A 72,089-nucleotide genomic window follows, 5' to 3' on the forward strand; every position below is an offset into this window, starting at 1 on the left:
ATGCATTTAGGTCTTCTTGAACTACTGTTTCGTGAGCAAATTAGAGCAGATGGCGTTAAACTACACTGCTCAAAAAAATAAAGGGAACACTTAAACAACAATGTAACTCCAAGTCAATCACACTTCTGTGAAATCAAACTGTCCACTTAGGAAGCAACACTGATTGACAATAAATTTCACATGCTGTTGTGCAAATGGAATAGAAAAAAGGTGGAAATTATAGGCAATTAGCAAGACACCCCCAATAAAGGAGTGATTCTGCAGGTGGTGACCACAGACCACTTCTCAGTTCCTATGCTTCCTGGCTGATGTTTTGGTCACTTTTGAATGCTGGCGGTGCTCTCACTCTAGTGGTAGCATGAGACGGAGTCTACAACCCACACAAGTGGCTCAGGTAGTGCAGCTCATCCAGGATGGCACATCAATGCGAGCTGTGGCAAAAAGGTTTGCTGTGTCTGTCAGCGTAGTGTCCAGAGCATGGAGGCGCTACCAGGAGACAGGCCAGTACATCAGGAGACGTGGAGGAGGCCGTAGGAGGGCAACAACCCAGCAGCAGGACCGCTACCTCCGCCTTTGTGCAAAGAGGTGCACTGCCAGAGCCCTCCAAAATGACCTCGAGCAGGCCACAAATGTGCATGTGTCAGCATATGGTCTCACAAGGGGTCTGAGGATCTCATCTCGGTACCTAATGGCAGTCAGGCTACCTCTGGTGAGCACATGGAGGGCTGTGCGGCCCCACAAAGAAATGCCACCCCACACCATGACTGACCCACTGCCAAACCGGTCATGCTGGAGGATGTTGCAGGCAGCAGAACGTTCTCCACGGCGTCTCCAGACTCTGTCACGTCTGTCACATGTGCTCATGTGCTCAGTGTGAACCTGCTTTCATCTGTGAAGAGCACAGGGCGCCAGTGGCGAATTTGCCAATCTTGGTGTTCTCTGGCAAATGCCAAATGTCCCCACCTGTGGACGTCGGGCCCTCATACCACACCTTTTCAAGTATCTTTACTTTTACTCAAGAATGAATTGGTTACTTTTTCCACCAATGGTCTCAGGGAATGTAAAACAGTTAGGATGGGATACTTTTGAAACGGATTGAGTGAAGTAGCAGCACCTTTTTTTGAATGAGCAACTAATGACCATGGAGATCCTCACAAGTTTGACAAAATGACCTTATATTATGGATATTTCTAGCTCTTCATTAGAAGCATGTTTCTGTAAGTAGTTAGGAGGCCTATGTCACGATCGTCAATGGGAGAGAGTGAGGACCAACATGCAGCGCGTGGAAAGCACATCTTCTTTATTTAAGGAAGAAGATGAAAACAACACTATACAAAACAACAAAACAGACGACCGTGAAGCTATACAAACATAAGTGCTGACACTAAACACTTAGACATAGACAATTTCCCACAAATGCATGATGCCCATGGCTGCCTTAAATATGGCTCCCAATCAGAGACAAATGAAAGACATCTGTTCTGATTGAGAACCACTCAGGCAACCATAGACATACCTAGACACATACACTCAACCATAGACATACCTAGAAACATTCACTCAACACAAACACTACACCCAACACCCCCTTTACCATATAACCACCCAAAACGACAAAACACATACCTTCCCCATGTCACACCCTGACCTAACTAAAATAATAAAGAAAACAAAGAATACTAAGGCCAGGGCGTGACAGCCTAGCTGTCCAAGTTTAGCTGGAATTTAGCCTGAAAGGATTTGAGAAATATTGGTTGATGATAGGCCTATAGACAGCAACCTATGTACATAAGTGGACATTAAATGACATATTGTTTCTAATAAATCCATGGCCAGTTTGGGCCACAGTTGTATTCAAGTTTGCTTTGTAAAAATAAACAAAATAGGCTAATGTCTGGGCCGCAAATGATTTGTGTTTCTTCAGTATGGCCCTGTTTGAGTTTGACACCCCTGGCGTACAATATGGACACAGATGTGAAAAATGATCACTATATATTTAAGTATAAATTACTAAAAATGACTTGTTTATTACCAACATTACTGAAGATTCAGGTATGTTTGGTAATTGATCGGTTGCTTTGCACCGCTAGTCAGGAGAAAATAAAATAAAGATACTCAGGGTGGTGTTTACAGTATAGCACCAATCATGCGTGTGTTAGTGGGCTTAATCTAAACTCAACCTTCAGATTTGTCAAGGAAAGCAGAGACATCACAAGTACATCTCAGACTTTCTCTTTTTAGACTGAATATTAAAATACTGACCTTATGTCTAAAGTTATTGTGTTGACACTTTCTAGAAAATTGTGACTAGAATTTATGCATATGTCTACTACCAATGCCACACAGGCCGTATTCAATCTTCTTATTTTTGTTGTTGTGACAGCTCATTTTTAATATACCTGCAGAGAAGGGTATGAATGCATCCCCCTAAACAAAATCGTCCCTGCTCATCCAGAAAGTGGGCAGAGTTAAAGGTGTGGGGGCTCTCCCATTCGCTCTCGTAGTGCAGGACCGACATCAATAGAGGAATCACAGATGTCCCCTGCAGTTAGAGACAAACAGAGAGCATTGATGGCCTCTACAGGATCGGTGTGTCCCCCCGCGGGACGGTTGAGCTAACGTAGGCTAATGTGATTTCCATGAGGTTGTAAATAACAAAAACATTTCCCAGGACATTGACATATCTGATATGGGCCGAAAGCTTAAATTCTTGTTAACCTAACTCCACTGTCCAATTTACAGTAGCTATTAGTGAAAGAATACCATGCTATTGTTTGAGGAGAGTGCACAATTTTGAACATGAAAAGTTATTAATAAACAAATTAGGCACATTTGGCCAGTCTTGATACAAAATTTGAACAGAAACGCAATGGCTCAGTCTAAAACATTGCGCATACACTACTGTCATCTAGTGGCCAAAATTAAAATTGCGTCTGGGCTGGAATAATACTTTTGGCCTTTCGCTTGCATTTCAAATGTGGTACAAAAAAGTAGTTTTTTTCTTTTAATTATCTGTTACCAGATGTAATGTGTTATATTCTCCTACATTAATTTCACATTTCCACAAACTTTAAAGTGTTTCCTTTCAAATGGTACCAAGAATATGCATATCCTTGCTACAGGCAGTTATAAATAGTATGTCATTTTAGGCGAAAATAGAAAAAAGGGTCCGATCCTTAAGACATTTTTTAAAGCAAAAGTGATTATTGACAGCTTGTGCCATTATGTCTGCACAACTCTAAGAACCGGTCAGGATATTTGATAGCACCTCTACCAACGGCTGACGACTTCCTATGACCCTGCTGTTCTCCTATTGGACCTGGTCTGAGACATAGGAGGATGAGAGGTAGTGTAACAAATCCAAAGTTAAACTTTATTTTCCCAGCCATGCTTACTAGATTCATAACATGCGCCCTTTGACATATTACGACCAGTAACTCCTGAGGGGTTTACCCACTATCGGGCGGACCCAATCTGTTATGTCACTTTTTTAAGCCACAAAATGGGGGAAATACTCCTGAGAATGACTTGTGGCTCCATTTTACACGTGCAGCGCAGCCCGGGCATTTATCTTAACCCCTGTAACATACGTTCGGGTGGGTGACAATTTGATGCAAGACTCAGATTGTGCATAAACTTAAAATCCTACAGTACCTCCAGGCTCTGCCTCTGTATTAGGAATGAGTCCACAAAGCCTCTACACATCTGAGGATTCAGGGTCCCCTTCAAGCCTCTCGCTAGCTCTAACATCCACTTTAATATCGGCATAATTCTTCTTCAGACGTGTCCGGTCCTTAATCCATGGACCCAGCCAGGGGAACATGTTGTACATCTATCAGGATATACACATAACACTTTATTCAAACATCTGCTTGTATACATTTCTTATACAGTGCCCTCTGTAATTATTGGGACAATGAAGCATTTTTTGTTCTTATGGCTCTATACTCCAGGACTATCCGTTATCATGGTAGCATCCACAATTAATGAGGAAGTGTTGAGAAACATATTCTATTCTTATTTACAATAAAAGTGACATAATACATTATTCACTATTGGGCACACCATAATCTGAAACAACCAAAACAAACAGCAAATGCAGCCAACAAGTATTTAGTCACAAGTTTGATGTAGTCATTGTGTGCTATGAATATGGGACAAAATATTTGACTTTTTAACTACACAAGTGAATTTCTCGCAATACTTTTGGTCCCCTAAAATGGGTACAAAAAGTGCTGTAATTTCTAAATGGTTCACCTGATATTAATAAAAATACCCTCAAATGAAAGGCTGACAGTCTGCACTTTAACCTCATAGTAATTGATTTAAAATCCAAACTTTTGAGCCAAAAGAATAGAGCCAAAAGAATGAAAACATGCTTCACTGTCCTAATAATTATGGAGGGCACTGTATACTATTATTGCATGTATATAACTATTACTACATGGAAATATAGAATATTATCATGCCTGATAAATCTCTTAACAAGTTTTCCCAAATTGTTGTACATTTATTGAAAGCAGTAACTCCCCTTGATGTACTCTGAACATTTCATGGCTCTAGGACCAAGAAAATGGTACTTGCAAAAGAAACAGGAAGTTGTACTCTGATTCAGTTAGGTCCATAGACTTGATAGACGGCTCACATGCTACAAAACCTGTTTTAGCATGGGCAGTGCCATTGATGATTTACTATTATAAAGTAGTCATTTTAATTAAAACGTTTATTGACAGTCAGTAAGAAACTGTAAGGGGCAACAGGTAGCCTAGTGGTTAGAGCATTGGGCCAGTAAATGAATGGTTGTTGGAACGAATGCCCGAGCTGACCAGCTAAAAATGTCATTCTGCTACTGAACAAGGCAGTTAACCCACTGTTCCCCTATAGGCCGACATTGTAAATAAGAATGTGTTCTTAACTGACTTGCCTAAAAGGTTCACTTTTTTTTTTTTTTTTTTTTTTTAAATACTGCCATCTGGAGTGTGTTGTCTGAACAGGCATAAAGCCAAGGTTGGTGATTTACTGCTACCTGCAGTTATGGAATGTTTGCTCAGTAGTATAATTAGTTGGCTGATCCCTCCTGCTGATCTGGATAGAATTCTGTGGTCCCTCCTAACCCATAGCAAATCCCACCCACATGACTACTTCAAAAGGGTGAATGTCATCAATGTCATTGCCCATGCTAAAACAGGCTTTGTGGCAAGCCATTATGGCAAAGAGCCCTCTATCCAACTCTATGGATGACTCTCATGTATTTTCCAAATGGAGCTTGATGTTTTGGTTAGAAACATCTCAGTCTAACTAGTGTTTTATTTCCTAGTTGTATTGATTGCACCAAGACTGTCATTCTCTACTGAGAAAGTAGAGTAAAAACAGAGTGGACTGAATTGATGCGCAGCCTGTAAGGAGTGAAGTCTCATTGGCCCTAACCGCCATGCCTGTAAATACAGTCAGTGTATTCAAACCTGCTGCCATAGACAATGGCCAAGATTATGTTGGAGATGGCGTAATTCAGAGGCTGAGTGGTGTCAAATGCTGTACCTGTGATAAAAGGAAAAGGAAAATAAGCATGAGGCCTACTGCCTGGATTCCATAAGCCATGTGATTCAAACTAGAAAAGTGGATTCTTGACCAGGCCCGGTTGAAAAATGTGCCATTTTAGCAATTACAGCCCAATGATACCTGGTGATCTCATTGATAATGTTCTTATTCAAGATAGATTGGGTGACAACATACTTACTGTTTGTAGGCCAATGAAATCATAGGTCTATGGCCGAACGGGTTCAGTCATAGGAGCAGCACACCAACCTGGATCCCACTGCTGGCTTGCTTCTGAAGCTAAGCAGGGTTGGACCTGGATGGGAGACCAGATGCTGCTGGAAGTGGTGTTAGAAGGCCAGTAGGAGGCACCCATTCCTCTGGTCTAACAAAATATGTCACAGGCCAGTGATTGGGGACATTGCCCTGTGTAGGGTGCAGTCTTTCGGATGGGACGTTAAAGTGCATCTCAAAAATCATCAATGTAATAAAGACATTTATAGTACAATATTACAGGGAATGAGAGGGCTACTTAGTGTTGGAAAGGGATCGCAGCAGTGATTGAATGAGGGTATGTGGCATGAGTTGAGGTGTTCAGAGGCTTGACCAGTGCAGGACAGGATTTTACTGGGAAGATAAAAAACAATAACACAAGACATTACACAGTTAGACAAGAGCTAAGAATGAGTTAATCCAAGCAAGGAGTAAAATCTTTGATGTGTAATAATGTGATTGTGTATGCGATTGACTTTACATACAGTAATGAGAGAAAATTGATAGGGGTACTCACTGTGCTTGGAAGGGAAACATTCAATCTTCAGTGGATGAGAGGGCACATGAGACGTTGTGGCTTCAGTTCATGTCAGGAGAAAGTTGACAATGTTAGTGGAGTAGTCATCACCTCTTAAATCAGGGAACATGAGGGGACTATAAATACAAATAGCAGATACGTTCCATTACAGCTGCGCCATCGTAGGTTTGGGCGAGTTTCTCTATGAAGTTAAACTCAAACATCTCAACATTCATAAAGTCAAACACAGACTGCGCATCTCGTCCACTTGACACATCAAAGTAGCCCAACAAACGTTCCTGAATAAAGCCCTGATCATCCACATACCTGATGGTGACTGACAACTGCAAGCAGACTGGTGGCGAAGCTTCAGCCGGGGGGCAGTCACACCAGGACCTGCAACATACATGGGCCCGTGATTGGCCCAGATCTGAATAACTCCCCACCACGCCCAAGTATTAATTGTTGACGCGGGTCCATCATGTCTATGGTTTGACAACAAGATCTTTCTTTAATGTAGGCTATGTGATAAATGATCCCACTGATGTTTCACCAACAAAATATTTTTTTGCCACTACATAAGTCAGTATGATATTTTAGTGTATTGATGACAAATCTAATTAATTAGCTAAATAACTCATATTATTCAATAGCTTCAAAACCATGTTAAGATAATGAAATGCATTCTGGGATTCATTGTGCAAATACTCTCCAAAGCGTTGTTTCTGTCATCGTTTTGAGCAACAGTTGAGTTAGCTAACAAGAGACAACAGCCGAAAAACAAAATTTGAGAGTCGAGAATAGAAAATTATGGATTTAAAAATCAGCAATGAATCGAACAAGAAAAAAAGAGTAAGGCCAAAAATGAGAAAGCAAAGGAGGTATCAAAATTAATTCAATTAGATAGATTTTTCAAGTGCAGCCAGTGTTGGCTTTAGGGATGACCAGTGAGCTATACCTGCTGGAGCTCGTGCTACGAGTGGGTGTTGCTATGGTGACCAGTGAGTTGAGATCAGGCAGATCTTTACCTAGCAAAGAGTTGTAGATGACCAGGAGCCAGTGGGTTTGGCTACTAATATGTAGTGAGAACCAGCCAACGAGAGCATACAGGTCGCAGTGGTGGGTAGTATATGGGGCTTTAGGGACAAAACGGATGGCACTGCGATAGCAAACTGGATGTAGACTGAGTAGTGTTGGAGGCTATTTTGTAAATGACATCGCCGAAGTCAAGGATCGGTAGGATAGTCAGTTTTACGAGGGTATGTTTGGCAGCATGAGTGAAGGATGCTTTGTTGCGAAAAAGGAAGCTGATTCCAGATTTAACTTTGGATTGGAAATGCTTAGTATGAGTCTGGAAGGAGAGTCTAGCCAGACACTTAGGTATTTATAGTTGTCCACATATTCTAAGTCAGAACCGTTCAGAGTAGTGATGCTGGACGGGCGGGCAGCGATCGGTTGAAGAATGTGCATACAAATCATTAAAATCCAGACAGAAAATATTTGCACAAGAAGCCACCTAACATGCATTTCGTTTTACTAGCATTTAAGAGCAGTTGGATGCCACGGAAGGAGAGTTGTAATGGCATTGAAGCTCGTCTGGAGGTTTGTTAAGTGTCCAAAAGGGGAAAATGTATACAGAATGGTGTCGTCTGTGTAGAGGTGGATCAAAGAATCACCCGCAGCAAATAAATAGTATAATTGATGTTATAAACTGGGTGGTTCGAGCCCCGAATGCCGATTGGCTGACAACCGTGGTATACCATAGGTATGACAAAACATTTATTTTTACTGCTCTAATTACGTCGGTAACCAGTTTATAATAGCAATAAGGCACCTTGGGGATTTGTGGTATATGACCAATATACCACGGTTAAGGACTGTGTCCATGCACTCCGTGATGCGTCGCGCATAAGAACAGCCCTTAGCCATGGTATACCACTTTTAAAGTATGGTTACATGTAATTTGCTCTGTTAATGCAGTGTCTATTCATTGTGCAAACGCACGGCTGCTTTGTATTGCAATAGAATTTTCACAAATGCCTTACTATACGTCATTCCCAAACATTTCATCAATTTATGATGAAAATGACCATATCTAAGTGCTCACTTGTCAGAAGATATAAATGAAAAGGTGTCATTCTACCTGGGGGTGTATATGAACATATGTTAATACCACTTCATGTTGCTAAAATACTGTCAGTTCCACTTTAAGTCTTTATTAAAAGTTTTGGTGAAATCCACAAGTTGAACGTTTTACATTGCTGCACAGTGATTGGTTCCCACTGAGCACAGACAGTAATTCAACTTCTATTCTATTCCAAACCCCAACTCCAAGTTGACTAAATGGACCAAAATTTGACAAACTGGTGCCGATGTCAAGCACTCATCAACTATATTATTGATTAGCAATACATATGGAGCCGTCTGACACTAATAATCAAATAGTCAAAGGCTGATCAGAAGCCTACATCTTAGCTTGTTTATCTTTGGGGTGTATCCAAGCTTAGCAGTCAATCATCTAGCTGTTATCAATAACATACATTGTTAGTGTTATGTACCTTTGGTTGGCCTGTTTGAATAGGACAAGAAAGCTTAAAGGTGCAATAAAATGGATTTTCGTGCATACATATATAATGTAAATAGTTATTAGTACAGTAGCTAATGTGGCTAGAGCTAACCACTAGCTAACATCAATGGACAAGGAGTAGCTTAAACTAGCCACCAGCTGGCGAACAGGTTAAACAACTTTTAGTGAGACCAAAAAGCTGCATTTACACAGGCAGCCCAATTCTGGTCTTTTGTCCAATTGTAGGCAAAAGTGCTGATCTGGTAAGTCAAAAGACCAAACAGTGGGAAAAGATCCAAAATTGGTTTCCTGTGCAAATGCTGTCTTTTTGTTTCAAGTCTCCTTCCATAACTAGAACCGCTCATGGAGTGAAAGTAGGCAGCTTACCTTCCACTCCTGCTGGAGCTAGCTAGTTAGTGGTAGTTATTTGTTCTAGCTAGCAGATATGGCTAAGTATGCTTGCTAGTCATATAAAAACATTCCCACAAGGGTAGTTATATATCAACTACTGATAACATTAGCTAGAAAACTGATTGACTTTACTTAGCAACAGCTGTCCAGTCCCAGACAAGGCAGGACAGCAAGCAAAAACAACAAGCATTCTGTACATACATAATAGCGGTGCTTTGTATCAATCAATTACATTGTTGGAATGTAGAGCAATCAAATTAAACCAAAACCATTGAGGGACTGGTCTCATCTTAGACCCGGCTCACAGCACACAGCTGGTGAGGTGAAGGATTGAGGGTCAACCCCACGGCCGGTGTGAGGTCCAGATCATCCTCTGTTACTCCAGGAGGAGGAGAGAAACGAAATCGCTGCAGGAGGGAGGTGAAGAAGAGGAAGAGCGCCATCCTGGCCAGACCCTCCCCCAGGCACACCCTACGACCTGGAAGAAGGTCAAATGAGGAAGACAACATATGACAATTAGGTCTACATACATTTCCTATAGTTCACATAAATGTCAAATTGTACACATTTTATATCATAAACTCTCCCTTGGTCAACGCAATTCCCCAAACTCTTAATTTTAGAGTGCCATAGAAGGATTCACTTACCCAGTCAGTATGGATACAGAAACAGTGGAACTCACCTGCAGAGAAGGGCATGAAGGCATCCCTCTTGGCGAATCGACCTTCCTCATCCAGAAAGTGGGCGGGGTTAAAGGTGTGTGGGCTCTCCCACTCGCTTCCATCTTGTAGGACAGACGTCAGTAGAGGAAACACAAGCGTCCCCTTCTTGATGAAATATCCCTGGAAGGTGACATCTCGGCTGGTGGTGTGAGGGATGGCCATGGGTAAAACGTTGGCCAGTCGCTGGGTCTCATGGATCACTGCATCAGTGTAGGGCAGGTTCTTCCTGTCCTCTACCAAGGGCTGACGACTTCCTATAACCCTGCTGATCTCCTCCTGGACCCGGTCTGAGACAGAAAGGAGGGAGGACCAAAGTTACTGACCTCAGAAAATGTCATCTTAATCTTTACCCTGGACATTTTATAATTTTTCCAAGACGGCTTAATAACTGAATTAAGCTGGGAATGATACCTTAACCTACGTCCCAAAATAGTTACCTTTTCTGCACAGATCACACTAAATGCATAACACCTTTCTGTTAAACAGTAGTCCCAATTGTACACAAGACCCTTTTTGCAAAACAGTAGACAACAGCTACACAATAAGTCAATTGTGTAAATCATGTCCAACAAAACTGTTAGTGTCTGAATTGTTTGAACACTTCCCTAAAAACAGGGATAACGCAAACAAAAGTGTTTGCCAAAACACATTTCCCTAGCAAAATGCACTAACCCGATCAAAACCTGTCACTAAATTAAGTAACTATCAAAACAGTATAATTTGTCATAGAACAAGATGGTAATCTCACCATTCATTGCATAATGTCTCAACAAATACTAACTGTAACACCAAGTCAGGTGCAGATGGTGATTTTAATAATAACGAACATAGCGAATACAAAACAAGAGACCCATCAGGACATGAAAACAGAGTCAGTACTGCCTGATGACTGGGGTTGGTGAGGGCTAATAATCAGGCTGGTTATGAAGTCCAGGTGGGCTTAACGATGGGAGCAGCTATGCACAATGTGGGTTGCCAGGACTGGTGGAGAGTAGACCAGGGACGTTGATCGCAGGAGGGAGGGAGCAGGCGTGACACTATCACCAGCAGACTATTTTTCTATTAGTAAATTGTAGGATATGGTTATCAAACATTTACTAGAAATTAGCTGTATTCTTCTCTCAATTAGAGATTAATACTAAAGCAGGAAGAATTTCACTAAACTAAATTTGATACTGTTTAGAATTGCAAAAGTGTTCGGTGGTGTATATTGTAACGCTTTACAATGCAGTAAAGATAAATCAAAGAGAAGAGATGTTGAAAGTGCAATTGTGACTGAAGTACTGTAAAACCAGTCACTGTACAAAGAGTTTACATGTTAATGGTAAAAGATATCATTATGGGAGTACTGATTTAGTTTTGTTTTACATGCTGTACACAACAGATGTTTGGAAGCTGATGTCCCAGTTCTTCCATGGCCTACATACTCAGACATGTCACACATTGAGCATGTTTGGGATGCTCTGGATCGACGTGTACGATAGCGTGTTCTAGTTCCTGCCAATACCTATCAACTTCGCACAGCCATCGAAGAGGGACAACATTCGACAGGCCACAATCAACAGCCTGATCAACTCTATGTGAAGGAGATGTCGCACTGCATGAGGGAAATGGTGGTCACACCAGATACTGCCCCTACCTTTAAGGTCTCTGACCAACAGATGCATATCTGTATTCCCAGTCATGTGAAATCCATAGATGTTTTTCAATTGAATGATTTCCTTATATGAACTGTAACTCAGTAAAATCGTAGAGTTTATTTTATTTTTAAAGGGACAGTGCACATTAATCAACGTTTCAGTAAAAGTGCCGGTTTTAGCCAGCCGGCTAATTTTCAACCTCAGTCCCTGGGAAGGTTATAACAGCCTGTAGAAATTGTTGCGTTCATATTTTTGTTCAGTGTACATTTAGAAAATGCATTTAGTGTTATGAAAAACGGTACTGTGTCTTGTGTACACTGTTTTGAAAATCTAAAACATTGTTCCAAATAAAATGCTTATACACGAATGAGAAAAAAACTGCACACAAAAAATATACACCTGTCCAAGCTGGAAGGTTGGAGCAAAATGGACGGTGGGGAAAGTGTATCTGATCAACATGGAAGGATGTTGTTTTTGCAAGAGGATTTTTTTGAGAATATTTATAAATACTTTGTAGAGTAGTTTAAATTTATTATTAGAACAAAGATTATAATTGTGTATTCTACACTGATCACTGCTTCCTTCTGGGTTTTCGCTCCACTGCTCTCCCTCTCAAGTTAAGAACCTGTTGTCCTCTATGGCTATCCTTTATTACCACACCATAGTACAACTCCATTTTATATATACACTGCTCAAAAAAATAAAGGGAACACTTAAACAACACATTGTAACTCCAAGTCAATCACACTTCTATGAAATCAAACTGTCCACTTAGGAAGCAACACTGATTGACAATAAATTTCACATGCTGTTGTGCAAATGGAATAGACAAAATGTGGAAATGATAGGCAATTAGCAAGACACCCCCAAAAAAGGAGTGATTCTGCAGGTGGTGACCACAGACCACTTCTCAGTTCCTATGCTTCCTGGCTGATGTTTTGGTCACTTTTGAATGCTGGCGGTGCTCTCACTCTAGTGGTAGCATGAGACGGAGTCTACAACCCACACAAGTGGCTCAGGTAGTGCAGTTCATCCAGGATGGCACATCAATGCGAGCTGTGGCAAAAAGGTTTGCTGTGTCTGTCAGCGTAGTGTCCAGAGCATGGAGGCGCTACCAGGAGACAGGCCAGTACATCAGGAGACGTGGAGGAGGCCGTAGGTGGGCAACAACCCAGCAGCAGGACCGCTACCTCTGCCTTTGTGCAAGGAGGTGCACTGCCAGAGCCCTGCAAAATGACCTCCAGCAGGCCACAAATGTGCATGTGTCAGCATATGGTCTCACAAGGGGTCTGAGGATCACATCTCGGTACCTAATGGCAGTCAGGCTACCTCTGGCGAGCACATGGAGGGCTGTGCGGCCCCACAAAGAAATGCCACCCCACGACTGACCCACCGCCAAACCGGTCATGCTGGAGGATGTTGCAGGCAGCAGAACGTTCTCCACGGCGTCTCCAGACTCTGTCACGTCTGTCAAATGTGCTCAGTGTGAACCTGCTTTCATCTGTGAAGAGCACAGGGCGCCAGTGGCGAATTTGCCAATCTTGGTGTTCTCTGGCAAATGCCAAACATCCTGCATGGTGCTGGGCTGTAAGCACAACCCCCACCTGTGGACGTCGGTCCCTCATACCACCCTCATGGAGTCTGTTTCTGACCGTTTGAGCAGACACATGCACATTTGTGGCCTGCTGGAGGTCATTTTGCAGGGCTCTGGCAGTGCACCTCCTTGCACAAAGGCGGAGGTAGCGGTCCTGCTGCTGGGTTGTTGCCCTCCTACGGCCTCCTCCACGTCTCCTGATGTACTGGCCTGTCTCCTGGTAGCGCCTCCATGCTCTGGACACTACGCTGACAGACACAGCAAACCTTTTTGCCACAGCTCGCATTGATGTGCCATCCTGGATGAACTGCACTACCTGAGCCACTTGTGTGGGTTGTAGACTCCGTCTCATGCTACCACTAGAGTGAGAGCACCGCCAGCATTCAAAAGTGACCAAAACATCAGCCAGGAAGCATAGGAACTGAGAAGTTGTCTGTGGTCACCACCTGCAGAATCACTCCTTTTTTGGGGGTGTCTTGCTAATTGCCTATAATTTCCACCTTTTGTCTATTCCATTTGCCCAACAGCATTTGAAATTTATTGTCAATCAGTGTTGATTCCTAAGTGGACAGTTTGATTTCACAGAAGTGTGATTGACTTGGAGTTACATTGTGTTGTTTTAGTGTTCCCTTTACTTTGAGCAGTGTATATATGTATATGTGTAGACTACAGCTTCATTCAGTGTTCAAGCAATTGAAACAAACTATAAACTGGCCTGTGGTTCAAGTGGGAAATGTTCACAGCAAGTAACACCTTGATTGTCTTGCATTACTACAATCACGTGTAGCAATGTCTGTGCAATGGTGTGTGTCTGTGTGCACATTGATACTTACCCTGTATAAGAGGGTACTTGGCCATTAGCATCAAAGCCCAGCATAGGGTTGTCCCTGTGGTGTTAGTACCATTAGAAAACATGTTTCTCACAGAGGATATCAGGTTGTTGTCATGGTAGTGAGAGTTCTTGTTGCCAGATTCCTTATACAGACAGAAAAACACAGAAAAAGGCATTTTTTTTTAAAAAGGGGAGAAAATATTTGTTTCCATGGCATAGACCAGGGATCATCAACTAGATTCACCCGCAGGCGGATATTTTAATTTTTTTATTCCCCTGAACGGATGGCTGGAATATAATTACATATACATTTGTAGACTGCAAATTGACCACGAGATAATATTTGACTAAAACAATAACTTCTCAAAGTTGTAGATAATCACGTGTCTCTCATGTGTGGGAATACTTGAGCACATTTCCAAAATGAATATCAGTTAGAGCTGATTTCCTGGTATTGTACAGTTTGTGTAAAAAAATAAAAAAAATAAACCGTTTTAAATTCCAGAAAACCTAGGGGACCAAGTAAAACCACCCGTGGGCCAAATTTGGACTGCGGGCTGCCTGTTGGGGGAACCTTACATAAACTGACCAGGTTAATCCAGGTGAAAGCTATGATCCCTTATTGATATAACTTGTTAAATCCACTTCAAATCAGTGTAGATGAAGGGGAGGAGAAAGGTTTAAGAAGGATTTTTAAGCCTTGAGACAATGGAGACATGGATTGTGTGTGAATGGGCAAGACAAAAGATTTAAGTGCCTTTGAATGGGGTATGGTAGTACAGTAGGTGCCAGGCGCACCTGTTTGAGTGTCAAGAACTGCGACGCTGCTGGGTTTTTCACGCTTAAGTTTCGTGTGTATCAAGAATGTTCCACCACCCAAAGGACATCCAGCCAACTTGAAACAACTGTGGGAAGCATTGGAGTCAACATGGGCCAGTATCCCTGTGGAATGCTTTTGACACCTTGTAGATTCCATGCCCCAACAAATTAAGGCTGTTCTGAGGTCAAAAGGGAGAGATGTTCCTAATGTTTTGTACACTCAGTGTACAGTATACCGCTGCAGCATGGGTCCAATGCTATTTCAGCACAATCGCTCCTATATTTTTTTCTTTGTGACATGGGCCATTTACATATTTCTCAATGCACACTAATTCCCTACTTGCAAGTTATTTATAAAAAAAAAAAAATCAGCTTTAATATTTAATACAAAGCAAAAACAGGTTAATACATTTTTACAAACGTATAAAATAAACTTAAATATCATATTTATATAAGTATTCAGACCATTTACTCAGTACTTTCTTGAAGCACCTTTGGCTGCGATAATAGCCTCATTCTTGAGTATGACGCTACAAGCTTGGCACACCTGTGTTTGTGGAGTTTTTCCCCATTCTTCTCTGCAGATCCTCTCAAGCTCTGTCACGTTGGATGGGAGTGCCTCTGCACAGCTATTTTCAGGTCTCGCCAGAGATGTTCAATTGGGTTCAAATCTGGGCTCTGGTTGGGCCACTCAAGGACATTGAGAACTTGTCCCAAAGCCACTCCTGCGTTGTCTTGGCTGTGTGTCCTGGCTGTTGTCCTGTTGGAAAGTAAACCTTTGCCCCACTAAGGTCCTGAGCAGGTTTTCATCAAGGATATCTCTGTACTTTGCTCCGTTTATCTTTGCCTCGATCCTGACTAGTCTCCCTGCCGCTGAAAAACATCCCCACAGCATGATGCTGCCACCACCATTCTTCACTGTAGGGATGGTGCCAGGTTTCTTCCAGACGTGATGCTTGGCATTCAGGCCAAAGAGTTCAATCTTGGTTTCATCAGACCAGAGAATCTTGTTTCTCGTGGTCAGAGTCCTTTAGGTGTCTTTTGGCAAACTCCAAGCGGGCTGTCATGTGCCTTTTACTGAGGAGTGGCTTCCATCTGCCCGCTCTACAATAAAGGCCTGATTGGTGGAGTGCTGCAGAGATGGTTGTCTTCTGGAAAATTCTCCCAACTCCAAAGAGGAACTCTGAAGCTTTGTCAGAATGACCATTGGGTTCTTGGTCACCTTCCTGACCAAGGCCCTTCTTTGATTGCTCAGTTTGTCAGGGCAGCCAGCTCTAGTAAGAGTCTTGGTAGTTCCAAACTTCTTCCATTTAAGAATGATGGAGGCCACTGTCGTCTTTGGGACCTTCAATGCGTCGATAATTTTTTGGTACCCTTCCCCAGATCTGTGCATCGACAATACTCTCAGAGTTATACGGACAATTCCTTTGACCTCATGGCTTGGTTTTTTTTCTCTGACATGCACCGTCAACTGTGGGACATTATAGACATGTGTGTGCCTTTCCAAATCATGTCCAATCATTTGAATTTACCAAAGGTGGACATAGTCTGAATACTTATGTCAAATAGGCATCTTATTTGGTATGAATTTGCAAAAAATTCAAACCTGTTTTCGCTTTGTCATTATGGGTTATTGTGTGTAGATTGATCAAGAAAAATATACATGTAATCCATTTTAGAATAAGGCTGTAACGTAACAAAATGTGGGAAAAAGGAAGGGGTCTGAATACACTGTGTGTTATATATTTGAAGTCAGTTTACATACACTTAGGTTGGAATCATTAACTCGTTTTTCAACCACTCCACGAATTTCTTGTGAACAAACAATAGTTTTGGCAAGTCAGTTAGGACATCTACTTTGTCGATGACAAGTCATTTTTCCAACAATTATTTACAGACAGATTATTTCACTGTATCACAATTCCAGTGGGTCAAACGTTTACATACACTAAGTTGTCCAAGCTGTATAAAGGCAGTCAATTCCAGAAAATGATGTCATGGCTTTAGAAGCTTCTGATAGGCTAAAGGACATCATTTGAGTCAATTAGAGGTGTATCTGTGGATGTATTTCAAGGCCTACCTTTGCTTGACATCATGGGAAAATCAAAAGAAATCAGCCAAGACCTCAGAAACGAAATTGTAGAACTCCACAAGTCTGGTTTATCCTTGGGAGAAATTTCCAAACACCTGAAGGTACCACGTTCATCTGTACAAACAATAGAACGCATGTATAAACACCATGGGACTACGTAACCGCCATACCGCTCAAGAAGACACATTCTGTATCCTAGAGATGAACGTAGTTTGGTGCGAAAAGTGCAAATCAATCCCAGAACAACAGCAAAGGACCTTGTGAATATGCTGGAGGAAAATGGTAGAAAAGTATCAATATCCACAGTAAAACGAGTCCTATATCGATGTAACCTGAAAGGCCGCTCAGCAAGGAAGAAGCCACTAGTCCAAAACCGCCATAAAAAAAGCCAGACTACGGTGTGCAACTGCACATGGGGACAAAGATCATACCTTTTGGAGAAATGTCCACTGGTCTGATGTAACAAAAATAGAACAGTTTGGCCATAATGACCATCGTTATGTTCGGAGGAAAAAGGGGGAGGCTTGCAAGCCGAAGAACACTACCCAAACCGTGAAGCACGGGGGTGGCAGCATCATGTTGTGGGGGTGCATTGCTGCAGGAGGGACTGGTGCACTTCACAAAATAGATGGCTTCATAAGGAAAGGAAATGTGGATATGTTGAAGCAACATCTCAAGACATCAGTCAGGAAGTTCAAGCTTGGTCGCAAATGGGTCTTCCAAATGGACAATGACCCCAAGCATACTTCCAAAGTTGTGGCAAAATGGTTTAGGACAACAAAGTCAAGGTATTGGAGTGGCCATCACAAAGCCCTGACCTCAATCCTATAGAACATTTGTGGGCAGAACTGAAAAAGCATGTCCCAGCAAGGAGGCCTACAAACTGACTCAGTTAACCCAGCTCTGTCAGGAGGAATGGGCCAAAATTCACCCAACTTATTGTGGGAAGCTCGTAGTAGGCTACCCAAAATGTTTGACCCAAGTTAAACAATTTAAAGGCAATGCGACCAAATACTAATTGAGTACGTAAACTTCTGGCCCACTGGGAATGTGATGAAAGAAATTAAAGCTGAAATAAATAATTCTCTACTATTATTCTGACATTTCACATTCTTAAAATAAAGTGGTGATCTAACTAACCTAAGACATGGAATTTTTACAAGTATTAAATGTCAGGAATTGTGAAAATGTATTTGGCTAAAGTGTATGTACATTTCTGACTTCAACTGTATGTATACTGTCGGGTTCACCTAGGGGTCATAAAAAGGGTTGTACCCAAATGTTTGGTGTATTAGAATAATGTATTATGCTTATGTTTTATTAATAGAAGGGGAGGGGTTAAAAGACCCCTCCCTCCTTACAGTTACAGGGTTTTAGACTACTGATTAACAATAGATATATTCATTGTAGAAGTTTAGTATTGTTCTACATTTGTATTTTAGTTCTCTCTCTGCCTCATTATAAAGAGGCCCTTAGACAGAACTCTGCAGGGGAGTGAAGGAGATAAGACTAGGTAAACATTCCACAATGGGTCAACTTTGGGGGAAGGGGACATTTACTGCTAAGTGTTTAGCTAACAATAAAAGGCCCTGTTTATACAGTTTTGTAGGCATGGTTTTGGTCCCAGGAGTAGACGATGATGATATAGGCAGTGATGTCACCAGGGCGCGACTTAGGGTTTAATAAAACCACTGGAGACCTTTTGGTGGGGGCAGAACTTACTCAGAAACATGCGTGCTATGTTCCTGTTTGTCAACTTCAATCTGCAATTGCATTAATAAAGGTTTTTGAATGATTTAATTAAAGATATTGTCATAATGCTAATTTCACCAATGAACCAATGATTTACAAAGGAGGATGTAAGAAACAAACCCTAACAATACACACAAGTTTGGACACTCATTCCATGTTTTTTCTTTATTTGAATTTTTTTCTACATTGTAGACTTATAGTGAAGACATCAAAATTACGAAATAAAACACGTTGGTTAAGTGTGCCTTGAATTCTAAATAAATGACTGACAGTGTCACCAGCAAAGCCCCACACCTCCTCCATGCCTTTCAGTGGGAACCACATATGCAGAGATTATCCTTTCACCTACTCTGCATCTCAATTAGACACATCGGTTGGAACCAAAAATCTCAAATTTGGACTCTGACTAAAGGACAGATTTCCAATGGTCTAATGTCCATTGCTCGTGTTTCTTGGCCCAAGCAAGTCTCTTTTTCTTATTGGTGTCTTTTAGTATTGGTTTCTTTGCAGCAATTCGACCATGAAAGCCTCATTCACGCAGTCTCTTCTAAACAGTTGATGTTGAGATGTGTCTTACATTTAGTCTGAAGCAATTATTTGGGCTGCAATTTCTGAGGCTGGTAACTCTAATGAACTTATCCTCTGCTGCAGAGGTAACTCTGGGTCATCCTTTCCTGTGCAGTCCTCATGAGAGCCAATTACATCATAGCGCTTGATGGTTTTTGTGACTGCACTTGAAGAAACGTTCAAAGTTCTTAATGTTCCGGATTGACTGACCTTCATGTCTAGAAGTAATGGACTGTCGTTTCTCTTTGCTTATTTGAGCTGTTCTTGACATTAGGGACTTGGTCTTTTACCAAATAGGGCTATCTTTTGTATACCATCCCTACCCTGTCACAACACAACGGATTGGCTCAAACGCATTAAGGAAAGAAATTCCACAAATACTTTTAACAAGGCACACATGTCAATTGAAGTACATTCCAGGTGACTACCTCATGAAGCTGGTTGAGAAAATGCCAAGAGTGTGCAAAAGCTGTAAAAGGCAAAGCGTGAATACGTTGAAGAATCTAAAATAAATGTTGATTTGTTTTACACTTTTTTGGTTACTAAATGATTCCATGTGTTATTTCATCGTTTTGATGTCTTCTATTATTCTACAATGTAGAAAGTAGTACAAATAATGGCACACAGACAATCCATGTCTCAAAGCTTAAAAATCCTTCTTTAACATGTCTCCTCCCCTTCATCTACATTGATCGAAGTGGATTTAACAAGTGACATCATCGCTTTCAGCTGGATTTACCTGGTCAGTCTATGTAACGTTTCCCCATCTGGCAGCCCGTGCCCGAATTTGGCCTACGGGTGGTTTTATTTGGCCCCCCAAAATACCACAGTGTGCCATCACAGCAGCAATATTTGTGACCTGTTGCCACAAGAAAAGGGCAACCAGTGAAGAACAAACACCATAGTAAATACAACCCGTGTTCATTTTTATTTATTTTCCCTTTTAACTACTTGCACAGAATGACATTTGAAATGTCTATTCTTTTGGAACTTTTGTGAGTAATGTTTACTGTACATTTTTATTTCACTTTTGTTTTATCTACATCACTTGCTTTGGCAATGTTAACATGTTTCCCATGCCAATAAAGCCCTTGAATTGAAATTGAATTGAGAGTTTAAATAGATTTACCTTTATTATTTCCCCTAACCCTACCATCCCTCCCCTAATTGCAGTAAACTAATGGACAACAACACTTAGGCTTCTACTTCCAGCTAATACATACTATATACATTTTACAAAAGTTATCTTTTGTTTGTATTTAATCCCATCCTTCAGCTAACCTCAACCCCACCGATCTATCTCTGAAGATCATTCAGCTTGATTTCTATTTGCCATATATTTCTAACTGTGCTGTTTTACAAAAGTTCTGAGCCTATATACATTTTACGGACACCGTAATTTTTTACATTTGTCATCTTGTTTTAATTGAGATGATTTTTAACTGTAGTGAGATTTCATACCTCCAGGGTCTGCTTTCGGACGAGGAACGAGTCCACAAAGCCTCTACACATTTGAGGGTTGAGAGTTTCCTTCAGCCCCCGGACCAGCTCCTCCATCTCCTTCTTGTTGTTCTCAATATTCTTCAACAACAGCTTCCTGCTTTTCAGCCAAGGGCCCAGCCAGGGGAACATGTTGTACAACTATCTCCCAATAAAAAAAGTAAAGCATGAATTACCCTCTTTTTCCAGTAGCATAGAACAAATTTGAATAACTATTACATTTTCCTGGTTTAGTCAAGTGTGACAAGTTTGTTTTTCACTCTGAGAATAATGGTAAAGTAAACATCATGAGCACATAGTACAGTACCTGAACTGAAACAGAGCCTGCAATTCGTAGGTTCTCATTGGCTCGATCCACTGTGGCTCGGAACTTGAAGTCAGAGTATTCAAACCTGCTGCCGTACACAATGTTGGAGATTACGTTGGCGATAGCATAACTCAATGGCTGGGTTGTGTCAAATGCTTTACCTATTAAAAAGAACCAGATCAGAAATTCAATTAGAAAGCCTAAGGATTTTTTTTATGTAACCCTTTTTTTGGTTTTCAAAATCAGAACTACGAATTCTTACCCTCATGTTTTTCCAACACTTCGATCAGGTAGTGAATTTCCTCTGAGATTTTCTCCTCACTCCTTTTCTTGCCCATCCCAAAGTCTCTAAGGTTCGCCAGGGCAAAGCGCCTCATCTCTTTCCATGAGTCGCCATTGCCAAACAGAATACCTATTGAAAAGTAATATTGTGCATGTGTCAGGAGAGAATCATTTATTTGTCACATAATTGGGGCTGTTACAGACCCAAATATGCTTGCTTGGCAGAATATTGTCTAGGATGCAACAGTTAATCGGATTACCGTACAAGTTTCACATATCCCACATTACCATGTCCATTGGTGAAGTCATACAACACAGGAAGCATGCCCCTGTCCCCAAACTCCTCTGCATGGTTGACCAGCGCCTGCTTGACCGTCTTGTATCCTGCCAGGATGACCACTTTTGTGGGTCCAAAGTAAACCGTGAAAACAGACCCATATTTCTTGGACAGCTGTAGAACATAAAATAAGACTAAATGCATGGTTTATTAAAGGTCCCGGACAGTGAAAATCATGTTTTTTATCAAATTAGATGATATTTGTATGTAACCAGTTCATAGCAGGTTGACCCAAGTATGAAAAAGTACTGTAGCTGGTAGATTGGCAAAGCTGAAAAAGTTACTGGTCCCCCCCATGTCAAACGCTTGGATTCATGAGGCAGGCATTACATTTCCGGTAAAACCGACTATTTTAAAACACCAATGGTAGCTCTTATAATCTTAACCAGTTAAAATATGTTACACTTTAAAACTGCCATCATACATCTTTGTTTACAAACCGTAAGATAGCTCAAGCAGAACGATACTGGTAACTAACCCCTTTTCATGTGTTGTGGCTTTTAGCTAGCAAGCTACTTACTAGCATGCCGGATGTCAGTGTTAACGTTGTTTATCAAATAATGAAGACAATACGATCGAGTGTGCAGTGCACATTCGAGCGAAGTTGATTTATCAATTTATCAATTGGGGAAAACATTCAATGGGTCTTCAGTATTGAATAGAAATGAAATGAAAATCGTCCCACTCCTAAAAGGTAGGCTATAAAAATAGCTCAAGAGAAAGGGCAAGTTTCTCCAACTCTGCTCTCTTTAAACTACATCTACTAGCATATTGGCTGATATAGCCCAGTAATACAAAGGGCCATGTGAGAATCTCGGCTAATTAACCCATTTCTTAAGTTATTTTTTAGCATTTGATATTGCCTATAGGGCGCAAAATTGCTTGGCTGGCTAGTGAGCTACTTCACATACGCCTAAAATAACATTGCGGGACTTCGGTTAGGTTTGGGACCAGTTCTTGCGGTAGCGGGTGGAGGAGCGGGATGAAGAAATCGGTCCTGCGTAAAGACCTCTACTGTGCACCATGACAGTGGAGCATGTAACGTTAGAGCTATTTATGACTGTCAATGTGAAAAGTAGGGAACCTGACCGATCAACTAAGTTACATTGCCATACTGACTAATACAACTCACATTGATATTCTGACATGTTTTCAGTGCAATCTTCAATTTTATGGCCAAGTGTTTCATTATTTGATTCAGGTCTAGTTTGAGGCCAAAAAAATAATAGCTAATGTAAGCCAACTTTTTGCCAGCTCTCACTTGCCAAGTTAATTTACTTCTGAAACGGGACAACAAAGGCAACAAACATTTCCATACAAACAACTGCGGTTAGATAGTAATAATAGCCACCTCATCTCGCTATCTACTCACTAGCGTAGCTTATTCATTCACCTCAATCGAGAGGGTATGAAACATTAGATAACGTTACATGTCAGTTACAATACTAGCCCTGCACTGCGAATTAACATTAGTTCATTTTTTTCTGTTAAGTTAAACAGCAGTTACCTTGCCAAATATCAGTCAACTAAAGTAGCCATTTGCTGGTCTGCTTCCTTTTACAACTCGATGAAAGAGCAGAACACATACACACTGACTGAATTATGCTCACCTCTCCAGTGTTGGTCCAGCCAGCCTTCCAGAAGTTGTGCCTTCACACAGCCTGTCAACCCACTGTGGTATCCGCACGGTCCTAAATCCCGTCCGATGAACACTCCAAACAGCCTACCCGACAACTATGAGGCGTCCGCATGGCCCTAAAGCACACAGTTGCCACAATTGGATCACATTCCAATGATAAAACTGGGGGGGGGACAAAAATGCAATTCCAGATATGTCCCCCCACATTATGAAATTCCATTTTTGTCCCCCCCAGTTTTTCCATTGAAATGTGAATAAAAAAACGTGACAACAATGTGCTTTAGGACTATGCGGATGCCTCCGAGTTGTCGGGTAGGCTGTTTGGAGTGTATCTCACTGGATTTAGGACTGCACAAACACAACAGAGCTGCTGACAGGCTGTGTGAAGGAAAAGTCCCCCCCCCCCCATCCCCAGTGAACGTTGTGCCTGTGTATATGTAACCGATGTGAAATGGCTAGCTAGGTAGCGGTGGTGCGCGCTAGCAGCCTTTCAGTCGGTGACGTCAATTGCTCTGCAAGGGCCGCAGCTTTTGTGGAGCGATGGGTAACGACGCTTCGTGGGTGTCAGTTGTTGTGTGCAGAGGGTCCCTGGTTCGCGCCCGGGTCGGGGCGAGGGGACGGACCAGGGACCCTCTGCACACATCAACAACTGACACACACGAAGCGTCGTGTCAGACCCAACATACTGTAAGTCATAGCGTTCATGGCGGTCATGAAAGAGCCGGTGATTGTCAAGCAAATAACTGCCGGTCTCACGGTAATTCACCATGGCTCTGTCAGTGATTGGGTCTTTCTCACAGGCTACAAGTGAAGAGGTCCAAATTTGAGGCACATATTGGAAGAACTGTAATTTACTTTGTCAGTCAACAAGATTAGGGGGACTAACAAACAGCAAAAGCACTACCCCATGTCAATCTGCTATCACCATAGTACAAAAATGTACTTATTCTGTACTAGAAATAAATATTCCAAACAGTCTGGGACAGTTTTGGGATCTATCGCATCCCACACGAATACAACCAATAGCATAAAAAAACTGTTTTAAGCAATGAGCTTGACAACAGATCAGAACATTTTGCTTAAATTGTAAACGATTATGCTATTTCTTCACATAAGCGCAGCAATGTGCACATGGCAGTAGGCTACACGCTTGAATGTTCCATTAGCAGGAAAACATTCTCAAGTGACGGCAAATGCGATTCTGCATGCATTTTATTATATAGGTGCATTTATGGTAAAATATGCTTTCTCCCAAAATTGAAACTCCCGCACTTCATATGTATGCCAGTTAGGCTCTACATCCGTTGTAACGCGGATTAATGTGCTTCATTTTAAGAAGTTATTTGACCATGTTAGTTGTTACAAACCTATGGGCTAGGTTACATGAGGTGTGCCATTTATGATTATAAACAGTCACTAAAAACAGGCATGGCTGCTTCTTGCCTTAAGCTGGGCGTCGTTCACAAGTGATATGTCATTCATAAGTAATAGGCTAATAGTCACCAATCAGACTATTCTTAATTTATTCTTGTCTTTACATATAATAAATAATGTGTACAATTTGTTTTGATTTAGAATGGGCCATTATTATGCATTTGTCTCAAACGGGGCAGGGGTAAAACATTTATGTAATCTATGCACTTAAATAGCAAATGGAGGATGCCTTTCCCACGGTTCATTTTCATACAAGCCGGGTAGGCTATACTCCTGTTGTAAAGAGAAGCAATGTGCTTAATATTAGGAAAGCTGAGCAATAAATATAGTAGGCCTAGCCTATAGAAAGCTGATGGGATCCTCCTCTTTTTAATAGAGGCCATCACTCTGTTTTCTCACACAATTGCATAGACTAAGGGGGAAATGGGTCGTAGTTATCTTTATATGCATTCATTTTAGTTTTGTACCTGTAACCCTCTGAATATTTTTTTTTTAACAAGTTGGTCACAAAAAAATAAACATTTCAGGCTACATAGATTGGCTCCTGGATCTCCTCAACGAGGTCACACTTGATCCAGCGCTGTATGTGGGGAAGTTGTGCGAGCTGTCCATCCCAGGACCCCTATCTGCCCAGTATGAGAGGCCTGACAAGTAGGAGGCCAAAGCTGGATTTGTCTCCCGCTTCAATCTTGGGGGTGACTGTGGCCAAGTGGGTGACTGAAGCGGGGTACATGGGTCCCCCTCCTCTCCCGCCTCCCTCACCATCAAGCTCTGTAGTTGGTGGCATTCCCTAAGCCTAAGTAATTCCCTTTTATGTGATATGATATCACATTGTTACTTTGTATAGTTTTATTTTAAGCATTCGGATGGAAGATGAGTGTTACAAATTGTACGAATCAGTGTGGTCCTGCACATTAGTGAGGCCGGATGCCTACAGTATATTAGGATATGGCTCTAAGAATGTATTTATGTCAAATGTCACCATTATTTATCATGATTGTTCATGTTGATCAATATTACAGCTATGCTGGCCTATTGTAAGTTATCAAATGAATGTCTGATCAATTAATACAATTCTGAACATATCATTTATAATGTTAATATAGAGGCACCAATAAATCGTTCAGTACACTTATTGTATGCTGTTTTCATGTACATTCCCTTATGTCTAAGCTTCTAAGGGGACTTGGGCTTTACTAATTCTGCTGAAGAGGTGTATCAGTGAACTGTATTCTGTAATTAGTCACAAAACAATAGAAATGCAAATGCGTAAAGCTGCTGTTTGTCTGATATCCAACAGTCCATGATCAGCTCTATTGACCATGAGTATTTTGAAGAGAAAATGGGTTGAGGCATTCTTCGAGTCGATATTCACGTAATAAGATGGAATTCCCCTCGACCACAAATTGGGGGATATCAAACATTCTTTCCCATTGACCCCCAGTGTAAGAGACAACTTGGTCGTATGATTTTTTTGTTATACAGAAACAACAAACCATGATGAAAAGCTAATGTGTGTTCAATGTACATGTAACAAGGTCAAAAATCACGACCTACGGTTCGCAATGCTCCCACGTAGGGAAATAGAGCCCGGTGGCTTCAGGCTATTCGGTATGGGAGTGTGGGAAATTGTGGGGAGCCGGTGTCCAAGTAGGCTACACATAGCTAGAGCTCTATAAATGTGGAAACAATGTAATCACAGGTAAGACATTTAAATTGTTTAGCAAGTACAGTCCATTTGAAACTCCATTCACTACTTGTAGCTGTATAGTTTGTTTGCGTTGTTGGTCTTGGCTAGCTTAACATTCTGGTCGGTAGCTAGTTAGCACTCACTTACGTGGCTGCTAGCACCATCATGAATAGTGGCATTCAGGACACTACAGTATTACATTTTTCTAAGTAGTGAGAACGCTAGGGAGAGGCAATGTTGAAAAGTAATCTTTAGACATGTTGTACTTTTCTTAAATGTAGTTTTGTAATTGACTAAAACAAGCAGACAATTGTTTGCGGTGAGCCAATGGGGTAACCTATGTAACAGGTTGTGTTCCCACAGGCGGGCGGAGCCTCGACGGTCTATCTAACAGGCTGACCACACCGATCGCGTCGCGTGCCCGAGCATTGCAAAATAAATGTCGAAATCTATGTTATTCAATTATTGCGCCAACGAGTGCCTGCGTTGCCAAGGGCTAAAATAGAAATGAGTTATATTTCTGACGCAGATCGCGCTGCAAGTCCTGCCTCTCCCATCTCCTCATTGGTTTATAGAAGCAGGTACCCACGTGCCATCTCCTCATTGGTTATACCCACGTGGGTGACTGAAAGACGAACGAGGTCAGTGGCGGTAATGCACCTAATTTATGAAAGTTGCCAATCGCAATATAAAGTCAAGAGAAGAAAAAGCCTGGAAGGAAGAGAGATGGCTAGAAATGATTTGGTTGACCGTTTTATGTGTGGATTAATTGTCGGAGTAGAGGACCTTGTGCATTTCAGGTAAAATAACAACTCAATGTTTATATCCCAGGACAAATTAGCTAGCAACAGCAAGCTAGCTAAATAGGACAAATTAGCTAGCAAGTGCAAGCTAACTAGCTAAATTGCCTTAAATGTTTCATGATTTTCGACCTGTCCCCAAATTAATATAATTGGTTCAGAGTTTGTTTTGATATTTTAACCTGCGTGTCGTGATCGCGTTTGTTGTGGGGGGACAAAATAAATGTTTGCACGATGGCCGGTTTGGGTTCCGTGTAGCACACTGGGAGTATACTATTTAGGCTCATAATGACATGTGGCCCATTGTTTACCTTACCAGGCAATGACCACAAGGTTGTTTCAAAGAGCTGTCTGTCAATGTTTTCCTGAGTTTTACACCAATCTTAAAGCTGCAGTCCATAACTAACATCAAAACATCCGTCCCATCACTTATTTTGGTAAACAGCTGAGGAATGGGGCTGGAGAAATGCAACCACTCAAATTCACAGATGGCACTATGGATGCAAGGACTGGCCATCCGTGAAATTATCTTTTTAGGCCAGGATTCAATCCGATTGCTGATTTGGACAATGCAGAATGTAAAGGTATTTTCCAATTGAGCCGACATGCAGCTTTTACCGTGAACGTGATCTCCGAGAATGCGGGAACATTGCCTTTAAAAAAGTGCATAGTGGACAAATGCGATCGGATTCAATCTAGCCCTTAACAATGTTGTGAAGCTATACAGTGTTGTTTTAGAATCACATTTTTTACAAACAAACACTGAGTTCTAAAGAGAACCAGTTTAAAAAGGGTCAATCTGCCATTGGTACATCCATTTTTTTACTTTTAAATTACTAATTATAGCTATTGATTCTTGAAGAATATAACTAGAAATACCTTATGAGCTTACCCCATCAGAACCCAAAGTATGAGATTGTTAAACATAAAAATAAATACATGTAGCCTCTAAACATGATTTAAAACTATATTTGTATTCATATGGATGGTCAGTCATTGCATCCATAGGTTTGTCTAATTTCAGAGGGGTTATATTTCTCCAGACCCATTCCTCAGCTATTAACCTAAAACAGTGGTGGGGTGTAAGCTTTATTGTTTGAACTGCAGATTGTACCTTTAACTTCAAGATGCTTTGAGAGCTTAGCTATTCAAAATAAATTAACCAAACACAGACTGTGGAGATCAGTGTGTGACTTAAAATGCAGGTGTTATGAAAAGTCCTGTGAAGTAAACAATGCATGAAATGTAAATATAAAAACTTGAACTAAAGGTTGTTGGAAGCAGTTCTGTAACAAATAAAGTATAATTCTATGTTGACACATCTTCTGGAGTGATATCATTGCAATATAAGTTGGATTGAAGTATGTGTGAGCTATTTTGGTGAGTTGTTTGGTCTGTGACAAGAAAACTATTAAGATTGTGTTTTTACCCCTCACAAAAACTATCCCTTTAAGCATTTATGACCAATACGATTTTCAAGCCAAATGCCTCTATTATGTGAGTGAATGCACATTGGTCATTTCACCTGTATTATTTAATAACATTCTGCAATTAAAAAAACTGAAATGGAACATTAACGGAGGAACATTCTCTGAAAACATTCATAAAACCAGATCGAGTGTGGTAAGTAGGGCCACATCAAAATAAAAACCTTTTAGAGGGCTCCTGTGTTGACAAACTATTGCTAACTGGTTGAAACACTATGTATTCAACATATGTTAATATGTTTCTTTGACAATACATGCCTATTGAAACTAACTGGAAGTTTTAAACCTGCTAAAATAAACATTTAGAAAATATTTAAGCAGGTAAAACAATGTCACAGATCATATCAACAACCATAACATAGTTTAATCTCAGGACTTGCTCTCACCTTACAGAGGGTGCGGTAGGGCCTCTTGAGATCCAGTTGGAGCATGTTACCAAGCAGGGGCAGAGGCCTGGGTCCTGGAGGCGCCTTCCCCTGTTCCTCAGAGTTGGAACCAGAGGAGAGGCGGTAAAGAGCCAGCAGAAACAGCAGAGCCCCCAGCAGTGTCACTGTGCTCGATGTCTGGAGAAGACCTTCTATAAGAGACATCTTCAAACAGCTCTTATACCTACACAGGGTTAAAAATAGTGACTACTTCCTGCTCATTGATCTGCCTGACAATGGAGGCTCACCTTTTATAGAGCATGGAACAGCCTCAGGGAGGGGCTAAACATTCTGGGGAAAAATGTGCTCTTATCTATGCGAAGGTTACTCGTCCTATGAGGATTTCCCATAGTTTATTAGATCTTGATAAACACTAGATACAATTGAAGGCAAGTGTGAAAAGAAACATTTACAGACCGTTGAGGTTTGACTGTGTTAAAGACTATCTTTTGAATGTCATTTAGCAACTATTACATACATATTTCCAATCTTTTTTCTCAAATGCACACATTTTGGGGACTTTCACATTTGACACTTTAGTGGGGTGTATAAATATAAATGACGTGGAAACAACGTTGATTCAACCAGTGTGTGTGTCCAGTGGATTGATAGATCACAGTGCTGTGCCGAGGTATATTCTATACAAACATTCTGAGTGTTTTTTTTGGTGAACGACTCCAGGATTTTTGGAGTCGACTCCAATTCCGACTCGTTGGAATTGAATATCCAGACTCCAACTCCAATTTGACGGAAAAAAAGCTGCCGATGTCAAGTATACTGATTGATTAGCAATTTATATGGAGCAGTTTGACACACTGCTAATCAGAAGTCTATGTCTTGTCTTATTTATCTTTGGGGTGTATCCAAGCTTAGAAAAGTCAGTCATCTAACTGTTGTAAATAACATACTGTAAGTGTTATGTACCTTTGGTTGGCCTGTTTGAATAGGACAAGAAAGCTTAAAGGTGCAACAAGTTGGATTTTCTTGCCCAAATTTACCCAAATGTTTTATATGTAAAAGGTAATTAGTAGCTAATGTGGCTAATGCTAACCACTAGCTAACGTCTTTGGACAAGGAGTAGGTTAAACTAGCCACCAGCTAGGTAGCGAACAGTTTGTAAGAACTTTACTTTAAGGTCCGTGGGGCGATGCACAATTGGGTCCGTGGGGCGACGCACAATTGGCATAGCGTCGTCCGGGTTAGGGGTTAGGGAGGGATTGGCCGGTAGGGATATCCTTGTCTCAGTATGTAAAAAATGTAATAAAATGTATGCACTCTACTGTAAGTCGCTCTGGATAAGAGCGTCTGCTAAATGACTAAAATGTAAAAATGTTTAAGTAAGACTTTTTGGCTGCGTTTACACAGGCATCCCAATTCTGGTATTTTGCCCAAAGAGCTGATATGATTGGTCAAAATACCAATTAGTGGAAAAATATCAGAATCGGGCTGCCATGTTAATGAGAGTTTGTTGCCTGATTCCTTAAACATACATAAAATCACAATGCATTTTAAAGGGTAGGATATATTTGTCAAAAGGGGCGTGGCGTAGGATGGTCTAGCCTCCAGAACAGATGCCACTGGGTTTGAACGAAGCCCACTGCTATTTCAGCTATCTTCATCTTTACGCTGTCTTCTATCACAGGGCTCTCCAAACCTGTTCCTGGAGAGCTATTTTCCTGTAGTTTTTAACTCCAACCCTGTTCCTGAAAAGCTACTCTCCTGTAGGTTAACTCTAACCCTGTTCCTGGAGACCTCCCTCATCTCCTTCTTGTTGTTGTCAGTTTTCTTTAACAAAAGCTACTTGGTTTTCAACCAAGGGCCCAGACATGGGAACATGTTTTACAACTATCTTCCCATAAACAAAAAGTAAAGCATAAATGTAGCCTGCTACAAATGGAATATTTATTTCATTTTCCTGGTTTAGTCAAGTGTGACCAGTTTGTCATTTTTTGCTAAGAGTGAGAAACAAAGTAAGCATCATGTACCTGCATTGAAACAGAGCCACTAATTCTGAGGTTCTCATTGGCTTTATTAACAGTGGCTTGGATCTTGGGGTCAGAGTATTCAAACCTGCTGCCATACACAATGTTGGAGATTGTTGGAGACAACATAATTCATTGGCTGGGTTGTGTCAAATGCTTAACTGTCACAAAGCACAACAGAAAGAGAATTAGCAGAACTAAGAAAATGTATATATTTATAATCTTATTTGGGGTTTTCACAAACCGGAACTTAACATTTTTACCCTCATGTTTTTTCAAACAATTGAATTAGGTAGCGAATTTCCTCTTCACTTCATTTCTTGCTCATGCCAAAGTCTAAGGTTCGCCACGGCAAAGTGTCTTATCTCTTTCCATGAGTCTCTATTGGCAAACAGAATACCTGTAGAAAAGTGGCATTGTGCAGGTGTCAGGAATTAATCATGTTATGAGAGAATAATATCTTTGTCAAATATTTGGGGCTGGAGTTACAGCACTAAATACGCCTGAAGACAGACCATTGTCTAGAATGCAACAGTTAACCGGATTACAAGTTTGACTTATCCAACATTACCATGTTCACTGGTGAAATCTTAGAACACAGGAGGCATTCCCCTGTCCCCAAACTCCATCTCTTCACAAAGATGCTCTATTGGGTTTGGTCAGCAACAATGTTCAGATAGTCTGTGGTGCTCAATCATTGCTCAATTCGTATCAAGGGACCTAACATGTGCCAGGAAAACATTACCCACACCATTACACCCCCGCCACCAGCCTGTACCGTTGACACCAGCCTGTAAAACCTAGACACTGTCGTGCTGAAAGGAGATACTGGATCCGGCGTGCCTTGCCCCGACGATCAGACCACCTTCAAAGTCACTTAGGTCACACGCTTTGCCCATTCTAATGTTCGAACAGTAAATTAATGTCTCAATGCCTGTCTGCCAGCTTTATATAGCAATTGACGTGACTCACTGTATAAGTGCGATCCATTTTCATGAACAGAGTGTACCTAATAAACTGGCTGGTGAGTATATGTATGGAAGGTTTCATTCAAATCAAATGGGGTGCTGTCAAAAAGTGATGGAATTGAAATGGATTTACCCTGATAGACTGTTTTAATTTCCCATGGCACTTTAAACAATGCAATGGTTGAAGCAATGCAGAAGGTTTATAAACTTTATTCTTAACTGGAACATGACATTTTTTGAATTAAAATTAACTTTACTCTATAAAGTATGTTCGACTACTGTGGTCTTCCGTGCAACTAAATCTAAAAGGATATTGGAATTAGCCCACGCACCGATCAAGCAAAATATAATAATGTTTGTGTGTGTCGCACAAACTCATTTCTGGGATTGGTTCTTATAATGGTGGATTTAATGGGTTTCGATGCATATTAGCTTTTTTGATTGAGTTTGCCCCACCAATATTTTCATGTTCAAATCTCAGACCCGGCTCACAGCACAGAGCTGGTGAGGTGAAGGGTTGAGGGTGAACCCCACGGATGGTGTGAGGTCCAGATCATCCTCTGTTACTCCAGGAGGAGGAGAGAAACGAAAGCGCTGCAGGAGGGAGGTGAAGAAGAGGAAGAGCTCCATCCTGGCCAGACCCTCCCCCAGACACACCCTACGACCTGCGACAGACCAAAGATACAGAAAATAGCATGAAGTCTGTCCAAAAGGCTATCAGAATTGATCTACTTCTTGCAATGAAATTATGTGTTATATAATGAAGTTAATATACCTGCAGAGAAGGCCATGAAGGCGCCCCTCTTGACAAATGTTCCGTGCTCATCCAGAAAGTGGGAGGGGGTAAAGGTGTGGGGGCTCTCCCATTCGCTATCGTCCTGTAGGACCGACGTCAGTAGAGGAATCACAGACGTCCCCTGCAGTAATGGTGAAGCATAGGACCCCTTATTTTCAGAGTAAAAGGGATGGAACTTGGTTTAATAAATGTGCACACTCAAAAGGAGTGGATTGCAACTGCAGGCAGAAATATATACTTACAGCATGCCCACACTCCAATATTTCACAATAATGTGTTGTGATCTGGATGCCGTCTTTTTGCATCCACCAAATGTGGAACCCTTACCGATATCATGGATGGTGGTTTGAGAACATTCCAAGATTTGAAAGATACATTACCAGGCAACTCCTTTTTTCCATATTTACAACTGAAGTCAGCTATGCTGGTCTACAGGGTCCCTTGGGAAACCCAACTACCAAACCACCAAGTGATGGATTTATATACTTCCTCTCCGGCGCTCTAGGTCATCAGGCTGCTCATTATTACACACACACACACCTGTCACCATCATTACGTGCACCAGCACCTCAGACTCACCTGGACGTCATCACCTGCCTGATTACCTTCCATATATCACTCCCTTTGGTTCCTTCCCAGGTGTTATTGTTTCTGTTTCAGTTTCATGTCTGTGCGTTGTTAGTTCTTGTTTTGTATTATGTTTCGTTTATTGATTAAATGATTCACTCCCTGATCTTGCTCCCCGACTCCCAGCGCACTTGTTACAATATAAAAATATGACCTTGGCATCCTGTACTCCCAACCATCAATGTATACAGGCGGGGTGGGAGGCATGGTTTCCAGGTGGGGAAGGAGGATGCGGGTGGGTGGATAGGGACTGAAGGGGGGAATGGATTGGGCTTCTCTTTGTATGCATTTCTTTTATTGTTTTTTGAACCTGTAACCTCCCTTCAGAAAAAAAGAAGACAATATGAAGTTGGTCACAAAATAAACAGAGATTTGGATATCCAGGTATCTGACCTTTTTGATGAAATATCCCTGGAAGGTAACATCTCGGCTGGTGGTGTGAGGAATGGACATGGGTACAATGTTAGCCAGTCTCTGGGTCTCATGGATCACTGCATCAGTGTAGGGCAGGTTCTTCCTGTCCTCTACTAAGGGCTGACGACTTCCTATAACCCTGCTGATCTCCTCCTGGACCCGGTCTGAGACAGAAATGAGGGAGGGTTGAGTTAATACAGTGAAATGTACACTGAGTATACAAACATTAAAAACACCTGCTCTTTCACTGACAGACTGACCAGGTGAATCCAGGTGAAAGCTATGATCCCTTATTGATGTCTTGTTAAATCCACTTCAATCCGTGTAAATGAAGGGGAGGAGACAGGTTAACAAGGGATTTTTAAGCCTTGAGACAATTGAGACTTTATATAACTAGGCAAGTCAGTTAAGAACAAATTCTTATTTACAATGACGGCCTACCAAAAGGCCACCTGCGGGGACGGGGGATTAAAAATAAACACACCATGACGAGAGAACACAACAGTTTCCCGTGTGTATCAAGAATGGTCCACCACCCAAAGGACATCCAGCCAACTTGACAACTGTGGAAAGCATTGGATTCAACATGGACCAGCATCTCTGTGGAATGCTTTCTAGAGGATCTTCTAGAGTCCATGCACCAACGAATTGAGGCTGTTCTGTGGAAGATGTTCCTAATGTTTTGTACACTCATTTTTATAAACCTGATTTAATGTTTAACCTTAATTAACCAAGCCATCCTTATCTAGTTTCATAATATATTCTTCAATCTGGCTCTTTGCCAATGTTTATAACTTGTAACACCATGAGTGCTTTACTGTTTCATGTCGGTGCGTCACAGGTGGCACATTAATTGTGGAGGACAGGCTCATAGTAATGGCTGGAACGGAATCGAACACATGGTTTCCATATTTTTGATACCACTCCATTCCAGCCATTATTATGAGCCGTCCTCCCCTCAGCAGCCTCCTATGGTGTGTGTGTGTGAGCGAGTGTGCGTATGTCAATCCTTACCCTGTATATGGGGGTACTTGGCCATTAGCAGCAGACCCCAGCGCAGGGTCGTCCCGGTGGTGTCAGTACCAGCACTAAACAGGTTACCAACACTAAATACCAGGTTGTCGTCATGGTAGAAAGAATCCATATTGCCAAATTCCTAACAGAACCAAACCCACAGATGACATGAGATATGTACAGTCAGTATTCCCTCAAACCTTAGCCAAGAGAAACTGGCATGCATAGTATTGATATTAGCCCTCTGATTACAGTGAAGAGATACATATGTCACGCTGTTCTGGGCAGCTTAACTTGGCCCTTCTTTAAACTGGACAATAATTAAGATAAGATCAAACTAGAGCTTGCTTTGTGGAAGGTGGTGCTTCTACACCTGCATTGCTTGCTGTTTTAGTCTGGGTTTCTTTACAGCACTTTGACATCAGCTGATGTAAGAAGGGCTTTAAAAATACATTTGATTGATTGAAAAAAGCAGAGCATCTATTTATCACGGACAGTCCTCTCCGCATCTTTACAATCATTGAATCAATATGTTCTGACCATGAGAGTTTACAATCTTAAATAACACCAAGTAACAGCCACACCATTGATTACCAGATTCAGCTGATGTCCAGAACTTATGGAATGATTTGTATCAATACAATGCTTAATTTTGGAGATGTTCAGGACCAGTTTATTACTGGCCACCCATTCTCAAACTGACTGCAGCTCTTTGTTTAGTTTTGCAGTGATTTCACTAGCTGTGATTGCTGACGGGTTGAATCATCAGCATACATGGACACAGGCTTTCTTTAATGCCAGTGGCAGGTCATAAAAATAGAAAAGAGTAGATGGCCAAGAGAGCTGCCATGCAGTACACCACACTTTACATGTTTAACATTAGAGAAGCTTCCATTAAAGAAAACCCCTTGGGTTCTATTAGATAGATAGCTCTGAATCCACAATATGGCAGAGGTTGAAAAGCCATAACACACAGGATTTTAACATTTAAGTCATTTAGCAGACGCTCTTATCCAGAGCGACTTACAAATTGGAAAGTTCATACATATTCATCCTGGTCCCCCCGTGGGAGATGAACCCACAACCCTGGCGTTGCAAGCGCCATGCTCTATCAACTGAGCCACACGGGACCACGTGTTGATTGACCATTTTCCAACATGTTATGGTCACTAGTATTAAAGGCTGCACTGAAATCTTCTTATTATACATTTCTTTAAACCAATCATCAGTCATTTGTGCCAGTGCATGTCCAGTGGCCTTCTCTATAAGCATGCCAAAATTCTTCATTTGTTTACAGAGAAATAGCATTGCATTTGGTCAAACACCATTTTTTCCAACAGTTTGCTAAGAGCTGGCAGTAAGCTGATAGGTTGGCTGTTAGAAACAGGCCTGAGGACAAACACTTCTCTGGGCTCAGATTAAAGACATGACAGTTGTCAATGCCAGGAGGTTTGACATTATTGATCGACAATCATTTCTTCACCTCTCCCACACTAACTTTACAAAATGAAAGAAAAGCATTGTAAGTTTGAATTATGTGGGTTTTTAATGCATGAATATGATGGCTCACTGTTTTGCTGGCATTTCCTGCCTAAGTTTGCCACCATGCCAATGAAGTTATTAAAATAATTGGCAACATCAAATTGTTGTGATAAATAAACCATCTGATTCCATTTTAATAGAATTAGTCTTTCTGCCTATAATTTCCTTTTGTTTAACTAGGCAAGTCAGTTAAGAACAAATTCATATTTACAATGACGGCCTACTGGGGAACAGCGAGTTAACTGCCTTGTTCAGGGGCAGAACGACAGATTTTTACCTGGTCAGCTCAGGGATTCAAACCAGCTACCTTTCAGTTACTGGCTCAATACTCTAACCTCTAGGCTACCTGCCGCCACAATTTAAAACACTCCAAGCCCCTCTCCCCATGATTCTTTATATCCTTGATCTTGGCTTCATTATACAGTGTCTACTCTTTGTTGAGTTTAGTCACATTATTTCTCAATTTGCAGTAAGTCAGATGTGAAGCCAGACTTATTAGCCACTCCTTTTGCCCCCCCATCTCTTTCAACCATACAGTTTTTCAATTCCTCATCAATCCATTGAGCCAGTGTCTTAAAAGGTACATGTTTATCAATAACTAGAAGAAGCCATTTCATAAATGCATCAAGTGCAGCGTCTGGATGCTCCTTATTAATCACATCAGACCAACAAATATTTTTTAACGTCATCCACACAGCAAAATGTTTTTTTTAGGTATTTTTCTTAAAACGTCATTGTTGATTAATTAAGGGCTTGTAACTATGCATCTCACTGTTGTATTCGGCGCATGTGACAAATACAAAAGATTTCCAAATCAAAGGAAATTGTATGATCTCATACACTATTTTAGTCCCATCTTTTAGAAGCTTTGCTTTCCTGGATATAACCACTGGATATTGTGATCACTGCATCCAATGACTACAGCTTTAGAACAAAGATCTATTAGTACAAATGTAATCAATACAGTGCATGTGGATGATCGTTCCTGTTCTGTTTGTAAACACCCTAGTAGGTTGATTAATGACCTGAACCAGATTACAGTCACTGGTTACAGTGAGAAGCTTCCTCTTCAGGGGAGAGCTTGATGACAACCAGTCAATATTCAGGTCCCCAAGATAGTAGACCTCTCTGTTTATATCACATACACAATTTTTTTATTTAACTAGGCAAGTCAGTTAAGAACAAATTCTTATTTACAATGACTACCCCGGCCAAACCCTAACAATGCTGGCCCATTTGTGCGTCGCCCTATAGGACTCCAATCATGGCCAGTTGTGAGGCAGCCTGGAATCGAACCAGGGTCTGTAGTGACGCCTCTAGCACTGAGATGCAGTGCCTTAGACCTCTGCGCCACTCGGGAGCCCCCATCAAGAAATGGGAGCCCCCATTTCACACACATTATCTGGATACTGACAGTTAGAACTTGGTGGCCTATTGGAGTTACACTATACTAGGCTTTAGAGGAGGCAGGTGAACCTGCAACCACACTTCATTAAAACTTGACATTAGATCCTCTCTAAGCATTACAGGGATATGTCTCTGAATACATACAGCAACAACTCCCCCATAGGCATGCCTGTGTCTTCTGTAGATGTTATATCATTGTATTGCTAATGATGTATCAAATGAATTATCTACGTGAGTCTCATAAATGGCTAATATATATCTGATGTTAGCAAGTTATTAATCGTATTAACCTTACTTCTAAGGCTACATATATTAATATGGGCTATTTTTATCCATTTCCTGTGTAGCTTAGAGACATAATATGGAAAAGAACCAACAAATCAAACCAAACAGATAATCAACACATTCTTTTAAATCAGCTTGAGGAACTGTTTTAGTGTTTGAGTCTGAGTTTACATGTGATTCTACTGATACAGAGAACTAGTTAGATCCTCCCTCAGCTGGCATTCAGTCAAACTGGTTGAATCAACATTTTCCACGTCATTTTAATTAAACTATGTTGAATCAACGTCGAATAGATGTTGAATTGAGGTCTGTGCCCAGTGGGATGTTAATGTTGGACAACTGAAGTTAGTTGTGTTCTTCGGCAGTAAAGTGAACCACAAGGTGGTGTAATAAGTATTATAAACCCGGCAGTTTGGTTCCTTGATACTGATTGTCCGAATGTCTTGGAAACTTCGACAATATAACACAGGTGTGATGCAAAATTACTCATTTACTGTTCTAATTATGTTGGTATCAAGTTTATAACACCAGCAAGGCACCTCTGGGTTTTGTGGAATATGGCCAATATACAAGGACTGTATACAGACACTGCACTTCGCGTCATGCAGTGCCTTAGCTGTGGTAAATTGACCATATACCACACCCCCCTCGGACCTTATTGATTATTCTATTCTGTACAGTTATGCTGAGCAATATTAATGCAACACTTTGTTATGAATGAGTGAGATGCAGATTCTGCATGAAGTCTTCATACCTCCAGGGTCTGCTTTCGGACAAGGAACGAGTCCACAAAGCCTCTACACATCTGAGGGTTCAGAGTCTCCTTCAGGCCCCTCACCAGCTCTGTCACCTCCATCTTCATATCAGCAGTATTATTTTTCAGACGTGTCAGGTTGTTTATCCACGGACCCAACCAGGGAAACATGTTGTACATCTACACAGAGATTCAGGTAGAATACGCATAAAACATTATTATATTATTTATAACATAACACACCACAACTATAATTAGATCATTAAATACATCAATTCAAATGTGATATACATTTACATAAATGTGTAATTATTAGTTGTGAGCACACACAGTGATATTCAATATTATTTGATATCGATAAGAGCGAGGCATATTGTAATGTCGGTTTATTATTTTTACTATTCTGTAAAAATAACACATTACTTTTCCTGCATACACAAAACCCTCAAACAGACCTCACAGGCTCTCAATTTAGCATATTTAATGAATTGCCTGTTGATGGTCCTATTATATAGGCCTCCCTAACTAACCAGTTTGAATACAATATTATAATACCAGAATATTCACGCCTGGCCCAACGGACAACCTGCAAACAGTTGTCTGAACTTCAAAGAGCCATGGAAGTGAACAGAAAAGTGAACATACACAGTAGTATATTTTATACAAACCGCTACGATATGGAATCACAAAAATGGTACTGGTATTGATATCATTTTGTAAATCGGTGCCCATCACTAGTGATTATGTAACCATATTATATATAATAATTACAATGGTATAATTAATTGTACAAAATATTTTAGCCATTTAGCAGACACTCTTATCCAGAGCGATTCACAGTTAGTGCATTCATCTTAAGATAGCTTGGTGGGACAACCACATATCACAGGCATAGTAAGTACACTTTTCTCAATAAAGTAGTTATCAGCAAAGTCAGAGCTAGAAGGATGGGGGGGGGGGGGGGGGTTATTTAAGATACTTTTTGAGGAGGTAGAGTTTCAGGTGCTTTCAGAAGATGGGCAGGGACTCTGCTGTCCTAGTTTCAGGGGGATGCTGGTTCCCCCATTAGTGTGCCAGGACAGAGAAGAGGTTGGACTGGGCTATGAGGATTTTATTTGATATGTTATACATATACATCATGAATATTGTATATAATGACTTATAAGCAGCTTAGTAATGGGTTATAAACTGTACAATAATGGTTTTAATAAGTTTACTTGCACATCAAGTAAAGTATAACTGAGTATGTACATTTTAATTTGCAAAAATTCATAAGGTGTTCTGTTTCCTAGTTTTATTGATTGCACTGAGACAGACAATTTTTATTTAGAAAATACAGTAAAAACAAAATGGTCTGAATAAGCAGACTGTACCTGAATTGATGCAGAACCTGTTAGGCGTATACTCTCCTTGGCCCTGTCCGCCATGCCTGTGAATAGGGGGTCAGTGTATTCAAACCTGCTGCCATAGACAATGGCCGAGATTATGTTGGAGACGGCATAAAGCACAGGCTGTGCTGTGTCAAATGCCTTACCTGTAATAGACAAAACATCTAATTAATTACAAAATAATCTTTCCAGAACCCACACAATCACTTAGCTATTTACTAATAATGTGGTTACAAATCAAGCTATTTTTAACCAGGCAATTAAGCCTAGGCAACCTTTATAAATACATCATACTACTTCTACTACTAGCGTAGAGATACTGATTCTCTTACCCTCATGTTTTTCCAATACTTCAATCAGGTAGTGAATTTCCTCTAAGATTTTCTCCTCACTCCCTTTCTTGCCCATCCCAAAGTCTCTTAGGTTTGTCAGGGCAAAGCGCCTCATCTCTTTCCATGAGTCTCCATTGGCAAACAGAATCCCTGTAGAGAATGTAGTTTGTTTCCATGACAATTCAAAGTGAAATATTAATAAATAAATTATATTTATTATAATATGCCGTTTAATAATGAGCATGTACATATATATATATCATCTGCCAAATTATCTCTGCATCCTTTCTGGTCATGATCATCTGTAACTATTTTAGACATTTATATTATTTGCAGAGGATTAGAGTCAGAACATTTGATGAATTGTGGAAACAGTCTGATCTCTGCATTCGCCATTCTAGCCTGATCTCTGCATTCGCCATTCTAGCCTGATCTCTGCATTCGCCATTCTAGCCTGATCTCTGCATTCGCCATTCTAGCCTGATCTCTGCATTCGCCATTCTAGCCTGATCTCTGCATTCGCCATTCTAGCCTGATCTCTGCATTCGCCATTCTAGCCTGATCTCTGCATTCGCCATTCTAGCCTGATCTCTGCATTCGCCATTCTAGCCTGATCTCTGCATTCGCCATTCTAGCCTGATCTCTGCATTCGCCATTCTAGCCTGATCTCTGCATTCGCCATTCTAGCCTGATCTCTGCATTCGCCATTCTAGCCTGATCTCTGCATTCACCATTCTAGCCTGATCTCTGCATTCACCATTCTAGCCTGATCTCTGCATTCACCATTCTAGTCTCAAATGTCAGAAATGAGTGGTATTTTTCAAAATGAACTTGTCAGCTATTGGATCACTTTCAACCAATCAGAGGACAGCCTAATTCAAACACAGTATTTGGCAACATTGGTTGTTGTCCTAAACTCAACCACTGTTTCTGCGAGGGCACTGATTGGACCAGACATTTTCTGGCTTATTCCAAACGCCAATCTATTGGATAAAGGGCAGGCTGATACATGCAGTAAAACAGAATGGTGAATGCAGCAATCAGACTTGTTCCACCAGGCTAGAATAAGACTTTCAACAGATTGTAATGCATTTCATATCCAACTCATCTCAAAGTGTCTGAAATTGATTGTGTAGCTCAATAAAGTAACTGTTAGGTGAAAATCTCACTTTTAAAAGTTCCTAATTTGTTAACTCATACCCACAATGTTGTTGACTCATCCTATGCTCATATTTGTGGCCAACACATACATTGGAGAACAAACGCATGGATTGCTGTTTTAGCTTGTTCATAGACTGCTTACAGATGAAGGAAAACAATAAGACATGTTGTAATTTGGGTGAACTATCCCTTTAAGAATGAGACATAGCCAGCATAAGAGTAAAATATCATTACCATGTCCTTGGTTGAAATCATAGAACACAGGCGTGATGTCCCTGTCCCCAAAGTCCTCTGCCTGGTTGACCAGCGCCTGCTTGACCGTCTTGTATCCTGCCAGAACAACCACTTTCTTGGGTCCAAAGTGAACCGTGAAGATGGAACCATATTTCTTGGAAAGCTGGACAGATAAAGTACACCATAGACTCAGTTATGTCTCGTAATGATATATGACTAAGCACAAAACTGGACATCACATACAGCTTGTTTAATATGTTTCAGTCAAGAAATAGCGTGAAGACAGTGGTTTACACTTGATGTCAGACCTAGGTTCAAATACCAGTCAATGTAATTTAATTATTAACAAAATTAGTATTTAGACAAAGTGTTTTATTGGAAATACATTTAGAAAGTATTGGTGTCAAGCTCCCGCTCCCATCGTCACCGGTCTACTAACCACTGGTCCTGGTAACCATCATTACGCACACCTGGCAACCATCATTACGCACACCTGCGACTCATCAGTCACACCTGGACTTCATTACTCCCTTGATTACCTCTTTATATAGCACTCTTTTGTTATCAGTCATCAGGTAGTTGTCACGATCGTCAAAGGGACTGAGTGAGGACCAAGGCGCAGCGCGTGGAAAGTACATCTTCTTTATTTAAAGGAAGAAGACGAAAAACGAAACGAACACTATACAAAACAACAAAACAGACGACCGTGAAGCTATACAAACATAAGTGCTGACACTAAACACTTAGACATAGACAATTCCCCACAAACAGCTAAAGCCTATGGTTGCCTTAAATATGGCTCCCAATCAGAGACAACAATAACCAGCTGTCTCTAATTGAGACCCAATTCAGGCAACCATAGACTTTCCTAGAACCTACACTCAACCATAGACACAGCAAGACACATTCACTCAACACAAACCCATACACTGCACCCAACACCCCCTTTACCATATAACCACCCTAAACACTACAAAAAACACATACATTCCCCATGTCACACCCTGACCTAACTAAAAATAATTAAGAAAACAAAGAATACTAAGGCCAGGGCGTGACATAACCCCCCCCCCCCCCTTAAGGTGCGAACTCCGGGCGCACCAGCACATAGTCTAGGGGAGGGTCTGGGTGGGCGTCCGTCCACGGCGGCGGCTCCGGCACTGGTCGTGGTCCCCACCCCACCATAGTCACTACCCGATTACGTAGCCTCCTCCAAATGGCCACCCTCCACATTAACCCCACCGGACTAAGGGGCAGCACCGGACTAAGGGGCAGCACCGGACTAAGGGGCAGCACCGGACTAAGGGGCAGCACCGGACTAAGGGGCAGCACCAGGATAAGGGGCAGCACCAGGATAAGGGGCAGCTCCGGACTGAGGGACGGCAGCTCCGGACTGAGGGACGGCAGCTCCGGACTGAGGGACGGCAGCTCCGGACTGAGGGACGGCAGCTCCGGACTGAGGGAAGGATCCTGGCTGGATGACTGCTCTGGCGGATCCTGGCTGGGCGGCTCCTGGCTGGACGGCTCATGGCTGGCTGACGGATCTGGCTGCTCATGGCTGGCTGACGGATCTGGCTGCTCATGGCTGGCTGACGGATCTGGCTGCTCATGGCTGGCTGACGGATCTGGCTGCTCATGGCTGGCTGACTGATCTGGCTGCTCATGGCTGGCTGACGGATCTGGCTGCTCATGGCTGGCTGACGGATCTGGACGCTCATGGCTGGCTGGCGGCTCTGGCAGATCCTGTCTGGCTGGCGGCTCTGGCAGATCCTGTCTGGCTGGCGGCTCTGGCAGATCCTGTCTGGCTGGCGGCTCTGGCAGATCCTGGCTGGCTGGCGGCTCTGGCAGATCCTGTCTGGTTGGCGGCTCTGGCAGATCCTGTCTGGTTGGCGGCTCTGGCAGATCCTGTCTGGTTGGCGGCTCTGGCAGATCCTGTCTGGTTGGCGGCTCTGGCAGATCCTGTCTGGTTGGCGATTCTGGCAGATCCTGTCTGGTTGGCGGCTCTGGCAGATCCTGTCTGGTTGGCGGCTCTGGCAGATCCTGTCTGGTTGGCGGCTCTGGCAGATCCTGTCTGGTTGGCGGCTCTGGCAGATCCTGTCTGGTTGGCGGCTCTGGCAGATCCTGTCTGGTTGGCGGCTCTGGCAGATCCTGTCTGGTTGGCGGCTCTGGCAGATCCTGTCTGGTTGGCGGCTCTGGCAGATCCTGTCTGGTTGGCGGCTCTGGCAGATCCTGTCTGGTTGGCGGCTCTGGCAGATCCTGTCTGGTTGGCGGCTCTGGCAGATCCTGACTGACGAATGGCTCTAGCGGCTCCTGACTGACTAACGGCTCGGGACAGACGGGCGGCTCTAATGGCTCGGGACAGACGGATGGCTCAGACGGCACTGGGCAGACGGATGGCTCAGATGGCGTTGGGGAGACGGATGGCTCAGATGGCGCTGGGGAGACGGATGGCTCAGATGGCGCTGGGGAGACGGATGGCTCAGATGGCGCTGGGGAGACGGATGGCTCTGGCCGGAATAGGTGCACTGTAGGCCTGGTGCGTGGTGCCGGAACTGGAGGCACTGGGCTAAGGACACGCACCTTCAGGCTAGTGCGGGGAGAAGGAACAGGGCATACTGGACCCTGGGGACGCACATTAGGCCTAGTGAGTGGTGCCGGAATTGGTGGTACCGGGCTGGAGACACGCACCATAGGACGAGTGCGTGGAGGAGGAACAGGGCTCTGGAGACACACTGGAAGCCTGGTGCGTGGTGTAGGCACTGGTGGAACTGGACTGGGGCGGGGAGGTGGCGCCGGAAATACTGGACCGTGCAGGCGTATTGGCTCCCTTGAGCATTGAGCCTGCCCAACCTTACCTGGTTGAATGCTCCCCGTCGCCCGACCAGTGCGGGGAGGTGGAATAACCCGCACCGGGCAATGTAGGCGAACCGGGGACACCATGCATAAGGCTGGTGCCATGTAAACCGGCCCGAGGAGACGCACTGGTGGCCAGATATGTAGGGCCGGCTTCATGACATCCGGCTCAATACTCAATCTAGCCCTGCCAGTGCGGGGAGGTGGAATAACCCGCACCGGGCTATGCACACGTACAGGAGACACCGTGCGCTCTACTGCGTAACACGGTGTCTGCCCGTACTCTCGCTCTCCACGGTAAGTACAGGGAGTAGGCGCAGGTTTCCTACCTGACTTCGCCACTCTCCCTTTAAGCCCCCCCCCCCCCAATAAATTTTTGGGGTTTTCTCACAGGCTTCCTACCGCTTCCTCGTGCTGCCTCCATACGCCGGTATCCCTCCTCGCACTGCGCCAGAGAATCCCAGGCGGGCTCCAGCACTCTCCCTGGGTTGATCGCCCACCTGTCGATCTCCTCCCACGTAGTGTAGCCCAGATCCTTTTCCTGCCTCCGAGCTAGCTCCTCATATCGCCGCCTCTCTGCTTTCGCTGCCTCCAGCTCAGCTTTGGGGCGGTTATATTCTCCTGGTTCTTCGCGGTCCAGAATTTCCTCCCATGTCCATGAATCCTTGATGCCTTGCTCCTGTTGCCGCTTTTCGCGCTGCTTGATCCCGCATTGGTGGGGAATTCTGTCATGATCGTCAAAGGGACTGAGTGAGGACCAAGGCGCAGCGCGTGGAAAGTACATCTTCTTTATTTAAAGGAAGAAGACGAAAAACGAAACGAACACTATACAAAACAACAAAACAGATGACGTGAAGCTATACAAACATAAGTGCTGACACTAAACACTTAGACATAGACAATTCCCCACAAACAGCTAAAGCCTATGGTTGCCTTAAATATGGCTCCCAATCAGAGACAACAATAACCAGCTGTCTCTAATTGAGACCCAATTCAGGCAACCATAGACTTTCCTAGAACCTACACTCAACCATAGACACAGCTAGACACATTCACTCAACACAAACCCATACACTACACCCAACACCCCCTTTACCATTTAACCACCCTAGACACTACAAAAAACACATACATTCCCCATGTCACACCCTGACCTAACTAAAAATAGTTAAGAAAACAAAGAATACTAAGGCCAGGGCGTGACAGTAGTATTGTTTATGTTTCCATGTCAGAGGTCTGGTCATGGCATTAACTGCAACTATGTTACAATTGGCATGTATTTACAACTACTTGTTTTTCTATTCAAAGTAGTTGTTTTTGGCTGTGTATTAGAAAATAGTCAAACACAAACATGTCAAATACTTAAGTACACTATGTATTTGAACCCAGGTCTGTTTTAACAAGATCCCTGAAGGGATATTCCTGGGGTGCATCTCGGGCGCCGAAGTCGTGGATGTCGATTATGGCAGCCCCCCCGCACCTCTCTGTGTAACGGCTTTCCTCTTCCTCTTCATCCGAAGAGGAGGAGCATGGATTGAACCAAGACGCAGCGTTGTGATAAGACATGATATTTAATAAACAAAACAGAAAACACGAGGAACACTTGAATAATTACAAAACAATAAACGACGTAGACAGACCTGGACGACGAACTTACATGAAACACGAAGAACACCCGAACAGGAAAAATGACTACATAAAATGAACAAACAAACAAAACCGAAACAGTCCCGTATGGTGCGACAAACACAGACACAGGAGACAACCACCCACAACAAACAATGTGAAAACACCTACCTTAATATGGCTCTCAATCAAAGGAAATGAAAACCACCTGCCTCTAATTGAGAGCCATATCAGGTCCCCCTATAACCAACATAGAAACACATAACATAGACTACCCACCCAAACTCACGCCCTGACCGTCAAACACATACAAAATAACAGAAAACCGGTCAGGAACGTGACACTCTGATTCAGAGGGTTGTGTTAAAGGCAGAAGACACATTTCAGTTGAATGCATTCAGTTGTACAAATGACTAGGTATCCCCCTTTACTTTCAATATTCTAAAGTGGCCTCATCCTTTCCTTGCAACATGTTGGTCACTGTCACAAAGTATTTTGTCCATAGCCTGGTCCCATAGCCTGACCAGGCTACTTGGACAGGACATATCTATTGAAATACACTACAGAATAGAACATTAAACAACATTAACCAGGTAAAAGCATGTACAATGTGACAGAGTTCATTCATCAGTTTGCTTACTGAACTTTTCAAACCTGGTGAAATGGCAAAAAAACTATATAAGTGAGATAAAACAGATCAAATCTCACAGATCAAATCAAATCAACATGTTTTGTTCTGAGAGCAACGCATGACTTCATCTCACCTCGCAGAGAGTGCAGTAGGGCTTCTTGAGGTCCAGCTGGAGCATGTTACCAAGCAGGGGCAGAGGCCTGGGTCCTGGAGGCTCCTTCCCCTGTTCCTCAGAGCTGGAACCAGGGGAGCGGAGGCAGAGGACCAGCAGAAACAGCACAGTAGCCAGCAGTGTCACCGTGCTTGATGTCTGTAGAAGACCTTCTATAAGAGACATCTTCAAACTGAGCTCATACACCTTATACTGGGCTAAAAATACAACACACTAATGCTCCATTATGGATCAAGTGTATGTGCTCAGAGAACTTCCACGACAACAGATCTCCAAGGAACACTATTTGTATAACCTCCCCACCCTATTGGAGAAGATGAGAAGAGGGAGGGTACAACCTCAGAGGAGGAGCTAAACAATGCAACTCCAGCAGGTCTGTCTACATATCATAGAATTGTGAAACTCACATGATCTCACCTGCAGGTCATTGACAAACTCTCCATATGATTTGTTTCCTGGTCTTTCCAAGAAAGGTAATACATCGAAAGGCGTGTATAGGCCCGGCGAAATGGAATTAGACTGATAGACCAGATTAACACATAAACGTTATTCCATCACCAAATGGATGGTGAGGGTTACATAGATAGAATGAGGTTAAATCTAATCATATTTGGGATTTGATTGTGTTACTAAAGATCTTCAGAAATCCCCCTCTGTTGTCTATATACTTTGAAAACTCTATAAATATCATATAAAAAGTTAATAAATTACTGATTGACATATATTTACATCTCCAATCATATATAATAACTTTTTAGACACTTGAAGGTGTTCCACATTTTATGTTTTATTTGTTTAGTGTGAGTCAATGATGGTCAGGTAAATGGTCTGGTAAAACTATCTGCAGTGCAGACAGTGGGAGAAAGAACAGGTCAGGCTGGATCCCAATAATCCCTCTGCCACTTGAGGTTACAAAGGTCAGTTTACACATTCCAAAGACAGAATAGATTTCCAATCTCTGTAAAAGTCTGAAAACCTCTTCTTGAATAGAGGGAAGCATAACTAACAGAAGTCCCCTTAGCCCTGCATATACAGATACATCATTAAAATACAATATTTAAAAATATGCTTTTTCATCATAGTCCTATATTTGTATATCATGTGTAGTCTAAGCCAGAAGTCAACCCACGATTGAATTTGCTCCCAAAAAGTTTTTTTGTCATTTCATTTTTAAGATTGTCAAGGATTTGAGTGGAAATCTGGTGCCCCACCCTCCCACTCTCGATGGGTTAGTATGTCTCATCTCTCCTTTAAATTGATCAAATGAGGTTCACTACCCATGGTGCTACTGACAAATCTACAAAGGTATGGCAGCCTTTCAATTCATTTGTAATCAGATCCACATCTCTGGCTTTTGAGTGACTATAGATTATTTAGGTTAGGAACCTAAAGGTGTACGCTCAAATCTATAGGTGAATGAGATAAATGCTTTCTTTACACAGCAAATCAGAGAAGTATTTGTGAGATTGTGGTTGTGAGAAAAAAGACACATGGGTCTGTACGACCATGTGTTTGCCCTGCCCTACAGCCACATCACCTCTGACATCTGCCTTTAACAAAATGGATCACTGCTAGGCTAAGATGGAAATGGGGGGGGGGGAGAAATGGCATAGAGGAGGTGTGTTACTTTTTGGAACAGTATTTTCGCTCACGTTTACATTAGATCAACCCCAGAAGCCTTTGCAAGGGTTAATTCTATCTTTTGATATCTATATGAGCAAGGCATATGATAGCGGTTTATCCTTGCTGTTAACCTACACTATATATTACATGACTGTTCCTGTAAGCACAAAACTCTCTCACAGATCTTCTCAAATGCTCTCAATTTACTTAATTGTCTGCTGATGGTTGATATTCAAACCAGTTAGGTAGGTTTAGACTCCAAGAGCATTCACACCTGAGTAAAGCCAGCGTGTCTATGTATGCGGGTGACTCAACACTATACACATCAGCTGCTAAAAGTGTGTGAAATTACTGCAGCATTTAACCCATAAGAGTCTAAGCCCTGCCTAAGCCCTGCCTAAGCCATATGGAATTATTTTAAGAATGTCATACCAAGGATCATTTAGCTATTTGATTTAGAATTTTAAGACCCCTTTTTAGTGGACTACTGCTGTAAGCCCATACAAATGCATTGAATAACAGATTCACAACATGGAACAACAGATAGTCCCTCCAAAAATCTACAGGAAGTTTTTTCTGAAGTGTCTGTCCTATATCTGAGAGATATAAGAAAGATCAGGAAACATATACACTAACGGTCAAAAGTTTTAGAACACCTACTCATTCAAGGGTTTCTATTTATTTTTACAATTTTCTACATTGTAAAAGAATAGTGAAGACATTTAAACTATGAAATAACGCATATGGAATCATGTAGTAACCAAAAAAGTGTTAAACAAATCAAAATATATATTATATTTGAGATTCCTCAAAGTAGCCACCCTTTGCCTAAACCCTGTCTAAGCTGGGGGCGGGTTGTTTGATCTGTCTTATATCTGAGAGATATAATAAAGATATACTGTGTCTTCAGAAAGTATTCATACCCTTGACTTATTCCACATTTTGTTGTGTCACAGCCTGAATTCAACATTTATTAGATTGTTTTTCTTACCCATCTACACACAATACGTCACAATGATATTAGAAATGTTTCAAATTGATTGAAAATGAAATATAGAAATATCGAATTTACATACAGTTGAAGTCAGAAGTTTACATACACTTAGGTTGGAGTCATTAAAATTCGTTTTTCAACCACTCCACAAATTTCTGAACAAACTATAATTTTGGCAAATCGGTTAGGACATCTACTCTGTGCATGACTTTGTGCATGGCATGAAGTAATTTTTCCAACAATTGTTTACAGACAGATTATTTCACAATTCCAGAAAATTATGTCATGGCTTTAGAAGCTTCTGATAGGCTAATGGACATAATTTGAGTCAATTGGAGGTGTATCTGTGGATGTATTTCAAGGCCTACCTTCAAACTCAGTGCCTCTTTGCTTGACATCCAGGGAAAATCAAAAGAAATCAGCCAAGACCTCAGAAAAAAATTGTAGACCTCCACAAGTCTGGTTGAGTCCTATATTGACATAACCTGAAAGGCCGCTCAGCAAGGAAGAAGCCACTGCTCCAAAACCGCCATAAAAAAAGACAGACTACGGTTTACAACTGCACATGAGGACAAAGATTGTACTTTTTGGAGAAAAGTCCTCTGGTCTGATGAAACAAAAATAGAACTGTTTGGCCATAATGACCATCGTCATGTTTGGACGAAAAAGGGGGAGGCTTGCAAGCCGAAGAACACCATCCCAACCGTGAAGAACGGGGGTGGCAGCATCATGTTGTGGGTGTGCTTTGCTGCAGGAGGGACTGGTGGACTTCACAAAATAGATGGCATCATGAGGCAGGAAATTATGTGGATATGTTGAAGCAACATCTCAAGACATCAGTCAGGAAGTTAAAGCTTGGTCGCAAATGTGTCTTCCAAATGGACAATGACCCCAAGCATACTTCCAAAGTTGTGGCAAAATGGCTTAAGGGCAACAAAGTCAAGGTATTGGAGTGGCCATCACAAAGCCCTGACCTCAATCCTATAGAACATTTGTGGGCAGAACTGAAAAAGCGTGTCCAAGCAAGGAGGCCTACAACCCTGACTCACTTACACGATCTCTGTCAGGAGGAACGGGCCAAAATTCACCCAACTTATTGTGGGAAGCTTGTGGAACGCTACCCAGAACGTTTGACCCAAGTTAAACAATTTAAAGGCAATGCTACCAAAAACTAATTGAGTGTATGTAAACTTCAGCTGTAACTATTCACACCCCTGAGTCAATACTTTGTAGAAGCACCTTTGGCAGCAATTACAGCTGTCAGTCTTGCTGGGTAAGTCTCTAAGGGCCTAGATTGTACATCATTAACACATTATTCTTTCGAAAAATTATTCAACTCTGTCAAATTGGTTGTTGATCATTGCTAGACAACCATTTTCAGGTCTTGCCATAGATTTTCAAGTAGATATAAGTCAAAAATGTAACTCGTCCACATGAACATTCACTATCTTCTTGGTAAGGAAAACCTCCCTGGTCTTTGTGGTTTAAAATTCACTGCTCGATTGAGGGACCTTACAGATAATTGTATGTCTGGGGTACAGAGATGAGGTAGTCATCCTTCTGCCCCCCCCCCCCCCTTAAAAGATTTAGATGCACTATTGTAAAGTGGCTGTTCCACTGGATGTCATAAGGTGAATGCACCAATTTGTAAGTCGCTCTGGATAAGAGCGTCTGCTAAATGACTTAAATGTAAATGTAAATGTAGTCATTAAAAACTCATGATAAACACAGAGTGAGTCCATGCAACTTATTAGGTGACTTGTTAAGCAAGTTTTACTCATTAATTTATTTAATCTTAATTTAAGCTTGTCATAACAAAGGGGTTGAATACTTACTAACTCAAGGCATTTCAGCTTTCCATTTTAAATGAATTTGTAAAAAAATTATTCCATGTTGACATTATGGGGTATTGTGTGCAGGCCAGTGACAAAAACTCTCAATGTAATTCATTTTAAATTCAGGCTGTAACACAACAATGTGGAAAAAGTCAAGGGGTGAGAATACTTTCTGAAGGCACTCTACTTCCATTCATTTTTCAGCTAGTACCGGGGGACCGTTAGAGGAGTCTTGTGAGGCCTGTGAGCGTCCTGAAGCAAAACAACCAACATGCAGTACCAGTCAAAAGTTTGGACACACCTACTCATTCAAGGGTTTTTCTTTATTTTTACCATTTTCTACATTGTAGAATAATAGTGAAGACATCAAAACTATGAAATAACACATGGAATAATGTAGTAACCAAAAAAGTGTTAAACAAATCCAAATATATATTATCAGGAAGGAGAGTGATGGAGTGCTCCATCAGATGACCTGGCCTCCACAATCACCTGACCTCAACCCAATTGAGATTGTTTGGGATGAACGCAGTGTGAATGAAAAGTAGCCAACAAGTGCTCAGCATATATGGGAACTCATTCAAGACTGTTGGAAAAGCATTCCAGGTGAAGCTGGTTGAGAGAATGACTAGAGTGTGCAAAGCTGTCATCAAGGCAAAGGATGGCTACTTTGAAGAATATCAAATATTTTGATTTCTTTAACACTTTTGGTTACTACATGATTCCATATGCATTATTTCATAATGTTGATGTCTTCACTATTATTCTACAATGTAGAAAATAGTACAAATAAAGAAAAAACCTTGAATTGGTAGGTGGGTCCAAACTTTTGACTGGTACATATATTGTAAGGGTGTGTGCTGGTGGCAGGGAAGTCAGGCGCAGGAGATCGAACTTGGTATAAACGAAGCAGTTAAATAAGCGCTCAAAAACTCAGAAAACAAAAATATACAAAATAATACAAGTGGGTACAAAACCCGTCGCACACCAGAACATATCTTACACAATGCTTACAAACAAACAATCACTGACAAGGTCATGAGGGGGAACAGAGGGTTAAATACACAACATGTAATTGATGGAATTGGAACCAGGTGTGATACAAGACAAAACCGAAGGAAAATGAAAGGTGGATCAGCGATGGTTAGAAGGTCGGTGACTTTGACCGCCGAACGCCGCCCGAACAAGGAGAGGGACCAACTTCGGCAGAAGTCGTGACATATATACACTGCTCAAAAAAATAAAGGGAACACTTAAACAACACAATGTAACTCCAAGTCAATCACACTTCTGTGAAATCAAACTGTCCACTTAGGAAGCAACACTGATTGACAATAAATTTCACATGCTGTTGTGCAAATGGAATAGACAAAAGGTGGAAATTATAGGCAATTAGCAAGACACCCCCAATAAAGGAGTGGTTCTGCAGGTGGTGACCACAGACCACTTCTCAGTTCCTATGCTTCCTGGCTGATGTTTTGGCCACTTTTGAATGCTGGCGGTGCTCTCACTCTAGTGGTAGCATGAGACGGATTCTACAACCCACACAAGTGGCTCAGGTAGTGCAGTTCATCCAGGATGGCACATCAATGCGAGCTGTGGCAAAAAGGTTTGCTGTGTCTGTCAGCGTAGTGTCCAGAGCATGGAGGCGCTACCAGGAGACAGGCCAGTACATCAGGAGACGTGGAGGAGGCCGTAGGAGGGCAACAACCCAGCAGCAGGACCGCTACCTCCGCCTTTGTGCAAGGAGGTGCACTGCCAGAGCCCTGCAAAATGACCTCCAGCAGGCCACAAATGTGCATGTGTCAGCATATGGTCTCACAAGGGGTCTGAGGATCTCATCTCGGTACCTAATGGCAGTCAGGCTACCTCTGGCGAGCACATGGAGGGCTGTGCGGCCCCACAAAGAAATGCCACCCCACACCATGACTGACCCACCGCCAAACCGGTCATCCTGGAGGATGTTACAGGCAGCAGAACGTTCTCCACGGCGTCTCCAGACTCTATCACGTCTGTCACATGTGCTCATGTGCTCAGTGTGAACCTGCTTTCATCTGTGAAGAGCACAGGGCACCAGTGGCGAATTTGCCAATCTTGGTGTTCTCTGGCAAATGCCAAACGTCCTGCACGGTGTTGGGCTGTAAGCACAACCCCCACCTGTGGACGTCGGGCCCTCATACCACCCTCATGGAGTCTGTTTCTGACCGTTTGAGCAGACACATGCACATTTGTGGCCTGCTGGAGGTCATTTTGCAGGGCTCTGGCAGTGCACCTCCTTGCACAAAGGCGGAGGTAGCGGTCCTGCTGCTGGGTTGTTGCCCTCCTACGGCCTCCTCCACGTCTCCTGATGTACTGGCCTGTCTCCTGGTAGCGCCTCCATGCTCTGGACACTACGCTGACAGACACAGCAAACCTTTTTGCCACAGCTCGCATTGATGTGCCATCCTGGATGAACTGCACTACCTGAGCCACTTGTGTGGGTTGTAGACTCCGTCTCATGCTACCACTAGAGTGAGAGCACCGCCAGCATTCAAAAGTGACCAAAACATCAGCCAGGAAGCATAGGAACTGAGAAGTTGTCTGTGGTCACCACCTGCAGAATCACTCCTTTATTGGGGGTGTCTTGCTAATTGCCTATAATTTCCACCTTTTGTCTATTCCATTTGCACAACAGCATGTGAAATGTATTGTCAATCAGTGTTGCTTCCTAATTGGACAGTTTGATTTCACAGAAGTGTGATTGACTTGGAGTTACATTGTGTTGTTTAAGTGTTCCCTTTATTTTTTTGAGCAGTGTATTTTACATATATACACTGTGCCTATAGAAAGTATTCAGGCCCCTTGACTTTTCCCACATTTTGTTAGGTTACAGCCACTAAAATGTATTAAATAGTTTTCCCCCCTTATCAATCTGCACACAATACCCCACAATGACAAAGCCCAATTTCTTTTCATTATTTTAGCAAATTTTTACAAATAAATAACGGAAATATACAATTTACGTAAGTATTCAGACCCTTTACTCAGTACTTTGTTGAAGCACCTTTGGCAGACATTACAGCTTCGAGTCTTTTTGGGTATGACGCTACAAGCTTGGCACACCTGTATTGGGCTCTGGCTGGGCCACTCAAGAATATTCAGAGACTTGTCCCGAAGCCACTCCTAGGTTGACTTGGCTGTTTGCTTAGGGTCGTTGTCCTGTTGGAAGGTGAACCTTCACCCCAGTCTGAGGTCCTGAGCGCTCTGGAGCAGGTTTTCATCAAGGATCTCTCTGTACTTTGCTCCGTTCATCTTTTCCTTGATCCTGACTAGTATCCCAGTCCCTGTCGCTGAAAAACATCCCCACAGCATGATGCTGCCACCACCATGCTTTACTGTAGGGATGGTGCCATGTTTCCTCCAGACGTAACGCTTGGCATTCAGGGAAAGGAGTTCAATCTTGATTTCATCAGACCAGATAATCTTGGTCTGAGAGTCATAGGTGCCTTTTGTCAAACTCCAAGTGGGCTGTCATGTGCCTTTTACTGAGGAGTGGCTTCCATTGGGCCACTCTACCATAAAGGCTTGATTGATGGAGTGCTGCAGAGATGGTTGTCCTCCTGGAAGGTTCTCCCATCTCCACAGAGGAACTCTAGAACTCTGTCAGAGTGACCATCGGGTTCTTGGTCAGGGAGGTGACCAAGGCCCTTCTCTGCCAATTACTCAGTTTGGCCAAGTAGCCAGCTCTAGTAAGAGTCTTAGTGGTTCCAAACTTCTTCCATTTAAGAATGATGGAGGCCACTGTGTTCTTGTGTACCTTCAATGTAGCAGAAATGTTTTGGTTCCCTTCCCCAGATCTGTGCCTCGACACAATCCTGTCTCGGCGCTCTACGGACTAATTCCTTTGACCCAATTCCTTTGACCTCATGACTTTCTTTTTGCTCTGACATGAACTGTAAACTGTGGGACCTTATATAGACAGGTATGTGCCTTTCCAAGTCTTGTCCAATTAATTGAATCTACCACAGGTGGACTCCAATCAAGTTGTAGAAACCTCTCAAGGATGATCAATGGAAACAGGATGCACCTGATCTCAATTTCGAGTCTCATAGCAAAGGGTCTGAATACTTATGTAAATAAGGTATTTCTGTTTATTTTTAATACATTTGCAGAAATTTCTAAAAACCTGTTTTTGCTTTGTCATCTGGGGTATTGTGTGTAGCTTGTTGAGTAATTATTTTTTAAATCCATTTTAGAATAAGGCCGTAACATAAAATGTGGAAAAAGTCAAGGGGTCTGAATACTTTCCTAAGGCACTGTATATGCTGACCATAGTTTTCAACATAATGGAACAGCCTCAACAGAATCTAGAACATGGATATCTCGTAGATGTCATTATCTCATACTGTAATCCGTCTATACTGAGCAACAGAGAATTTACTGATTAAAGTCATCACAAAACTGAATAAGAGTAAGTAGGAATACAGTTTAACCTCGATTGTCTTTTAGGCCTGATTGTGTTTCACACTTTCTGAAGAATCAGTTAGCAGATTGTGAACATGAACAAAGAACTGACACAAATCCCTCTCACACCTATAAAATATTTTTCTTCATGCTTCCTGGTAATATGAATGTCTTTGACCAACCCCTACTTTTCCATTCAGGGGAGTGAAAGAATAGCCCAAGCCCAATAAAGGTTTCCCAGACAGATTTAGCATAGTCCTAGACTGGGAAACCGGCCCATAGGTTCCAGGTTGTATGACATATATGCTAATCTGGCAATACAGCAGGGAATAGGCAGGTCAAATAACTGGTCCTGCAAGATTTTTGTCCATCGTCAAAGTTTGTTCCTTCCCCTCTGAAAACACCAGAGAAAACCTGGGTTGTAACTACTGAGGGGTTCTGTGCCTTCCCCTCTGAAAACACCAGAGAAACCTGGGTTGTAACTACTGAGGGGTTCTGTGCCTTCCCCTCTGAAAACACCAGAGAAAACCTGGGTTGTAACTACTGAGGGGTTCTGTGTCTTCCCCTCTGAAAACACCAGAGAAACCTGGGTTGTAACTACTGAGGGGTTCTGTGTCTTCCCCTCTGAAAACACCAGAGAAACCTGGGTTGTAACTACTGAGGGGTTCTGTGCCTTCCCCTCTGAAAACACCAGAGAAACCTGGGTTGTAACTACTGAGGGGTTCTGTGTCTTCCCCTCTGAAAACACCAGAGAAACCTGGGTTGTAACTACTGAGGGGTTCTGTGTCTTCCCCTCTGAAAACACCAGAGAAACCTGGGTTGTAACTACTGAGGGGTTCTGTGCCTTCCCCTCTGAAAACACCAGAGAAACCTGGGTTGTAACTACTGAGGGGTTCTGTGCCTTCCCCTCTGAAAACACCAGAGAAACCTGGGTTGTAACTACTGAGGGGTTCTGTGCCTTCCCCTCTGAAAACACCAGAGAAAACCCCTCAGTAGTTACAACCCAGGTTATGTGCCTTCCCCTCTGAAAACACAGGTCATGCTCTGATTCACAAACAAAACATATAGGTGTTAACAGTATATGACCATAGTGTACTACTCTCTGTTTGGGTCCAGCTGGTCCAGTTTTATACATTTGTAGAACAGCTGGCTTATTATTAGAAATAGCTCATCATTGATCATTTATAATGGGAGTGTGGTGTTTCTAAAGTAAAGGAATACTAGTTTTTGTTTCAATTTGCATAGAGCAAATTTAATTTAAAAATAATAGCAGTAATTATACAGTAGACAAGGTTAGTTCCATGATACAGTACATACGAGTACAATGATGATTCCCTTTTTTAAATATGATACATTGTATTTTATCCTAATCATATGCATCATCATCACAATGTTTTCAAGTTCTCTTATACTTAACTCAAAATGCGATGTAGCTGTAAGACATGTCCATATAGATGAACTACTATGATATGTAGAGACGTAACAAAAACAGCATTTGTCAGGACAGAGCCCTGTATAATCAATAAGCCCTATTTTTTGTCTTCCAAACATGAACATCAGCCTCTATTTAAGTCTGTAACCACTTGCCTATCAGTTTGTCAACTATCCCACGCAGTGCTTCAGTTCAACCATCCCAGAAACAGCCATTGCTGCGGAGGTTTACTTCTAAAGTGCTTAACAAAAAAATAAGTCAACTCGTTAGATTGAGTGAGCTATGAGCGGGGGGGGGGGGGTGGGGGGGGAGGCAGAGTTGATCCTTCATGGTCCTTGTGTGAGGCTGTTTTACAGTCAGTTGCATTGATAAGTTAACCATCTTCAGAAACATTCTTTTAGAAAGGACAGTTTACTTTTTTAAGTGAAAAGATCAACAAAAAAATCAGCTATCCCTTTAAGACTTTTACACTATGCTCCCATGACTACTGTTGATAGTTTAGATACATACACCACATCAACCAGTGTAGCATTGGGAGAACATAGGAGAGTTAGCATGTCTAGACACAAGACTAAATATTGGACTAGGCCTAAACATTTTCCACAAAGCAAAAAAATGTATACATGGAATGCTGGGACAAGAAGCAGGAATTCTCTGTCTGGACAGAAATACTTTCATTCTTGTGGAAGCTATTGTTTTTAAACATCACATTCTCATTCAACCTCTTCATTCAATTACATTAAGGGTTTGCAAATGGAAAAAAAACAGCCAATGGACGGAAAAAAGTGACTGATTTGTTGACTGGACGGTGTGTTACTCTATAGTAAAGTACTCTAAACTCTATATTAAGAGGACGTAACAGTGATTGGTCCATAGCTGTAATGCATCTCCACATTGATAAGCAAAAACATAATTTTGTTTCAGCAATCAGGAATAACATAGTAGTACTGTAGTAGTATAATTGACAGCAGTAAAGGAACAGCACACAAACAAATAAAGTTAACATGAAATAATTAAGCTGCAGTTAAATTAGTGTGGATAAACCAACCAAAAAACACCTCACTTAAAGGGATAGTTCAGCAATTTCACATTTTACAAGGTCATTGACCTATCCCTTAAAGTCAAATAACATATCTGTACCTCAGCAGGCGGATATAGTGATTCTATTACTATGACACTGCATCAAACTTTCTGTAGCCCCTAGAAAGGGAAGTTGTGCTTCAGTCAGTGGACACAATGCTAAGGATAGAAACCACACAGTCCAACATGCCCAAATCCTTCAAGACGCTTTTTCTTTCTGAATCTTGCAATTAGGAATTTCGATGATGGTCTGAGGGCATCTCAATACCTAGCACGCTTTTTGTGTGCCATGCAATGCAGTGTAGAGAGGTTGTTATTCATTCAGACATGCAATTGTTAGCTGCAACGTTTCTGCAAACCAATCTAATGATTTCCTACTGGAAGTGGCTTCAGTGCCATGAATCTATTACATAATTTACATCCGACCAAAAAGGATGAGCAAGCGTTAGAGCATAGCATTTACCCTGGCATGGCATTAGCATGGCATTTACTCTAATAAAGAAAACAAAATGTGTTGATTTGTTTTACAATTGCCTCACTTGAAGTGCTTCATTGTATATTTCAATCATATCAGTGATGAACAATAGCCACTGTGCACAATTGTTTAGGACCACAGTAAGAATCATATGAGGAGACAAAAATTATACATAACAAAGAAAGCTGCATACAAGTTCAAAAAAAGGTCTGTCACACATTCACAACCCTGCCTGTCACACATTCACAAGGCTGAGTTGTATTATACAGAGTAGACCACTCATATCCAGTGGTATCCAGTTGTATACATGGTCTTTAAACGTCAAACACAAAAAAGGTGTAACATCTAAGATTCCTTACTTGGTCGTATAGCAGACAACAACCCCCCCAAACCAAACTCCCTAACCTTGCCATTGGACTGACCTAAATGTCCAACACACAAACTGATTGAACAGAAGAGAAAGGAGTGGTTGATGGTTAAGACCCAGGCTTGGATCAACAGGTCCAGTCTGGTTGGCGGTCCAAGCCCAGCGGGGTTAGAGGGAGCTGGGGTAACACGGCCACGTTGAAGTCCGGGTATCCAGGGATTCAATCACTGCAGTGTCTGTCTGTGTGTATGTAAGTGTGTGTAGATCAAGACCTGATCATAGCTCAGTGGCGCGTCACATAGTCGAGTCCATGTACACAGGTCATCCACACAGAGTGGAGAGATACACACGACGGATGGACAGACAGAAAAAGAAAGAAACAGAGAGATGGAGCTCCCCGTCTTCCTCCTCGCTCCATCTATTTCCTGCTGCAGTGCTGGAACTGGGCGAAGCTGAGGAACACCTGTTCCAGGGAGATCTGGCTCACAGCGTAGTCGTCGATGTTGTACTTCTCTTTGGCTGCCTCCAGGGTGCCAAATACCTTGGGAGGATGGGGGGGGGGGGGGGGGGGGGGGGGTGAAGAGAGGGGAGAGAAAGAGGAAAACCATAGGGTGAGTCAGTGCTTAGCCTGAAATCAAAAGCTGTGTCCGACAACTTCAATAGTGTGGCGTAGTCAGATACAAATTGAAGGCAAATACACTTTAATGCTAAGAGTCATTACACTTCCTCCACTAGATGGTGCTATTACAGTCAAAAGACAGGTTGGCTGACAGGTTAGGTCTCCACTAGATGGTGGTCTTACACAGTCTAAAAGACAGGTTATTTCTCCACTAGATGGTGCTCTTACACAGTCTAAAAGACAGGTTGGCTGACAGGTTAGGTCTCCACTAGATGGTGCTATTACAAAGTCTAAAAGACAGGTTGGCTGACAGGTTAGGTCTCCACTAGATGGTGCTCTTACACAGTCTAAAAGACAGGTTGGCTGACAGGTTAGGTCTCCATTAGATAGTACTCTTACACAGTCTAAAAGACAGGTTAGGTCTCCACCAGATGGTGCTATTACAAAGTCTAAAAGACAGGTTGGCTGACAGGTAAGGTCTCCACTAGATGGTACTCTTACACGGTCTAAAAGACAGGTAAGGACTCCACTAGATGGTACTCTTACACAGTCTAAAAGACAGGTTGGCTGACAGGTGAGGGCCAAGGAGAAGGGTTAGGGAGTGAATAGGGACCGGCTGAGAAAGATAGTTACCTGTGCCCAGGTGAGAGTCTTGTCAGTTAAGTGGTAGTGCACCATGCCCTGGTGTTCATCTGTTAGTAGACTTCCTGTGGAGAGAAGGAAGTGATGTCATGTTAGACCATCCCCCTAAACCAGGTATTCCCAAACTGGGGTAGGCGTAGCCTCGTTTCACTGCCAAAAATAAAATTAAACCATCTAGTGTTTATCGAAACAAAAACACAATGTTAAATACAGGCAGCCTAGTCAAATAATTAACTTTTTTTTTATTTATTTTTATTTTACCGTTATTTTACCAGGTAAGTTGACTGAGAACACGTTCTCATTTGCAGCAACGACCTGGGGAATAGTTACAGGGGAGAGGAGGGGGATGAATGAGCCAATTGTAAACTGGGGATGATTAGGTGGCCAACATCCAATCACATTAACCGTTACTCTCTCGCGGGAAACCTTCACTCTTGCGCAGACATTTAGAAACGAAACATGACGAAATTTGAAAAATAAGCCATGGGAGTTTTTGGAGCTAGAATAGACGACTTTTGAGTAGTAAGACATGTATAAAAGCAACAGATACCATTAATAAGAAGGGGCTAGAAGCGTCTTATATGGTGAGCTACCGAATGGCTAGGACAAGCAAGCCCCAGACTATTGTGGAGGACTTCATTCATCCTTCTGCCGCGGATATGGCTGGGACAATGCTGGAGGAAAAGACCTAAAATAACACACAGACAATGTCTTCATCAAACCACACTGTTTCACGACGCATCAGTGACATGGCAGGAGATGTTTTGAAACAATTACTGCTTTGCATACAAGCCAGTGAATTATATGCGTTACAGCGGGATGAGTCAACAGATGTGGCAGGCCTGGCACAGCTCCTGGAATAAGTCCGTTACGTTTATGGGGGGGTCAATTAAGGAAGACCTCCTCTTATGGAAACCAGGACAACAGGAGAGGAAATGTTTAAAGTACTGGACAGCTTTGTGACATCTAATGGACTTTGGTGGTTAAGATGTGTTGGTACCTGTACTGATGGCGCAAAAGCGTGCAAGCAGTTGCTCCCGACGCCACTTGGGTACACTGCAGCATCCACCGAGAAGCGACCATGTAATGCTTTTACAACATAAGTGCGCTGGCTATCAAGGGGCAAAGTATTGACATTTTTTTAATTGAGAGATGAGCTTAAAGTTCTCTTTACTGACCATAATTGTCACTTCTCTGACTGCTTGCACGATGACAAGGTTCTCACATGACTTGCCTATCTGGGCGATGTTTTTTCTCGCCTGAATGATCTGAAAATAGGATTACAGGGACTCTCCGCAACTATCAATGTGCGGGACAAAATTGAGGCCATGATTAAGAAGTTGTAGCTCTTCTCTGTCTACATTAACTTCTCTAGGATAGGGCGCAGCAAATTCACTATTGGATAAATAGCGTGCCCAATTTCAACTTCCTTCTACTCATCCCCAGAATATAAGATATGCATATTATTAGTAGATTTGGATAGAAAACACTCTGAAGTTTCTAAAACTGTTTGAATCATGTCTGTAAGTATAACAGAACTTATGTAGCAGGCAAAACCCCGAGGACTAACCATTATTATTATTATTTTATTTTTAAGTCACTGTCTGTTCAATGAGTTTTCATTGGAATACTGGATTTCTAATCACCCTATTTTCAATTCCTACCGCTCCCCCAGGATGTCACCACTCTTTGGAAATAGGTTGAGGTTATTCCTTTGTGCAATGAAGAAGTGAGGCCACCTGGAAACAGTGTAAAGTCATGTGTACTGTTTGAGAGTTGCGCAAGACTAGAAAAGTAGCGTTAGTTTGTTGATCTCCTGTATTGAAAACAGATAGACCCGTCTTCAATTTGATCGATTATTAATGTTTACAAATACCTTAAGTTGTATTACAAAAGTAGTTTGAAATGTTTTGGCAAAGTTTAGAGGTAATTTTTGAGATATTTTGTAGTGACTTTGAGCAAATTGGAAGCTGTTTTTTTCTGGATCAACCGCGACAAATAAATGGACAATTTGGATATATATGGACGGAATTAGTCGAACAAAAGGACCATTTGTGATGTTTATGGGACATATTGGAGTGCCAACAAAAGAATCTCGTCAAAGGTAAGGCATGATTTATATTTTATTTCTGCGTTTTGTGTCGTGCCTGCAGTGTTGAAATATGCTATACTCTCTTTGTTTACTGTTGTGCTATCATCAGATAATAGCATCTTATGCTTTCGCCGAAAAGCCTTTTTGAAATCTGACATGGTGGCTGGATTCACAACGAGTGTAGCATTAATTTGGTATCTTACATGTGTGATTTTATATCATTTTTTTGAATTTGCCGCTCTACATTTTCCCTGGCTATTGGCCAAGTGGGACGGTAGCGTCCCACATATCCTAGATAAGTTTTAACAAGGACAACACACAGGTCTTTCAATCATTGTATGATTTTTTGTGTGCAAATGAACTCAAGCTTACGGACAATGTCAAATGTGATATAGCGAAGCACCTGAGTGAGCTGGGTGCACAATTACTTTCCTGAAACGGTTGACACAAAAACCTGGATTCGTTATCCCTTTCATGCCCTGCCTCCAGTCCACTTACCCATATCTGAACAAGAGAGCCTCATCGAAATGTAATTTAAACAGAAGCCACTGCCAGATTTCTGGATTAGGCTGTGCTCAGAGTTTCTTGCCTTGGCAAATCATGCTGTTAAGACACTGATGCCCTTTGCAACCACAGGCATACAGACTGTGTGTGGAAAATGATTTAAGACTGAGACTCTCTCCACAACCCAACATTTCAGAGTTATGTGTATCATTTTAAGCAAACCCTTCTCATTAACCTGTGGTGAGTTATTCACAATATTCAATGAACAAAAAGTTTTATATGTACGATGGCTAAATAAAGAGCACAATTATTGATTATTATTATTTGTGCCCTGGCCCTATAAGAGCTCTTTGTCACTTCCCACAAACCGGGTTGTGACTAAAACTCTCACTCATTCTTATGTTTAATAAATGTATCGTATAGTGTGTGTGTGGCAGGCTTATTACAATGATGGCAAAAAACAACATTTGAGAGTGCGCTGACCCTGATGCTAGAGGGGGTACGCAGCTGGAGGTTGAATGTTTGAAGCGGTATGGGACTATAAAAAGTTTAGGAACCACTGCCCAAAACCATTGACAGTCAAACATCTTGGATTATCTTTGAACCAGGGAGTGGGGTGTGCGCGTGTGTGTGTACACTACCCACACCTGTATAAGTTAGTGTGTGTGCACTCGTGTATGTTCATGAGTCTGACTTGGAGTGTGTGTGTGTCTCTCTGACCTGGGAAGGTGCTCTCGATGAAGTCCTTGAAGAGTTGCAGGTCGCTATCCTCCACCTCCTTGTCCACTCGTACTTTAGCCAGTAGTGTGTAGCCGCTGCCAAACTTACTCTTCAGATGCTGGGGACTGCCCAGACACTTAAACTGACCGTTCACCATCACAGCCAGCCGGGTACACAGGGCCTCACATTCCTCCATACTACAGCAGAGAGAGAGAAGGGGAAGAACAGTGGAAAGACAGAGGGAGAAAGATAAACCAAGCACGACAACATCTATTTTATTCTCTGAGTCACTCTGTTCCTTCCTGTGACACAGTAATGACTGTACTGGAAGGTGGACGATGATGATGATGGCGATGAAGAGGATGGTGTGTGCTATGCTCACCTGTGAGAAGTGATGATGATGGCCTTTCCAGACTCCCGGGTGCGCGTCACAGCGTCCCACAGCAGTCGCCTAGCAACCGGGTCCATGCCAGTGGACGGCTCGTCCAGGAAGATGACCGGGGGTCCACCAATCAGAGCCACAGCTGCACTCAGCTTCCTCTTATTGCCCCCGCTGGAGAGAGAGAGAGTGAAAGGGGGGGGGGGGGGGGGGGGGAGTGGAGAGAGTGAAGGGGGGGGGGGGGGTAAGAGGAAGAGAGAGGGAGGAAGGAAGGAAGGAGGAAAGGGTGTGTGTGTTTGTGCTCAGTAATATCTTGACATTCATGAGCTATGTCGAGAGAGAGAGAGAGAGAGAGAGAGAGAGAAAGAGAGAGAAAGAGAGAGAAAGAGAGAGAAAGAGAGAGAGAAAGAGAAGAGAGAGAGAGGAGTAGTGTACACTATAGGACAAGAGATGTCTCCAGAGAGGAGTAGTGTACACTATAGGAGAAGATATGTCTCCAGAGAGGAGTAGTGTACACTATAGGACAAGATATGTCTCCAGAGAGGAGTAGTGTACACTATAGGACAAGATATGTCTCCAGAGAGGAGTAGTGTACACTATAGGACAAGATATGTCTCCAGAGAGAAGGAGTAGTGTACACTATAGGACAAGTTATGTCTCTAGAGAGAAGGAGTAGTGTACACTACAGGAGAAGATATGTCTCTAGAGAGGAGTAGTGTACACTATAGGACAAGATATGTCTCTAGAGAGAAGGAGTAGTGTACACTATAGGAGAAGCTGTCACTAGAGAGAGAAGGAGCACAACAAAAATATCACGAAAATGGCTCTGTGACCTGCAAGTGCCCTACACACACACCAGATTAATTATTTTGTATGTGTTCAATAGAAGGCCTCCTGTAGTATGATCCTGTGAAGAGATTTCAGCCACAAAAGTCCAGAGGGAAAGAACACAATGATTCATCCAGTTCCACACACACACTGTCCCCCACCCCCAAACCAACACACTGTCGCCCACCCCCAAACCAACACACTGTCGCCCACCCCCAAACCAACACACTGTCCCCCACCCCCAAACCAACACACTGTCCCCCACCCCCAAACCAACACACTGTCCCCCACCCCCAAACCAACACACTGTCCCCCACCCCAACACACTGTCCCCCACCCCAACACACTGTCCCCCACCCCAACACACTGTCCCCCACCCCAACACACTGTCCCCCACCCCAACACACTGTCCCCCACCCCAACACACTGTCCCCCACCCCAACACACTGTCCCCCACCCCAACACACTGTCCCCCACCCCCAAACCAACACACTGTCGCCCACCCCCAAACCAACACACACACACTATCCCCCACCCCCAAACCAACACACTGTCGCCCACCCCCAAACCAACACACACACACTATCCCCCACCCCCAAACCAATACACTGTCGCCCACCCCCAAACACTGTCCCCCACCCCCAAACCAACACACACACACACTGTCCCCCACCCCCCAACACACACACTGTCCCCCACCCCCACACCAACACAAACACTGTCCCCCACCCCCAAAACCAACACACACACTCCCCCACCCCCAAACCAACACACTGTCCCCCACCCCCAAACCACCACACACACACTGTCCCCCACCCCCAAACCAACACACACACACAGTCGCCCACCCCCAAACCAACACAAACACACACACTGTCCCCCACCCCCAAACCAACACACACACACAGTCGCCCACGCCCAAACCAACACACACACTGTCCCCCACCCCCAAACCAACACACACACTGTCCCCCACCCCCAAACCAACACAAACACACACACTGTCCCCCACCCCCAAACCAACACAAACACACACACTGTCCCCCACCCCCAAACCAACACAAACACACACACTGTCCCCCACCCCCAAACCAACACACACACACACACACTGTCCCCCACCCCCAAACCAACACACACACTGTCCCCCACCCCCAAACCAACACAAACACACACACACAGCCCCTCCCCCCTCACTCTCTCCTGAATGCTTACCTGTAGCTGCGGCATAGTTTGTCAGCATGGGGCTCCAGTAGTAAGGACCGTAGCACGTTCTCCACGCAGCCAGACACGTACTTCTCTGGTATCCCCCGGAGCCGAGCGTACATGCTCAGCGTTTCTCTTCCTGTCATGTGATCCAGGACAGCGTCGAACTGCGGGCAATAGCCAATCCGCTGCTGTACCTACAACACACGGGAGAGAGGATGGTGTCATGCAAGGTGATTTTGTGAGTTTCGTAGTATATTAGAACTGGTTGGTGTTCAGGAGGCACAAAGCGTAAGAAAACAGTCCCTAATTAAGAAGGTCCTATCTGTACGCATTCAATAAGAAATGCTAGTTTTTGTTTTCTGTTGCAAAATGCTTTGCTACGTTGTGCCCTAATTAACTTTTAAGGTAGGGCAGCAGGTAGCTTAGAGGTTTGAGTATACCCGAGCCGACAAGGTGAAAAATCTGCCGATGTGCGCTTGAGCAAGGTAGTTAACCCTAATTTGCTCCAGGGATGCCGTACTACTATGGATGACCCTGTCAAACAACACATTTCACTGCACCCATCCTGTGTATGTAACACTAAAAAAAAAGTGCAAATGTTTACCTCTCTCCTCCATCTCTCCTACCTTCTTGACATCCCTCAGAATGCTGTAGCCGTCAATGTAGGCATCGCCAGAGGTGACAGTCTCGTCCCCGGTGAGCATCTTGAAGGTGGTGGTCTTCCCTGCTCCATTGAAACCCAGCAGGCCAAAACACTCTCCTTTCCCGACTGCTAGAGAGAGTCTGTCTACCGCCAGTACTGTTTCTCCACTGCTGTATACCTGGAGGGAGGGAGGGAGATCACTGCTGTAGAACTGGAGGGAGGGAGGGAGGGAGGGAGGGAGGGAGGGAGGGAGGGAGGGAGGGAGGGAGGGAGGGAGGGAGGGAGGGAGGGAGGGAGGGAGGGAGGGAGGGAGACCAGACAGACAGAGACAGACAGACCCTCACCACTACTGGATGCCTCTGGGAGGGAGACCAGACTAACAGACAGGTTGCTGTACCTTGCTGAGGTCCTGCAGTATGAGTGGGCTCCCCACCATAGACTCTACTATGGGCTGACACTCCAGAACCCTCTTCCTCTCCTCCGCTACATCCCTGTCCTCCGGCAGTAGGGCCGCATCCCCCATCAGAGGCAGCTAGGAGACACATACTGACTATTATTATCAATTAGGTATTTTTATACTATTGGCATGTATCCAACCACACCAAAATTATACCAGTTTTTCAGAAATCTGAAATTCTTAAAAGAGGAGTATAATTTGCTCTTGACTACAGCCCTATATAAACAAATGGGGCATTAGTTTAATCTCGCTCAGAGCATCAGGTGGGCACATTTTCTGAAAACTCCGCACATCCGGGACATGAGGCAGCACTCTCTGGTCCCTCCCCTTCTGACCTGTTTACGTCTGCTGGCGAGGTGGGTGAGGAAACGGCGGAGGGTTTTGACACACTGCATCTCGATGATGAATAGGAGGGTGATGAAGACTACACCCTGCAGGGACAGGGCCACCAGGAAACGCCCCACCCCCGGCTCCGACATGGAGAAGTAGTTCTCCTGGTACGTGATGTCTGAAAGAGGGAGGAGCACCAGTCATGGCTACAAAGGGTTAACTAGAAAATAGCATGACAGCTTCTTCATCATCCTCATTACCATCGTCATAGTCAGAATCATTCTCATCAACATTATTGTGATCATCATCACAATATTACTACAATTACATATCATGTAACACAGTGGTATTCAAACTTTTTAAGCGGAGACCCCCTTTTTTATTTTTTTTTTATTATTCTGGCGACCCCACCCTAAATCTAACATCAACCTTAAAATCTGTAAAAAAATACATGTTAAAAATATCACATCAACAAAACCATTTTACTCATTACATTTGTATCTCTAATCAAAATTAAGAGAACCAATACATATAATTTACACTAACATTATATTTTTCAAATGATCTTTCTCAATAACATTTGTATATTGTCCCATAAAATAATCCTCTATGTTTTTGGTCCCCACCCCCATCCTAAAGAAGCTACTAATACAATAGGTATTCCTACTGAACTACGGACACTGTGATACAGCTACGGCTGCTGTAGGAGAACACAGTACACTACTCACTCCAGACACGGCAGAAGGCCGTGGCCACGGGGTTAGAGGTGCAGAAGGTGATGAACTGGTAGTTCTGGTAGAACTGGCTGAAGGACATGCCCAGGCAGTAGTTAGGGAAGAGCAAAAACACCTTGTCCAGGTTACAAGACAGGTCCTGTAGATTTAGCTCTGGGAGGGAGAGAAGAGAGGAGGAGGGGAAACAGGAGGAGGAGAGGATGGGAAGGAGAGGAGAAAAGGGGAAACAGGAGAAGGAGAGGAGGAGAGGAAATTAGAGAAGAGAATCAAGGTAAGGGAAAATCATCAAATGTATTTCCACAGCGTATTTTGCCAGCCTAATCCCCAGTTCTGAAGCAAATAAGTGCACCAGTGTGCAGTAGGGGTGCGTTCTTTTTCACTGTTTCCTAGCAGAGAAACAGGCTCTAAATCGCCAAATCTTAATGATTCTGGTTAATGAGTTTGGTTCATAGTCACTTTAACCAAACTGTGCCACCTCTGATATTTTCAGGATGGTCCAGCAACTGTGGGGATGCGTAGCAAGTACAGCTTGGCCCAGTTTGGTTCTGAGGTGTGAAAAGCCCTTAGGTGTACTGGAACACTGAACACTGCCAACAGGTCCAGTGTTCCAGTACACCTAAGGGCTTTTCACACCTCAGAACCAAACTGGGCCAAGCTGTACTTGCTACGCATCCCCACAGTTGCTGGACCATCCTGAAAATATCAGAGGCAGCACAGTTTGGTTTGGGTCGGCACGATAGTGTGAAACGCTAGTATCTAGTATCCTGGCCCTGGCTCTCACCTGGGATGGTCATGATAGTGACGGTGAGGAAGGTGGCGGTGCCGCTGATGATGTTGAAGATGGTGAGGCGGGTGTAGGCGGTGGCAGCGGTGGAGAACAGGAAGCTGAGCAAGTACATGAGGGGGATGACGGCCCAGCCATATAGCAGCAGGATTAATAACACATCAACCAGGTGGTTGTCCGCTATGAAGGCCTTGACCCCAAACGCCCGGAACACCACCTGTTGGGAGGGAAGGTTTGGATAGCAGCTAGTTTTCAGTATTCCCCTCCCCACTCATACCATTAACAGACAGTCCTAGCAAAATTCTTGCTTCAGAAATTGCTCTTGCTAAGAAACTTATTTTGTTTCTTTTTGACCATTTTCATTGAAAACAATCACAGTAATGTACTTAATTGTTACCCAGAAATGATTTGATATTAGTATAAAAACAGCTGCATTGGGCCTTTAAGTAAATCCAGACCGCAAGGCACTTCAGAAGGTAGTGCGTACGGCCCAGTACATAACTGGGGAAAAGCTGCCTGCCATTCAGGACCTCTACACCAGGCGGTGGCAGAGGAAGGCCCTAAAAATTGTCAAAGACCCCAGCCAACCCAGTCATAGACTGTTCTCTCTGCTACCGCATGGCAAGCAGTACCGGAGTGTCAAGTCTAGAACAAAAAGGCTTCTCAACAGTTCTTACCCCCAAGCCATAAGACTCCTGAACAGGTAATCAAATGGCTACCCGGACTATTTGCATTGTGTGCCCCCCCCACCCCCCCACCCACCCCTCTTTTACGCTACTACTCTCTGTTTATCTTATATGCATAGTCCCTTTAACTATACATTCATGTACATACTACCTAAATTGGCCCGACCAACAAGTGCTCCTGAACATTGGCTAACTGGGCTATCTGCATTGTGTTCCACCCACCACCCGCCAACCGCTCCTTTTACGCTACTGCTACTCTCTGATTATCTTATATGCAAATTCACTTTAACCATATCCACATTTACATACTACCTCAATCAGCCTGACTAACCGGTGTCTGTATATAGCCTTGGTACTCTTTTTTCAAATGTCTTTTTTACTGTTGTTTTATTTCTTTACTTGCACACACACACACACACACACACACACACACACACACACACACACACACACACACACACACACACACACACACACACTTCATTTTTTATGCACCATTGGTTAGAGCCTGTAAGTAAGCATTTCACTGTAAGGTCTACTACACCTGTTGTATTCGGCGCACGTAACAAATAAACTTTGATTTGAGATGGTATACTGACCAGCATGAGCATGCAGGGCAGGAAGAAGTTGACCAGGTCCCAGAGCAGTGCAGAGAACCAGAAGTTGGAGAGGTAGACACCGCTGACCTGCTGTACGTGCTTGGACTTGAGTGAACGCTCTGTGACCAGGAGCAGGGCGAAGGTACTGGACAGGGACGCCATGCCATACATCAGGTTGATGGCGATGGCGAAGCCCGTCTGACCTCTGTGTCGAGGAGGAAAGGAGTGAGAGAGAGGGGGGGTTACTATTTATTATTTAAACAGTCCCTAAACTTTCCATGCCAAAAAAGCAATTTTTATTCATTTAGAGAGCGTGTGAGAGAGCGAGCGAGATGGAAGTGAGGAGGGTAAAAAAAAGAGTTAGGAGGAAAATAAAGGGCATGGAGCTGGGAGGAGTGACAGAACAAAAGAGTTAGGAGGAAAATAAAGAGCATGGAGCTGGGAGGAGTGACAGAACAAAAGAGTTAGGAGGAAAATAAAGGGCATGGAGCTGGGAGGAGTGACAGAACAAAAGAGTTAGGAGGAAAATAAAGAGCATGGAGCTGGGAGGAGTGACAGAACAAAAGAGTTAGGAGGAAAATAAAGGGCATGGAGCTGGGAGGAGTGACAGAACAAAAGAAAGAAAAGTAAGGGAGGAGGTAAATGATGTATTGAGTGGTGAGTCCGGCCGGCAGAGGGGAAAAGGAGGGAGAGAAAGAGATGGAGTATTATGAAACAATAAATATCCTGATAGCCAGGAGAACATCTTCACCAGACCTCTATCCTCTCATCCTTCTTTCACTCCATCCTCAATATACCTTCCCTGACCGAACCACTATCAGTCTCTCTCCATCCTCTCACCTCTAAAAAACACCTCCTGATGAATGGTGTTGGTCAATATCTCCCCCTCAGACTCTAACTTGTTATCAGCCTCTGTTGCTTCCCTATCGATCCAGCCAGCCATCCAAGCTGGGCCGGGAGCTCATTGACTGGATGAGCATCCCAAATGGCACCCTATTCCCTACATAGTGTAGTACTTTTGACCAGAGCCCTATGGGCCATGGTGAAAAGTAGTGCACTCTGTAAGGAATAGGTTGCCATTTGGGAATTACCCTGGTTTAATTGGGGTTTAGTGGCTGGAACAGATGTGTTGACTGCAGGTGTTTCAAAGAGAGACCAGAATAAGGACCCAAAACAAGGTGGTTGAAGGAAAAGTCAACTTCTATCT

The 72,089-nt window shown here is 42.8% G+C and overlaps 2 protein-coding genes across 3 annotated transcripts in view; both read right to left on the reverse strand.

The window, feature by feature from the left end:
• Positions 1 to 8,519: 8,519 nt before the first annotated feature.
• On the reverse strand, positions 8,520 to 47,645 carry LOC129833847 (cytochrome P450 2K1-like). 2 transcript variants are annotated; one of them, XM_055898680.1, is made up of 13 exons: positions 47,369 to 47,645; positions 42,126 to 42,288; positions 40,731 to 40,880; positions 40,384 to 40,544; positions 39,011 to 39,190; positions 29,183 to 29,359; positions 21,698 to 21,860; positions 21,390 to 21,539; positions 21,128 to 21,288; positions 20,782 to 20,961; positions 14,092 to 14,233; positions 9,985 to 10,311; positions 8,520 to 9,780 (listed from the first exon to the last, which is right to left on the reverse strand). In XM_055898680.1, the coding sequence occupies exons 1-13, from the start codon at positions 47,570 to 47,572 to the stop codon at positions 9,593 to 9,595; spliced, it is 2,346 nt and encodes a 781-aa protein (XP_055754655.1). In that variant the 5' UTR covers positions 47,573 to 47,645; the 3' UTR covers positions 8,520 to 9,592. The 2 variants fall into 2 exon arrangements, with proteins under 2 accessions (XP_055754655.1, XP_055754654.1); XM_055898679.1 differs by lacking the exons at positions 29,183 to 29,359; positions 39,011 to 39,190; positions 40,384 to 40,544; ... (1 more) ...; positions 42,126 to 42,288; positions 47,369 to 47,645 and adding an exon at positions 22,267 to 22,376.
• A 9,881-nt stretch (positions 47,646 to 57,526) lies between these two features.
• The window catches only part of abca3b (ATP-binding cassette, sub-family A (ABC1), member 3b), a 90,163-nt gene continuing 75,600 nt past the window's right edge, over positions 57,527 to 72,089 (reverse strand). The window contains exons 21-31 of the mRNA XM_055898681.1: positions 70,883 to 71,087; positions 69,595 to 69,814; positions 68,808 to 68,966; positions 68,085 to 68,257; positions 67,690 to 67,824; positions 67,276 to 67,470; positions 66,656 to 66,843; positions 64,616 to 64,786; positions 64,234 to 64,430; positions 60,909 to 60,982; positions 57,527 to 60,197 (exon numbers count right to left, since the gene is read on the reverse strand). Coding sequence (XP_055754656.1) covers positions 60,075 to 60,197; positions 60,909 to 60,982; positions 64,234 to 64,430; positions 64,616 to 64,786; positions 66,656 to 66,843; positions 67,276 to 67,470; positions 67,690 to 67,824; positions 68,085 to 68,257; positions 68,808 to 68,966; positions 69,595 to 69,814; positions 70,883 to 71,087 — 1,840 coding nt within the window. The 3' untranslated portion in view covers positions 57,527 to 60,074. The remainder of the gene's footprint in view (positions 60,198 to 60,908; positions 60,983 to 64,233; positions 64,431 to 64,615; positions 64,787 to 66,655; positions 66,844 to 67,275; positions 67,471 to 67,689; positions 67,825 to 68,084; positions 68,258 to 68,807; positions 68,967 to 69,594; positions 69,815 to 70,882; positions 71,088 to 72,089) is intronic.

The sequence above is a fragment of the Salvelinus fontinalis genome, chromosome 34, assembly GCF_029448725.1.
Source record: "Salvelinus fontinalis isolate EN_2023a chromosome 34, ASM2944872v1, whole genome shotgun sequence".
NCBI classification, from domain to species: Eukaryota; Metazoa; Chordata; class Actinopteri; order Salmoniformes; family Salmonidae; genus Salvelinus; species Salvelinus fontinalis.

Bases quoted from the DNA above. Each gene is read 5' to 3' on its own strand.
- LOC129833847 (XM_055898680.1), bottom strand. From the start codon at position 47,572: ATGTCTCTTATAGAAGGTCTTCTACAGACATCAAGCACGGTGACACTG. The intron at 14,234-20,781 runs GTATGAAATCTC...TGTCTGTATAAG, and splicing joins TCCGAAAGCAGACCCTGGAG to GAATCTGGCAACAAGAACTC. The intron at 9,781-9,984 runs GTGAGTTCCACT...ACCTTCTTCCAG, and splicing joins CTTCATGCCCTTCTCTGCAG to GTCGTAGGGTGTGCCTGGGG.